This window comes from Narcine bancroftii, chromosome 3, assembly GCF_036971445.1.
Source record: "Narcine bancroftii isolate sNarBan1 chromosome 3, sNarBan1.hap1, whole genome shotgun sequence".
In the NCBI taxonomy this organism is placed as follows: domain Eukaryota; kingdom Metazoa; phylum Chordata; class Chondrichthyes; order Torpediniformes; family Narcinidae; genus Narcine; species Narcine bancroftii.
The window spans coordinates 122,353,382-122,425,470 of record NC_091471.1 but is presented as its reverse complement, the minus strand read 5'-3'; the positions used below and the strand labels follow the sequence as shown (position 1 = coordinate 122,425,470).

The window sequence follows — 72,089 nt, the reverse complement described above, 5'->3', positions numbered from 1 at the left end:
CATTTGACTGAAAAAGAATATATGAAATTGAAGAGAGATTGGGTTGGTCATGTATTTCCTTCTTTTAATTCTAAGGCGAGAGGTGTAGCGATCTTAATTCACAAGAAATTACTGTTTGAATTAGAATCCTTTGAAAGTAATGGATGCAAGAGGAGAAAATGAGCTGTCTGGTGTTTCTCTTGGAATGGGAGGATCAGAAGGGAACTCTGTGGTGGCCTAAAGGAAAGAGGTTATTATCTGGAGAACCCTGATGGGACAAGTTTCATCATTAAGACATTGAGGTGACTAATGGTGGTACCTCTGTGTGGAAATCCTGGAACAACACATCTCTCTCTACAAAACCTACATGAACCTTCCTGAGCGGTAACCGTTTACCTTCCGAGCACCAAAGCCAGGTGATCTTTTTACATGTTAAATTCTGTGCACAGTATAAGAATGGCCTGCAACCAGAAACTTGGAAGAATGAGAAGTGAGATTGGACTGTGAACCAAAGGACTTTCTTAAATTTACACACACATTACATACACATGCGCTTAGAATGAGAAGGGGGTTACGTTGGGTAGTTAATAGTGAAAAGTTAAACTTTGATTCTGTTTTCATGTTTAAAGATAATTAAAAACAACTTTTGTTTAAGTACCATTTGTCATGCTGAATATCTATTGCTGCTGGGTTTTGGGGTCCTTTTGGGGGTCGTAACAGTTCCCACAGAATCCAGAGTTGTTCCTGCTGGGGGGCATGCTGGGCATGACTTAAGATGAAACTGTCCTAATTTCAAATATAATTCATAATATTCACAATGGCAGTGGCCAAGAAGTGCATAGCAGTTACCTGGAACTCTGACTTCCATCTAGACATTGTGTATTGGAACATGGAAATGCAGAACTGTGTTGCCCTGAAGAAAATTACCTATAATTGTAGAAAAAAAAATGTTCCTTAAAATTCTGCAACCATATTGAAATTATATTGGAGCATAGATATAGAGTGGGCCTACGTGCTTCTACCCCCTACTCCATCTAGCTACCTTTCCATTGGAGGGGACTGGGGAGGTTTTTTCATCATAATTGAGAATAACCAAGGGAAAGTGACAACCCAGGCATCGGCTGCTGAGATGTGGCGAATCCTCAAACCTTTTTTATTGGTTAATTTTTTTTCAATTTCTCCTTTGTTCCTGTTAGTCTGTGTGGTGTGTGAATGTGGATCTCCAATAATGTCTTTATCTGTGCCTGCCCCTAAACAGATAAGTATGTATAGAAAAAGAAGCTACTTGAAAGGAATAAGGGTCAGGGACAATTCCATTGCTGATTCCCTTACCTATGTTGTAGATATCCTGTAGGCGAAGTGTGGAGTGTGGAATGTGGAGGGTCGGAGGGATGGGGGCGGAGGGAAGTGATGAAAGTATTCAACAGCATACACCAAGTTAATGTTTCAGATTAATACTTTTCACCAAAACTGGGAAAAATTAGAAATTAAACAAGGTAAGAGCTGCAGTAAAAGGTTGGAGGGGCGGAGAAGACAAAATACAAGTTCTGTGGCAGTGTGGAGACCAAGAGATATAGAATGACATGTTCTCCAACCAGAAGCCTTGGATGAATCAGAGGACTTGCAACCTGCTGAGGGCAAGATCAAGGGTGTTTAAGGCCAGGGATCCAGATCTCTAGAAGTCATCCAGGTATGACCTGCGGAAGGCTATCTCTGCAACAAAATGGCAATCCCTGAGGAAGCTGGTGACAGAGACAGATACTTGTCAGCTATGGTGGGGACTGCAGGCCATTACATACCACAAAGCAAGGGCAATCACCACAGATGGCTGTGATGCATCAGTACCTGATGAGCTGAACACCCTCTATGCCTCCATGGAAACCAACAGTGCCTCCGAGAATCATTACAAAGGCTGAGGACCTTCTGACATCTATCTCTGAGGCCAACATCAGAACATCAATCAAGAGAGTGAACCCTCACAAGACATCAGGCCCTGATGCCATTCCTGGCAAGCTACTGAAAATCCATGCCAACCAAATAGCAGGCATATTCATGGACATTTTTAATCTCTCACTGGTGCAGTCCGAGGGTCCCTACTTGCTTTAACTCAGTGCCCAAGAATAGCAGAGTGAGCCACCTCATCAACAATCACCGAGTTGCACTAACATCTACTATGATTAAATGCTTTGAGAAGTTGGTCACGGCCAGAATTAACATGTACCTCAGCAAAGGACTGGACCCACTGCAATACACCCATCGACACAATTGCTCCACAGCAGACATAATATCACTGGCTCTCCACTCAGCTCTGGATCATGTCGAAAACAACAATTCATATATATGGTTACTCTTCTTTGACTGCAGCTCAGACTTCAATGCTATTATTTGCTCAGTGCTAGTCAACAAGCTCCAAACCCTAGGCCTCTGTACCCCCTCTGCAACTGGATCCTTTATTTCCTCATCAGTACAAATTGGAAACGTCTCCTCCTCACTGACAATCAACACAGGCACATCTCAAGGATGCATGCTTAGCCCACTCCTCTACTCACTGTACACCCATGAATGAGTATGGCCAGGCTCAATTCCAATGCTATCATCAAATTTGCTGATGACACCATGGAAGCATAGAGCAGGGAGATAGATCAGCTCATTGAGTGGTGACACATCAACCACCTTGAACTCAACGTTAGCAAAACCAAGGAGATGATTGTAGACTTCAGGAGGAAGTCACAAGAACACAAGGGCTCAGGAGTGAACTGTGAATATTTATCTCTCTGTCCTTTGATATCTATGATTTTTTTTCTCTCTTGGCCTATTGCAGTAATTTAATTTTTACTTTTGTAGTTGGTGCATTTTACAAACCTGTTTGGCCACAGCAAGTAAGAATTTTCAAGTTCAAGTCTATTATCATCATATACAACCACATGAAATTCTGGACCTCAGAATGCACAACATATAAATCACGTATATACAAAAAGATATGATTTAAAATAATTATAAATAAATATTTGGGATAATTTACTCAGTTACAGGGTGCCATCCATCAATCTCACAACCTGTGGGACAAAGCTATTTTCCAGCCTGCCGGCACTGATACTCTTGTATCTCCTTCATTTTTTAATTTTTTTAAATTTTTCACACTATGAACCATACTAACCAAAATACACACAAACATTTCCCTCTTGAATATACAGTGTCATTTTCTCCCCTTTTCCCCCTCCCTTCCCTCCCTCCTTCACCCCCCCACTCCCTACCCACTCAACATTCAACCTATATGATACATTAAACTCATTAAACAATGTCATCACACAATGAAAATAAACAAGAAAATTGTGTCATCTACTTTTACACATTGGGTCAGTTCATTTCATCTTCTTCTCCTTCTGTCATTTTAGGCAGTGGAGATCCATGGTAGGACTTCACTGTTGGGTTCCATGTATGGTTCCCTAACTTGTTTGAATACTTATTTCTGAAATTATATGTTATTTTTTTCCAATGGATTTTTCCAATACATTTATTCATTTCTATGTACCATTGTTGTATTCTCAGGCTATCTTCTAATTTCCAGGTTGACATAATACATTTTTTTTGCTACAGCTAAGGCTATCATAATAAATCTTTTTTGTGCTTCATCCAAATCGAGTCCAAGTTCTTTACTTCTTATATTACTTAGAAGAAAGATCTCTGGATTTTTTGGTATGTTGCTTTTTGTGATTTTATTTAATACCTGGTTTAGATCTTCCCAAAATTTTCCACTTTCTCACATGCCCAAATTGCATGTACTGTTGTTCCCGTTTCCTTCTTACAACAAAAACATCTGTCTGATACTTTTGGGTCCCATTTATTTAACTTTTGGGGCATGGTGTATAGCCTGTGTAACCAATTATATTGCATCATGTGTAACCTCATGTTTATTATATTTCTCATAGTTCCAGAACATAGCTTTTCCCATGTTTCATTCTTTATCTTTATGTTTAGGTCTTGTTCCCATTTTTGTTTGGGTTTACAGCTTGATTCCTCGTTCTCTTTCTCTTGCAGTTTGATGTACATGGTTCTTATGCAAAGGGGGGAAACCGAGGATAGCGCTAGATAAATTAACAGAATAATACAAACAAGGGGGCTTACAACTACCAAACTTTAAGAGTTATTATAGAGCAGCACAATTAAGATACCTATCAAATTTTTATCAAACAAGGGAAAAACCAGATTGGACCAGATTAGAGTTAGATAAAATAGGGGAGAAGGTACATGAACATATACTATATAAGTGGGATGAAAAGATGGTGCAACATAGGAATTCACCAATACTGCACCATCTGCTCAACATTTGGAAGAAGATTCACATAGAAAGGAATAAAACAAATTATCAAATACCAAAATTAATATTGACACAAAATTAACTAATCCCTTTCACAATAGATAACCTTTCCTTAGAGAATGGGAGAGAAAAGGGATTAAAAGAATAGAAAATTGTTTTTTGGGAAATAAATTATTATCTTTTGAACAAATGAAGGACAAATATGGTATAACTCACCACCAACTGAAAACCTACTTGAAGGACAAATTGGGAAGCAGACTGAGGTTACCAGAAAGAAGCAATTTTGAATATGTGATTACAGACACAATGATAATTAAAAGATTTATAACAAACTTGTATCTCCTTCTTGATGGTAGTTTGCTGCATATGTATATTTTACTTATGTATATGACAATAAACTCACAGGACATTGCCACCCACATCTTACATCACAAACTTAGATCCCACTAAATGTATCTCACCAATTATTTTGGGTTCACTTGTACAGAACCATGTTGCAAAATAGGTCAAGACAAGTTTATTTATCATTCATACCATGCTCACATGGTAAAGATGAGATAATATTTGTCCAGGACCATGGAGCATATATACAGAAATATAAGTTAGAATAGAAGTTCAACACGTAAAATATTAAGACATATACATTAACAGTCCTCAATACCCTATCCCAAATATTATGGGAGTTCGGGAGTCTGATGGCTTGGGAAAAAAAAATTTTGCACAATCTGGATGTAAGAGCCCAAGTGCTGCAGTATCTAGTAGCAGATGGCAGAAGGGAGAACAGTTTGCGTGAGGGGTGTGTGGAGTACATCATAATGTTTATTGCCTTTCGTCTGCATCGAGTGTTGTAGATGTCCTTCATGGTAGGAACAGAGCCCCCAATGATCTTTCCTGCTCACTTTACTATCCTCTGCAGGCCTTGAGGTCTGAGGAGGTACAGCTTCCAAACCAGGCGGTGATTCAGTTGCACAGGATGCTCTCGATACACCCTCTGTAGAATGTAGTGAGAATGGAGGATGGGAAATGAACTTCGCAGGAAGTAGAGGCACTGCTGGGCTTTCTTAGGTATGGAGCTTGTGTTAAGGGACCATGTGAGGTTCTCTGCCAAGTGATACTCTTGATACTCTATTTTAACAGACCAATAGATAAAGGAGAACCCCTCATGGCATATGATTTTCAACAATAACTTCCAACCATTTGACAGAGCAACAGCCTTCGGATGTTCCATGCCAATAGCTCAGGGAAGTTGTCAATACTGTCAGTAAAAGGCTCAGTTAAGGAAGGGTGCTAATATTAATGGTGCTAACCATTAGTTCTAAATTGGACTGAAATGACTCCAAGCTCTGTGACGTCCTCCAATGTAAATTGGAGCAGAACTTTCAAATTACCCTTCATAATCTCAATCCATTAATAAAATGAAATAAAAAATAGAATCCTCAACAGATCAGGCAGCACTTGTTCAGAAGAAACAAGAGCTAATATTTCAGTTGCTTTTGATGGAAAGTTAAGAAGTTTAAACCTTTTGTTCTGTTTGTCTCCTCAATCATGCAGCCAGACTGTTGAGATTTCTCATTTTTATTTCAGTTATTTAGCACCTACAGTATTTTCAAAATTTAAATATTGGAATTTTGCCGCAGTGTTTAATTTTCTACACCCAGATTTCATTATTCAAATCTAATCTAAGGAACTGTTAAGGTTTTATTACCAAATCAATGGTTGGTGACCTACACAAAAAGAGTTCTTCTTGGCTTGGCTTCGCTGACGAAGATTTACGGAGGGGGTAAATGTCCACGTCAGCTGCAGGCTCGTTTGTGGCTGACAAGTCCGATGCGGGACAGGCAGACACGGTTGCAGCAGTTGCAGGGGAAAATTGGTTGGTTGTGGTTGGGTGTTGGGTTTTTCCTCCTTTGCCTTTTGTCAGTGAGGTGGGCTCTGCGGTCTTCTTCAAAGGAGGTTGCTGCCCGCTGAACTGTGAGGCGCCGAGATGCACGGTTTGAGGCGATATCAGCCCACTGGCGGTGGTCAATGTGGCAGGCACCAAGAGATTTCTTTAGGCAGTCCTTGTACCTTTTCTTTGGTGCACCTTTGTTCCGGTGGCCAGTGGAGAGCTCGCCATATAACACGATCTTGGGAAGGCGATGGTCCTCCATTCTGGAGACATGACCCACCCAGCGCAGCTGGATCTCCAGCAGCGTGGACTCGATGCTGTCGACCTCTGCCATCTCGAGTACTTCGACGTTAGGGATGAAAGCGCTCCAATGAATGTTGAGGATGGAGCGGAGACAACGCTGGTGGAAGCGTTCTAGGAGCCGTAGGTTATGCCGGTAGAGGACCCATGATTCGGAGCCGAACAGGAGTGTGGGTATGACAACGGCTCTGTATACGCTTATCTTTGTGAGGTTTTTCAGTTGGTTGTTTTTCCAGACTCTTTTGTGTAGTCTTCCAAAGGCGCTATTTGCCTTGGTGAGTCTGTTGTCTATCTCGTTGTTGATCCTTGCATCTGATGAAATGGTGCAGCCGAGATAGGTAAACTGGTTGACTGTTTTGAGTTTTGTGTGCCCGATGGAGATGTGGGGGGGATGGTAGTCATGTTGGGGAGCTGGCTGATGGAGGACCTCAGTAAGAAAAAGGGTAACATGGTTGGCTGCAGGTGCTAGCATTTGTTTAAGAAGGGTAATAGACTTACTTTATTGGGTGCTCTTTCAAAAGTCTAGACCACAATAGAATGCTAGGAACTGGGCTGAATGCTTAATTCTGGTTGACTTTCTGGAACCATGAGAGAAAATAAAAATAGAATCTTGGTTTTTGTCAGTCTCTGGCTTTACCTTACTCTTAATTTAGTCTATGTGTGGTCTGAGTCCAGCGTGTTCTTTGAATGAAGTGATAGGAGAAGGTATTCGGTTCAACAGTCAATTTATTACACAGCACAAGAATAAAACTTAACAGAGCTCTGGGTCAATCGTTAGTTCATAGGTCACCTGCACAGTGAGCTATTCCCCAAGACTGACCCCTATTGTCCAGTTGGCTCAGTTTATATAGATCAACCTTATCATACAGAACAAAAGTTGTCTTCCTTTGCTAGATCTTTTTGCATAAGGGTTATCACAAGTCATCTCCTGTTTTGCAGATATCTGGGGTGTAGCGCTCCCATCTTAATCCTCCAGGCCAAACTATCCTGTTGTTTTGATCAGAAATTAATTCATCCCCAGATATTTCTAATCACCATTCTGTCCCTGTCTGGCCAATTTCTGCTGTTCTCTTTAACACCTCCTCATGCCTTAATCTTCCTCCTAGACTGGTTTTCCATTCTCTTTGTTTCTTGCAGGCCATTCTTTGTTCTGGTCTGGCCTGTGTCTCCTGTGCTACTCCCCACCTCCTTCAGTTTGAGCATTCCTCCTAAATTGTTTTATGCATTTCCTCTCCCTGTATTTGGGAGCAGACAATTTTGCTCAGCCAACTTTGCTCCATGCTGTGATTGCCACTTAATCACATTCCTCTTTTTCCCTGAACCATGCAGTACATATAAACTTATTAATTAATCATTTCTTTCATAATGTTTTAACCCCTAGATTCCAACATTTTCCAAATTAGAATATAAATTGGTGTCTCATTAATTTCCTGGAAACAAAAAGGATCTATGGATTTCACCAATTCTAGATAATTTCAGTGGTCGTTGTTTAATGACAATTAGAAAAATATATGGGAAACCTTTTGAGATTTTCCCAGATATGGAGCATGCATTATTGGAGATCATTATCATTCAACAAATTTTACAGCCACTAGGGCAGAAACATGAGCAATAATCATACCTTCTCAGGCCTTAGAATAATTTGAAAATTTAAGCAAACTTTATTTGTTTGGTGTAGCCAACATAAAAGATGACAGACTGAGATTATGGAAAAATAGTAAAAATAAACTTGTATGGTACAAGTAACAAACACTACAGGCTATAACCAATATTAAAACAATCGATGATTACAAGCATGAAAAAATAAACTCACCAACACATTGGATTCAGAAATTGTCCTGAAATGGAAGCCTCTAAACACAGAATTAACTGGTGCTGTACTTGAGTTCTGATTTATATTTGTAAATGAAGAGTTGCTGCATGGTATTGACAATTTTATCAATCTAATTGCAACTTTGAGCCATTATAATTCACACTTTGTAAAATATTCGGCGCAAACTTTTGCCCATTAATAATTCACTAAACAGGTCGACAAAACAGCATGCATATGCACTACAAAATATTGTCAAAACCTCTCCGTCAATATATTCAGTCTTTGCCACAGTTTCATGCAACATGATCTGACATGTTGAATCAAGTTGACTTGGAAATTATACAACTAAAAAAAAAACAAATGCGCCAATGCATATAAACATTAAGTTAATGCTTGATCACAGATGATTCAATGTGCAATTATAAAGTGGACAACTCTGACATATTCATTGTGAATAGGATTGCCACTTTACTGTGATAGACATAGGAGGAATTAGAACATAGAACATTACATTGCAGTATAGATCACTGGTTAATCTTACTTCTTCTTTTGCTTGGCTTCGCGGACGAAGATTTATGGAGGGGGTAAAAAGTCCACGTCAGCTGCAGGCTCATTTGTGGCTGACAAGTCCGATGCGGGACAGGCAGACACGATTGCAGCGGTTGCAGGGGAAAATTGGTTGGTTGGGGTTGGGTGTTGGGTTTTTCCTCCTTTGCCTTTTGTCAGTGAGGTGGGCTCTGCGGTCTTCTTCAAAGGAGGTTGCTGCCCGCCAAACTGTGAGGCGCCAAGATGCACGGTTTGAGGCGTTATCAGCCCACTGGCGGTGGTCAATGTGGCAGGCACCAAGAGATTTCTTTAGGCAGTCCTTGTACCTTTTCTTTGGTGCACCTCTGTCACGGTGGCCAGTGGAGAGCTCGCCATATAACACGATCTTGGGAAGGCGATGGTCCTCCATTCTGGAGACGTGACCCATCCAGCGCAGCTGGATCTTCAGCAGCGTGGACTCGATGCTGTCGACCTCTGCCATCTCGAGTACTTCGACGTTGAGATGGAGCGGAGACATTGCAGTATAGATCACTGGTTAATCTTACGCTGTTTCTATAAATGAACCCAAAATCAAACAAAGTCAATAACAATAAAATAGTGTATTTCATAAAAGTAACGTAAATATATTATTTCAACCGTGATTGAACTTCATAGGGAATCAGGAAAAAAAAAATTCTTTGTATCAAAAACACTTTGAATTCTGTGCTTCTTTGAACTCACATTTTAAATGATTATATTAACGGCCATGGATACAAGAGACATGGGATTGAGGTTAAAGGTCAGGTATGACCTTATTGAAAGACAAGCAGACATGAGAGGCCAAGTGGCCTCCTTCAGTTCTACTTCTGATATTCGGAAATCCTGTCAAGTGTCTGCATTCATTCATAATTAACAATGTTGATGAAGGTACTATTTTTGGAAGTTGAAATTTATATTCACAAAGTATTACAGGCTTATTTCAATAAAACTGATATTTAAGAGAAAGTGTATTTTTAAATGAACATAATTTATATGTCTCACCAACATGTAATTAGTGTACATAATTGATTATGCTATTACTCACAGCATAATTTGTTTCACAAAACAAATGCAAAATATATTCAATTAGCACATTTCAATAATTTTGTTTCTTGCATGTTTATAAATGCATTTTAAATTGCATAAAATGTGATTGATGCTTTTGAGTTTATTAAATAATTAATTATGAGTTACTGTAAATGTACAATATACTTAGGCCAAAGATATAGTATTGGTAGTCGTTCAGTTCAAAGAAGATACATCGTTGTGCAGTACATCGGAGGACATGAAGGTGACTTTGCAATCCCAGTCTGGAAATGCAGAGTCTAACACAATGGGGGCATTGGAAGTTTGTTTTTGTAATAACTGTGGCATTGTTCACTGTTTTCCATCAATTGTTGGCAGTGCCTGTCTTCAAAACTGGTGTAGGTTTCATAGCACAGGGCTCACCAACGGGACCTGTCAGCAGCCACAGCTTTTAATTCTCTTGGCTGGATGTCACAGTAGCGTAGGGTTTCCATCACAACTTCTTTATAGCATTTGCATGGAGACTTTGAGATCTCCTTCCTGTATTCACTTCACTATAGAGCAGCTGATGACATGTCCTACTCACATTATCTGGGCTCTGATGATCAGGGACTCGATGCTGGGGGACTTCATGTGACCCCAGACCTCCAAGTTGGAGACATGGTCTTGCCAATGGATGCTAAGAATGGAATGGATGGCGCGCATGTGGAATTTCTCCAGTTGTTTGATGTGGCATCTGTACAGAGTCCAGGTCTCTCATCCATATAGGATGGAAGGGATGACCACAGGTCTGCAGACTTTCAGCTTTGTGGAGGTGCAGATGTTGTGTTGATTGAGCACACTGGTACACACCTCCCCAGAGCCTGGCTGGCCTTACTGATCCTAGAATCAATTTCTTTTTCCAAATATCCATCGCTTGAGATGATGCTCCCCAAGTATCTGAAGCTGTTTACATTTGTCAGCTGGGTGTCATCAACAGTGATTTTTGGTTCTATGGTGTTGGTATTTGGCATGGACTGATGGAGTACTTCAGCTTTGTTCAGGTTGATGGTCAGGCCAAAGAGCATAGCAGTGTCTGAGAATTTGTTCAGCGTTAACTGTATATCATAGTCTTGGTGTGCCAAGGGTGCACAGTCATCAGCAAAATTGTTTCTTGAATGATTGTGTAGAGGCACATTGTCCGTGACCTTCCAAGTCTTTGACAGGCTTGACCCATCAGATGACAGCAAGAGGGAGCATCTTGATTTAGAAGGACCATAAACTGACTTTATGGTGCTGAAAAACTGTCTGGTGGCATCCATATCTGCATAGTGTTCCACCTGCTCATCCTTTCTCTGCCACCACTTGTCCCTCATTCCTCGTAGTTCCGCCTGTACTTTTGACTGCAGATGTTTAAACTTGTCTTTCTTTGAGACAGATGATAGGTCATTTTGCCAGTCTGCATAGGCCTTGATCTTGGCCATAAGGGCTTCTGAAATTGTCTCGTGGTTTTCATCAAACCAACGTTGATGCACTCAGGTTTTCATTCAGAGTATGGTTGTTGCAGTCTAGGTGGCATCATCTCTGAACTGCTTCTATTTTTCAGAATAGTTCCCACAAGTGATGAATTGCTGGAGAATTTTTCATTATAAGTACAGTTTGAAAAGATTGGACTTAACCTGGATCTTGCGGTCTGCTGATGTTGAATGATACTCTGACAGTCTTTGATATTTTTACAATGGAAAGGGGCTACGTGTAGGTTGAGGACTGACTGAACCAGCCTACAGTCTGTCCAACACTCAGCACCTCGCATAGCCTGGGTGATGGTGATGTCTTATAGGTCATGCTCGTGTACTATGACATAGTCAAGATGGTGCTAGAGTTTGGAGCCAAGTTGTTTTGTACTTGTTTGCAAGTCTGGACACCATGTTAATGATGCACAGGTTGTGCTTGGCACATTTACTCAGAAGCAGCAGGACATTGCTGTTTGGTTTACCCAGGCACATTTACTCAGAAGCAGCAGGACATTGCTGTTTGGTTTACCCACTCCAATGATAACAGGAACATATAGAACAACTCCAATTATCCAAAGTCAGATTCTCCAAAATCCACAGTTATCCAAATTTTTAAAAAAAATTGGATAAATGAAGGCATCCAAAACAAATCTGAAATCCTCATTTCTCCAAAATGTTTTAGGAGCTGAACTGATCGGTGACGTTGGGACCCCAGAGGCAGTGGGGATATTGGGCACCTGGTGGTAGTGGGAAGTCAGGCTGCCGGTGACAGCATGGACCTTGGGCTGCCAGCGGCAGCAGGGATGTTGGGCTCCCGGTGGCAGTGCAGACCCCGGGCTCCTGGATAGGAGCAGGGATGTTGGGCTCCCTGCAGCACTGGGGCTTGCAGTGGGGCTTCAAGTGCGGAGATGTCGGAGATCAGCGATGGCCAGCATTTATTTGGTGAGAATCAAACATTATTTTATTGCTTAAAAAAAAGCCCTTCCTTATTGTTTGATGTTGTTTAAACACTGTTACAAGCAATATGCTGTTGCTACTGAGCTGTTTTTTTAAAAAAATGACCAGTTCTCCGAAAAGAGCCGTTTATTGGAAATAGGCCCAGTCCTGAGCATTTTGGATAATTGGAGTTATACAGTAATTCAGAATTTAATTTATCCATTATATATTTTTTCTCTTGCATTCAAAATATATGATAATGCCACTGAAAGGGTAGATAGGTAACCTAATATGAAACCAAAACAAAAATGTGCAAAAAAAGGCAATTTATGGCAATTTAAAAATATCTATTTCTCACTAATACTGATAGGAAACATCTGCAAATAAAGTCACCTTTGATTGACAATGTATTAAGCCAAATCAAGCTGCAGTAAATTAATAGATTTTTCTTGTTTTCACCTGATGAACTATTTTTCTAAGTTCAATGATTTATCGTAATCCAGCTGCCATCCTACCTTGTAATAGTCGGAGTCAATTGTTTACAAAGAATTCTGCCACCCATTGATCTTTTTGATGTTTTCCAAATCTCTATAGTGGAATACAAACGTAAAAGGATCAATAGGATGTTACATAACGGTGTGCAATCTTTTTCACAGTCAGATACTTTATGGGTACATCTTACATTGATCAGAATGGGATATAATCTTTTCACAGTGGGTGGTAGGTATCTGGAACATGCTGCCAAAGGAGAAAATAAAAGCAGATATAATAGCAATATAATTCAATGTTGCTTTATCTCCTTTTCTTTTCTCTCTAACATACAGGGCAGTGTTCATAATTTAACACCAGCAAAAATGCTTCCAGCAGGAATCCATACTTTCTAACTGCCTCCTTCTGGAACTTTTTGTACGCAGCCATTTTTGCATCATTAAAAGTAGTTGCACCTATGAAATTCAAAAGGTGACAGTGTTAAATCGACATTTATAGATCAAGATTGCACCTGATGCATTTCAAGTTTCAAATTTCCTTTATTTGTCATATAATTAAAAATAGAGTAATATTACACAGAATTTGCTTTAGTCTGCCATAAGGCAGATAGGTTCACCAATGGCAGAAATTGCCTGAAGAGCCTCTTACAGTCAGAGAGAGAGAGAGAGAGAAGCAAAAGAGAGTCCCCTCAGGGTCACAGTGTGTCCGTGGATTTGTCTTCAGGGAACTTTGTTATACAAGTCATTAGGGAAGCTCAGGGAAGAATTTCATAATACTAGAACTAACTTCAAACCACTTCATTGCCCAATGCACAATGATATATATATAAAAAAAACCTCAACACAGATCTTCAATGCTGTGATAAATGGAATTCTGAAATAAAACATAATTGATGGAAATATGTAACATATCAGAAGCATCTTTGGAGACAAAACAATACTAAATTTGTCACTACAGATGCTTCCAGATTTGCTGTGCATTTCTCGCAACTTCTGTTTTTATTTGGCATATATTGAACTTACAGCCACCTTCTTGAACATTTTTCCACTTAATAATTTTTCCGACTCCTAATCATCACTCTCCTAAACAAACTCAAGCAGGCACTCATTTAAGGACTCTTATTTTTCACATTATGTATTATTGAATATTTATTTTTTGTATTGCACAGTTTTTAGATGTTTTTCTTTGTTTACATTTTCATCTTTTGTATACATATCTTGACTTGAGTACATTTTTTGTACTACGAATAAGTAGAAATTCTGCCTCACCCACAAGAAAAAGAATCCTATATATGACGTCGTGTATGTACTCTGACAATATATCTGAACTTTGAATTTTGAACTTAAAGTTAAAGTTCACCTCACAACCTGTCTTCTTTTGAATTTTGCATTTTTTCTCTTAATTCATTCATTAAACTCCTTTGAGATAAATATAAAACATTTTCCTTCATCGTTCCTGCCTTTTCATTTCCTTTGCATCATGAATCAGTTTATTTGTGGAAAATTCTTCCAGGTAATTAGAAATCCAGACTCTGAATTCTATGAAGATCAGAGTTGTCAATCTCTAATCTCAGAAGATGCAGTCAATTGTCTGCAAGAATCTTTGCTCTCTATTTCAGTAGACTGGCTGTGTCTATGTGAGTAAGTACACTAAAGATGCTCAATGGATTGAGTGGAATTTATTCCATTGCCTATAATTAAATACAACTGAAATCAATATCTCAGCAATAATGCAAAATCAATATCCTATTATCACTGGATGAATTCTTCTGTGACTAACTTTGGTGTAAGTATCAAATGCTAATCCATTCTTAAGGCTGTGAAGAAGATCTTTGTGGTTTTCAAAACATTTTGACTGCTCTGTACAAATAAGACCACACTTGGAGCATGTTGTGCAGTTGTGTTTGCCTAACTAAAGGAGGAGTGTCATTAACCTGGAACGGATGCAAAAGAGATTAATCAGGATGCTACCAGGACTTGCAATAAAGGGGTATTGAGGAAGAGGTAAAGCTGGTTTGGCTAGGTTTTTAATTTCCTGAAATGAAAGAGGCTATGGGGTGACCCAATAGAGGAGTGTGGATAAGATGAAAAGTAACAGCCAAGGTAGATGATTCTGCAACCGGAGAGATTAGGTTTAACATGAGAAAGGGAGAGACAACATTTTCACTCAAGAATGTAGTTTATATCTGGAATGAGCTGCCAGGGAAAGTTAGAGAAGCAGGTTCAAAACATTTCGAAAGAGAGTAAGGGGTGCCACGGATGTGGACCAAATACAAGCAAAGAGGACTAGCCCAGAAAGTGAACTTCATCATCATGGATGTGTTGGGCTGATGGGACTGTTCTGAGCTGAATGGATCTATGAATATGTTATAGTTTAAAGAGGAAATGGAACTTGTTATAGCAGTTTAATTTGTTCAATTTATGACTTTTTGGAATTGTAAACACAGTCTCCTTATTGAAGACTAGTTGCTGAATTCTCTCCCTTGAATTCACAGACATCTCAACCATTCCCAGTTTCCATAGCAAAGAGGAGAGAGTGGAAGGCTGATAATTCTGGTCCTTTACAACCTCAAGTGAGAGGTGAGATCTGACCAGTGACTGGCGCAACACAGGTGCCACGATTTAGAGTAATCCTGCCATGCATTTCCAGGAAACATAAGGTAAATGTTGTTGACATTTTAAAATGTTTGAAGACATTTAAAATTAAAATAAATGGCTGAAGAGAATGACTTACCTTTCTCATTAATGTGCAGATCTAGAACATACTGTATACAAGGTAAGATATAGCATGGGATTTAGCATGGGATCTAGCATGGGATTTAATGGTTATTCCTTCACAGAATTATAGGGAATCCTAATGAGATTCACTTCTGCCATTGGACTTCATTGTGAATGCTAGCAATTGGTCAACATGATAAATGCAGCAGCTGTCACTCTGCAAGTCTCAGATTTCCATGTTTGACTCTTTATGAAAGGCTAAGATTTTCTGACTTTGAAATGGCTGAAAGGTAACCACTGGCTTCACTCAGCAATATTCTTACTTCATTTCTCATCAACCATCATCTATTCAAAAGGTTGTCTTGGTGTAACCCATGCTGTTCTCTTCATTTTGGCTGTTGAGGTTTGATCTATCTTTCTCTTCAACCTCCATATCAACTTTTTGGTCATTCTTGTTGCTTTCAAAAACTCTCCAAATCTTCAGACTTAGTGCTTTGTTTGGCCATCTAATATGTAACGGAGGCGAATCAGCAGGTTGAAGGATGTAAAAATGATTAGATCCACGAGGTGAGTGTCTAATAGAACATAGAAATCTACTGCACAGTACAGGCCCTTCGGCCCACAGTATGGTGCTGACCTAATAATCTTCCTTAACAACTGCCTAAAACTGCATAACTCTCCAGTTTTCTCAGTTTCATGTACCTATCCAATAGTTTCTTGAAAGATCCTACCTGGCTCCACCACCATTGCCATTCATCCACCCCTCTCTGTGTGAAAAACACACCTGTACTTACTGTCACATTTGTGGCCCGAAATGTGAAGTTAATAAAATATTAAACACAACTTTTATCAGGTAAACTTCTCAGTGGCTTTATTCTCTGGTTTCCTTTGTTCTCCTGCTTGTGTTCTTATCTCTCTCTCACATACCACGTGACTTCCAGTATATCTCATACATATTCATTATCATGACATCCCTCCTTTAATCAGAAATAAACTTTACCTTCACTTACCAATATCCCTCGGAAACATACAAACATCGTAACTAATGGTAATACTATAACTCAACTATATAAAGTTTACTTCCTACAGCATTCATACATGCACTTTATGATATAAGATTAAAATACTGTCCCAAAGTTCTTATTAAAACTATGGCACAAAGTCTTCGTATCGTTTGGGCACTTTCCGGTTTCGTTTCGGCCTGCCTGCGATATTGTCGTCGCTTCTCGGTTGTTCACTCTCGTCGTCGGAAATACTGCTCGCCACGGCTTCGGGTGTTTCTGGCGCTCTAGTCATTTCATCAGGAGTGCTGGTAACTGCCTCTGGAACATCATCAGGTTTCTCAGTTTCAGCATCTCGTATTGGCCTTTCAACCTCTTCGCTCGATGTATCTCTGGACTGGTACCTTTTTACACCTGAGACATTTCTCTTATACAGGACTCCAGTCGGAGACTTGACTGTCACCATACTGCCACTTCTGGATACGACAGTATAGGGTTGATTGTAATAAGGTGTGTCTAGCTTACCACCAGTTTCATGCCTCACTAGAACATTATCTCCTGGCATGATGTCTGAGTACTTGGCTCCACGTTTCGAATCTGTGTACAGCTTTGCTGCACCTTTCTTTTCAGCATCGTGGTCCCTCATCTCCTGGTCGTCTCGGATTTCCTTTATTTCTTGCATTTTTGTGCGGATTTTTCTCCCAAAAAATGCTTCTGCGGGACTTTCTCCAGTGGTTGCATGAGTCATTGCTCGATAGACAGCCACATAAGATAGCAATGCTTCTCACCAATTTTGTCCTTCAGCGTGTGCAATCCTCAATCGTTTTTCAATGGACTGATTTTGTCTCTCTACTTCTCCGTTGGCTTGCGGCCATTTCGGAGTTACTTTATGATGGTGGATACCTGTGGTCCTCATGTATTCCGCAAATGTCTCTGAAGTGAATTGTGGACCATTGTCAGAGTATAATGTAACAGGTAATCCATATCTTGCGAATATCTCTGCTAATGCTTGTATTGTTTTTTCAGTGGTTGTGGACTTCAACACCACGTACTCATAGTATCTGCTGTAGTAATCTATCACTACCATAATTGATTCACCCGTCGGTAAAGGTCCAAGAAAATCAACAGCTACGTCGATCCATGGTCCTGTCGGAAGTTGCGTACTCCGGATCGGTTCTGGTGGATTACTCCTACTTGTGATTTGACATCCGTGACAAGTTTTAACAAATTTCTCTGCGTCTTTATCACAACTTGGCCACCATACCTTGGTCCTCCATCATGCATCTGGACCAACACGGCTCCTAAACCAACCTGGCTGGCATCCGCTATGACTTTGGTTGATGCCGCCGGATCGTAATATCCAAGAGTTTTTGCATCTGTCAGGCTTTGCTTTAGCGCTGTGAACGCTTTCTTCTGCTCAGATCCAAAATGAAATGGTACACCTTTCCTGGTTAGTTTCCTTAGTGGTTCTGCCACTGTAGCGAAATTAGGAATGAACTTTGCACAAAAATTGACCAATCCCAGGAAACTCCTCACCTCTGTTGCGTTCTGAGGTGCACGTGCCTCTGCAATAGCTTTCACCTTGGCCTCTGCAGGGTTTAGTCCTTTCCGTGTAAGTCTGTGTCCCATGAAGTCCATTTCTGACACACTGAACTGGCACTTGTTTCGATTTACGGTAAGGCCTGCCTCCTGTAGTCTAGATAGTACACGCCTCAACCGTTTGTCATGCTCTTCCTTCGTTGGTGCATGGACTATGATGTCGTCAGAAATGTTGGCAACTCCAGGAATGCCTTGAATCACTCGATGGATTTCATACTGGTAGATCTCCGAAGCTGCATTAATTCCAAATGATAGTCTCTTGTAACGATACAATCCACAGTGAGTCACAAATGTAGTTACATCTCGGGAACCTGGATCCAGCTCTAATTGATAATAGCCCCATTTCAGATCAATTTTTGAGAATACCTTGCTGGTAGTTAGTTCTTGAAGTATTTCCTCCACCGTTGGTATAGGGTGTCGTTCTCTAATTATAGCTTCATTGGTCATTCTCATGTTAACACATAGTCTTATGTCACCCTTTGGTTTGGGCACAATCACTACTGGGCTGACCCATTGTGTCGAATGTTCCACCGGTTCAATAATGTCTTGTTCGATCAATTCTTTAATTTTAGCTTTGACTTTCCCACGAAGTCCAAACGGAGTTCGGCGCATTGGTTGTGCCTTGGGTTTGACCGTTTCGTCTACCGCTAGCTTCAATCGTCGACCTTTCAGCTTTCCTACTCCTTGGAAGACTGCGGGGAATTCTTGCTTCATATCCTCGTATGACTGAATTGAATTGACACAAGCTCCAATATGAAGTATTGCCAGGTCTTGCGCTGTGCTTCTACTCAACAATGGCTCTCCCCTCTCTTCTATGACCATAAACTCTGCTTCGGTGTACTTATCTCCAGCTTCAACAGTTGCAGTAAAACATCCAATGGTCTGCAATGGCTTGGTTGCTGTGTATGGATACAGTTTCTTGGAACACTTCTTTGAGGTACAGATGATCTGTTTCCTTTTCAACTTCTCCCATAAATGTCGATCAATCACATTACTGTCACTGCCTGAGTCTACAATGACCTGCACTGTCACTCCATCAATGATCACTGGGACCTTCTCATGATGTACATCATTCAACGTAAATTAAAACAACTCTGTTCCTCCTGGGTATCATCATCGTCACCGTCTATCTGGCGAATGGTATCTTTCTTTCCAGGATACTTTCCTTTCCCCCAGGCTTTGCCTTTGGAAGTTGTACTCTTCCTCTTCTGGTCTGCATTGGACTTGCTTTTGCACTTCTTTGCAAAGTGGTCCTTGCCTCCACACTTTCTGCAAACTTTGCCTTTGGCCGGGCAATATGGGTCTTTTCCAAAGTGACCTCGGTTTCCACATCGATAACACTCCACGTTCTGTGTCAACGTATATCTTGGCTAATTATGGCGATGTGAGAGCCTCTTAATTTGCTGGCTTGAGTTGTCTTTCAGGGTCATGGTATGAAATTGCCCTTCAACAGCCTCTAATGCAGCAGCAATGGTTAAAGCATCGGTGAGTTCCAACTCACTCCCTCTTTCCAGTAGACGTCTTCTGAGTTTATCTGATCTGCAGTGCTGTACGACTTGATCCAATAATTGGTTGTCCAAATGAGCTGGCATGTAATTGCATCCAACAGCTAGCTGGCGTAGTCTCGTCACGTACTGAGCAATTGTCTGGCCATCTTCTTGTCTCGTTCTCTGAAACAAATGGCGTTGAAATGTAGCATTCGGTGTCACTACATAATGTGCATTTAATGCATCTACCGCTTTCTGGTACTCATCCTTTCTTTTAGTATTCAAAAGTGTCTTAAATGTTTCCCGAACTGCAGGTCCAGCCATGAAAAGAAGTAACGCCCTTCTCTGCGCTTTTTGTTCGACTGTACCGGTATCTAAAAATAGGCCACGACTGTCGGCATAGGATTCAAATTCTTCCAGCCATGCCTTCCACTTCACACTTACAGTGCTTGCATCACCCGTTGGGTCAAAATGAGCAATTCCACTATGTGTTAGAAAGTCACTGTTTGCACCAGCCATGAGGAAATATTCCAGCCCCAAAAGTACTGAGACAAGAGAAAATTCTTATCACCTGGAAGTTGTCTGTAATCCTCTGTAATCTTGTTTAGTCTTTAATTTTCTTCAAGCTTATCCCATCCTCGTTGCCAATGTCACATTTGTGGCCCGAAATGTGAAGTTAATAAAACATTAAACACAACTTTTATCAGGTAAACTTCTCAGTGGCTTTATTCTCCGGTTTCCTTTGTTCTCCTGCTTGTGTTCTTATCTCTCTCTCATTCCACGTGACTTCCGGTATATCTCATACATATTCATTATCATGATACTTACTAGCAAGCACCTTACAATATGCACCCTAATATTAGCCATTTAAAACCTGAGAAAAATCCTATGGACGTCCACACAATCAATCCTTCTCATAATTGTATACACCTTGATCAGGTCAGCCATCACCCTCTGTCACACCAAGGAGAAAAGACCATGTTCACTCACTCTATTGTCATAGGGCACACTCTCCAATACAGGCAACATCCTTGTAAATATCCTCTGCACCCTCCCTATAGCAACCACATCTCCCTGTAGAACACAATATTCCATCACCACAGCTCCTTTATGCCTTTGAATCACTTTACCCCCTTCCTCATACTTCATTAAACAAGAATTTGCAGCTGCCTGTCTGTTTTTGCTTATACCAGGTCCAAGACTTTGGTTGACCTTTACTTCCTCTAGATGCTGCATTACCTGCTGCATTTCTCCAACCCATTTGTGTATTGCACATGATCCCCTTCTGCCCTTAGAATTCCATTACATTTTGCTGATTCACTGTTACTTTGTTGTTTCTCATCATCTGTTGATCTCAAACACTGAGCATACCTCAAGGGTGCTACAAATGAATATCTCAGACCCATTTTAGCATATCTTCTCTACTTTTAATTTGCTCCTGTGGCGGCTCACCACTAGCCAGGCAAACCGGTCCGGCTTGTAAGCCACGAGGCGAGGCAGCCGGCCAAAATGGCGCTGTCGGGGGTATTCCCTTCCTCCCAGCACGGGGCTTCTGATCCCCGTGCTGGGGGACCACGTGACGCCCAGGTGACATCAGTACCCTCCAGTGTGGTTCTCAGCCAGGTCCGGGCCAGGAGTTTAAGTACAGCCCAGCAGCCTGCAATAAACTAGTCTGCTCACTGAGCTCAACCCATCTGGTTGTGTGTGTTATTGCAGGAGCAGTGTAGCTGCTGCTACAATTGGTAACCCCGACTGGTTCAAACGTCTTTTAACACATCATGAGCGAGCCTGGGATCAGCGCTATAGCCGTGAAACTGCCTGAATTCTGGGTTCAGGAGCCAGAGACCTGGTTCGGCCACGCGGAGGATCAGTTTCACCTCCGCCAGATTTTGTCCGACACAACCAAATTCTACCATGTGGTCACTGCCCTGAACCAGGCCACTCCCAGACGCTTGCTGCACCTTGTTCAGCAGTCACCCGCCAAAGAAAAAATATGAGACCATCAAGCGAGTGCTTACCGGATCCCTCAGACTATCCAGACACCAGCGTGCTGCTCAGATGCTGGGGGACAGGTCCCCGATGGAGCTGATGGATGAGATGCTTGCGCTCATGGGTGAGCACACCAACTGGCCATTCTTCGAGTGCATTTTTCTTGACCATATGCCCAGGGACATCTGGCCACTGCTGGTCCAGGAGAACTTCACCGACCCGAGGAAGGTCACCCAGAAGGCCTAAGAGCTATGCCTCTCATGATTCGCGGAGGGCTCAGTGGTCCAGCAGATCACGAGGCACGGGCACAACCATGCTAAGCCCGCCCCTAGCACTGCAATGGACATTGGCCCCTGCAGGGGCCCCCAAGAGCATAATCAAAGCCACAGCATCCGCTCCAGGCCTCTGCTTCTACCACCAGTGCTGGGGAGCCAAGGCTCAGAAGTGTCATCAGCCCTGCTCGTTCCAGGGAAATGAGCATGCTGGCAGCTGTTAATGGCTGCGGTGGAGGGCCAAGGACACAGCCTCCTCTATCTGCGGGACTCAGTCAGCGGCAGGTGATGGTGATTCCTCATCAACATTGGGGCCCAGAGCAGTGTCATCCTGGCCACGGCCATCGAGTCAAGGAACCAAACTTTCGTGCAGCCAAGGCAACAGAGATCTGGACATATGGAGATAAGACAGTCCACTTCCAGATCGGCCAACAAAATTTTGTGTGGAGAGTCCCTCCCGACTGCCATCCTGGGTGCAGACTTCCTCCTCGCACACAGGCTTCTGGTGGACATTCAAGGTAGGCGCCTGGTGAATGCCTGTACCTTCCAGGCCGTTCGCCTCGATGCTTCCCGCTCGGAGCAACTGCAGATGGCCACAAACTGCATGCCCAGAGATGAGTTCCAGCGAATCCTGGATGAGTTCCCGATGCTCCTCAAGCCACAGTTCTCCGCTGCCTCCACCACATCCGCACCCAGGGCCCACCAGTTCAAGCCAAGGCACGCCGGCTCCCGCCTGATAAGCTCCAGGTGGCGAAGGAGGAGTTTTCGTACCTGTTGGAACTGGGGATCATTTGGTGGTCCGATGGTCCATGGACCTCGCCGCTCCACCTGGTCCCGAAAGCCTCCAGTGGTTGGCGTCTCTGTGGAGACTATCGACAGCTCAACGAGGCAACAGTTCCTGACTGTTACCCCATCCCTCACATCCAAGACTTTACGGCCAACCTGCACGGTGCAAGGGTTTTCTCCAAGGTTGACCTGGTACACGGATATCACAAGATCCTGGTGCACCCTGAGGACATACCCAAGACGGCCATTGTCACCCCCTTTGGCCTGGTCAAATTCCTGCGCATGCTGTTCAGGCTCAAGAACACCACTCAGACCTTCCAGCACCTCATGGACTCTGTGGGCAGGGACTTGGATTTTGTCTTTATTTATTTGGACGACATCCTCATCGCCAGCAAGGACCAGGCACAAGACAAGGCCCACCAATGCTCCTTTTTCTCCTGGCTGGCTGATTTCGGCCTTACCATCAACCCGGCCAAGTGCCAATTCAGGAGAGAGTCCATGCAGTTCCTGGGCCATACCATCACGGCTGATGAAGCCACGCTCGCCACTATCAGGGAGTTCCCACGCCCGGACAGCTTCAAGGGCCTGCAGGAGTTTGCGGGTATGGTCAACTTTTACAACCGCTTCATCCCAAGAGCAGCGCGCATCATGCAGCTGCTATTTGCCTTCATCACAGCCAAGCACAAAACACTTGCTTGGAACCCAGAAGCCTGCACCGCATTTGAGGCCACCAAGGATGTCCTCGCGAAGGCCACCATGTTCGCCCACCCGCACACCTACCTGCATATGGCACTCTCTGTCGATGCATCAGTGCCATCCTGGAGCAGCAGATGAATGGACATTGGAAGCTTCTTGCATTCTTCAGCTGCCTGCTCCGCCTGCCGGGATGCAAGTGTAGTGCTTTCGACCATGAGTTACTGGGCATTTACCTGGTGGCATGGCATTTTCGCTATTTTTTTGGAGGGGAGGACTTTTACCATCTTCACCGACCACAAACCCCTCACCCAGGTGCTCGCGATGGCAAAGGATCCCTGGTCGGCCCGCCAGCAGCGTCAGTTCTCCTTCGTGTCGGAGTTTACCACTGACATTTGGCACAAGGCAGGGAAGGAAAATATGGTTACTGATGCACTCTTGTGACCAGCCATCTGCGCGCTGATGCCCAGCCTCGACTCTGACCAGCTCTCCTGGGACCAAAAGTCTGATGAGGAGACGAGGGCCTTCAAGACCGCCATCACGGGCCTGCGGTTCCGAGAGTTCACAACTCCAAGCGGCGAAAGTACCATCCTGTGCGATATCTCCATGGGCACTCCACGACCAGTGATTCCCCAGCAGTGGTGCAGACAGGTCTTCCGTCACATCCATGACCTTTCACATCTGTCCATCCTGTCCACGGTCCGGATGGTGGCAGAACGGATCGTATGGCATGGGCTGCGGAAGCAGATTGCTGGCTGGGCCAGAACATGCACCCATTGCCAGACATCCAAGGTGCATAGGCACACCAGGGCACCTGTACAGGAGTTCGAGCACATCTGGGAACGGTTCAGCCACGTTCACATGGACATCGTCGGGCCCTTACCCATTTCCCGGGGCAACTGTTACCTGTTTAAGATGGTGGACCGCACCACTCACTGGCCTTAGGCAATCCTGATGCCAGACGCCTCCACTGACTCCTGCTCCCGAGCACTGTGGCATGGTTGGGTTGCCTGTTTTGGCGCCCCGGGTCACCTCACCAGTGATCGAGGTGCCCAGTTCACATCTGCATTCTGGGCACAGCTCGACAACAGGTTGGGGATCCAGCTACACTGCACTACGGCCTACCACCCGCAGGCCAATGGACTGGTCGAACGTCTGCACCGCCACCTTAAGTTGGCAGTCATGGCCCCCCTCACCGGTCCCGACTGGGCGGACGAACTGCCTTGGGTGCTCCTGGGCATCTGCTCCACTCCCAAGGAAGATCTGCAGGTGTCATCTGCTGAGCCGGCCTACGGTGCGCCACTGGCACTACCTAGTGAGTTCATCAATGCACCTCACAATCCCCAGTGGTCGCCACACGAACTACTTTCTCACCTCAGGTCACACTTGGACTTCTTCAAGCCCCTACTGTCACCCTGGCATGGCACCTGCATATCTCATGTTCCCGGCGAACTGCTTTCCGCGGAGTACATTTTCGTTCGGCGGGGCCTGACTGCAGCACCTCTGCAGCGACTGTACGAGGGGGTTGTACAGCATTCCGGCTCCACATTCATGCTGGACATTGGCGGCAGGCGGGGAACTGTTTACCTTGGACAGGCTGAAGCCAGCGCACCTCGATCCCACTGAGCCCATGGTCATAGCTGAGCCCAAAAAGTGAGGCCGTCCGGCGAAAAAGGTCATTGGTGCTGGTTCTGGCGGGGGGGGGGGGGGGTGGGATAACTGTGTGGTGGATCACCACTAGACAAGTGAACCGGCCCCGCATGTAAACCACGCGGCGGGGCAGCCAGCCAAAATGGCGCTGTCGGGGGTGTACAGCCCAGCAGCCTGCAATAAAATAGTCTGCTCACTGAGCTCAACCCGTCTGGTTGTGTGTGTTCCTTCAGGAGCAGAGTAGCTGCTGCAACACTCCCAATAAATGTGGCTTTATTCTTTATTTTAATGTTTTAACTCTTTTAAAAACTGTCACCTTTTTGTTTATCTCTGAACTTAGATCATCTGGCCCTCTATATCATCTTCTGTATATCCATATTGTTCCAGGAATTTATTTTCACTTTATTCTCATCAAAATGTCCCACCTCTTACTTTTCTACATAATATGTATTAGCTGATTACAAAGCCAATATGAAAAGTTAATAATATATTTTGCTTTGCCTTCTTTCTTCTACTAATACTATTAATTTGCTCCTACCAGTAAGTTTTGAGACTGTTCTGTTCCCCGAGTCAAGAATAGTGAATTGCAGTAGCATCAATCCCTGTAAAACACTTTCTTACCTTAGTTACTGTCTTTAACTCTCATCATCTACTATTCAAAAGCCAACTTGTGAGCTATTGCAGCACTTTGCCACTGACTTAAGAGGTACCTATCAAGATAATTTGCCTGCAGTGTGGTGTGGAGTCGAAAGCTTTTTGTAACTTCAAGTATATTGCACTTACTCCGTGTCCTTTAGCGAATCGTTCAATTACTTTTTCAAATATTTCACTAAGATTGGACAAGCTTGACCTCCCCCTTTATCAATCATGCTTTTGAGGAAGGTTTCTACTCCCTTTCCTCCCAGCCATATCAAGCTAACTGGACTGTAATTCTCTTAACATTCTATTTCTTGTGTCACTGCACAAATCTCCATTTTAATTATTTTAAATAAACCGTTATGCAATTGTGCCATGGTAATCTCTTCCCTACTTTCTTATCACTGACATGGATTCGGGTGCAGTGGATTTACCCTCTAAATTTCATTAGTTTATCAATTACCTCTCCCACTTCCTAGTTTAAATGCCTTTAGATCCATTTTGATTTTTCCCTCTAATATCATATTCATTCTATTAGTCTCCCTGGTAAATCCTAAGCCAAAATAATAATTGAACACATCTGCTACTTCACTACCATTACCTTTGAGGATATTATGTGTGGCCCTATCTCTATCTGGACCTTGAAATTGCCTGCCATGTACCTTGCCATTTCATTCCATATTTCTTGATAATTTAATTTTACAGTGCTTCTTTTGCTTCCAAAATGCTTTTTAAAATTTCTTTCTTAATCTCGTTGTTTTTCGGGTTATCCTCTCTATTGTTTTTCACATATGCTCTGCACATTTTTCTCATTGGTTTTAACTTTGCTGGTACATTTTATTCTAACCATTGTGTGTTGTCATAGGTTGTTTTATTCTGGTTTCTTTTGAGCCATTGACTGTCTGGAAGTCTTGAAGTCTGTACAGTTCTCCACAAGTTGATGTGTTCCAGGTTAATATTCCATAAAGACTAAAATATCGTGTTCTTATTTCAACCTGGAGGAGGTCTGCTCAACTCTTGAGTCCATGTCACTTTACAGCGAAGCAATCCCATTCCCCCTCTCCTTATTTTGTCTGTGAGTCTGCAATATGTTCTGTCTGGCTAATGCCCATTAAATGTCTTGATCCTTTTTTGCCACTTATTGACGCTAAGAAAGCATTTCAGGAGCCAATTAAACTACCAACACAACTTCAGATGAAATCCAGAGAAAGTGTACGAATTCCACACCGGCTGGACCTCGGGTCAGTATTGAACTTCAGTCCCTTGTGTTGTGAGAGAGCAGCCTGAAACACTCTGCTTATTTATTTTCAAGATTGAATTGAAGATTACCCCAATTTATTTTAAAACTGATTCTTGTTTTCTGCTTCAGGCAGGGAAGAAAAAAAATGTTTATTATTTAGATTTATTGGTCTTCAGATTTTAAAGAAAGTAAGTAAAGTGAAAACGTGCTTTGCTATATTAACGTTCTCATGCGGGGTTTGCAAATGGAAAATGTTTTGAAAAAATTAATCATTATTTCACAATCATACTTTCACAAGTAAGTGTTTCAAGTTCCTGTTTTAATTTTAGAAAAGCAGCACGATAACAGCCCTTTCTGGTCCCAGAGCCCATGCTGCCAAAATACACCAATTAACCAACAAACCCTGGATGTTTTTGGAAGCTGGGAGGAATCCAGAGCACTAAGGGGAATTACAAGGGGAGAATGTACAAATTCCTTAAAGATAACATTGGATTTGAACCTGGGTCACTGGGATTTTAACAGCATTGCTAATTGTGCTGCCCTAAACAAATATCCATTCATTGAAATCAGAAAGGTGCCTCACCAATAAAGCTAAGAGAAAGTGTGGTTTGAACAGTGTTGGGTCAACTTAAACTGATCACATTGCACCTGCCATTCCTCTCCCTCAGAACTACCAGCCTGTGCCAAGCTAGTCTGGGTGCAGAGTGTTTCCTTGTTGTGTCTCCTGGGTGGAAGCTGTCATTTTGGTGTCTCACTGGGCAAGCCCCGCTCTCAACACAGCCAGCAAAGCCCACCCCCATGCTTCATAGACTGAAAAGGCTGATAGAGACTTTCCACAATTTTTAAATATTTTTTGTCACTCAGATATTTACAAACTATTATTCTTCAAGTAAATAAGTCAAATATAAAGTTGTTAATATCTTTTGAAGAGAAATATAAAGCAAAGTTAACAAACATACCTAAAATAAATAATGAAAACATTAAAGAAAACAGAAGTATATAAAATCAGAAATTGCCTTCCTTCTCATTTGCCACCTCGTCTGGTGCCCTTCGATGCTCCTTGAATCCAATGGGTGCTGTATTGCTCCATTGGAAAAGTTGTTATAGCCCCAATAAGAACAGAATTGTTGAAATAAAAGGTCTTTATTCAGCCCAAGTAAACAGGCACGGATGACCTTGTCAAGCATCTCTCCAAATCCAGAATAAATGGAGGCTCTATACATTTAAGATACAAATAGGACATGGTTTACTTTGGTATTTTTGGTGTGAACAATTATTTTATAAAATTGTATACGTACAAGCTCATCTGTGGCAAGACTATCTCTGAATATTCATTCACTGACAGTATAATTCACCTCAATAGTCAAAAAGCTCCTCAGTAGCAGTGACTCTTTGAATAAGCAGACATCCAAGTATTGATTGACATAACAAATATGACTTTGATCATATTTAATGTTCTAAGTGGCAAAATAGCCAGTCCTTGATCTCAGGAAAACTGCAGGCACTGCAGAGTGAAAAAAAAACTGGCGAAACATGAAAAATGCTGGAAGAAATCTGGAATAGCAAGAAATTAGCATTCACCTGAATGAAAAAGTTGTGGGGTGGGGGGGGGGGGGGGGAAGAGATGGGTGGGGAGGAAGAGGGGAGCACAGGAGTATGAAAATCCATCAAAAAGAGACCAACAGTATGATCTCGTGGCTTGTCCAACATTGAGTTGAGATCTTAACCTTAACCTCACAAGCTTAAATGTTAAAAATCCACACAAATGTTGGCGAAACTCAGCAGAAATATTACTGTTAAACAAAACCTTGGACTTAATATTTGGAATTGCTTCCGTTTTTATTTTCTCCAAATTGATTGCCCAAACTGGCAGGGACCAATGGATCTAACATGAGGCATTTCTATCATGTACCTCTGCTCCAAGTTCTAACATAAAACTTTATTTGATAGTGTGGTGTGCACTACCAGTAATTACTAATGTTGAGGTGTTATTTAAGCTTGCACATGAACAATGTAATTTTGGAAAAAAAATCTAATTTTCTTCAATTTAGCATCACCAAAACACATAAGATAGACTTTTCTGGCAATTGCTTAAAGGATTTTATTTTGTGCAAAAAAAAAGATTTTATCTGCACAATAACTGTGACACCATTTCAAATTCTTAAGAAAATTTTCAATTTTGGGAAATTCCCTAGAGCATGGGTTCTCAACCTTTTTCTTTCCACTCACATACCACTTTAAGTAATCCCTATGCCATCTGTTCTCTGTCATTAGCACTATGGGAAGGGAAGGTTGAGAACTACTGCTCTAGACTGAATTTTTACTGAAATAATTTGCTTGAGAAAAATTGTAATTGGCCCATTTCCTTTGAAGTTATGAAACCGTGCACATAATGAGTCAATTAGGTACGATTAAAAACAGTGTTTTTGAACTTTTTCTTTTCACCCACATACCACCTTAAACAACCCCTTACTAATCACAGAGCACCTATAGCATAGGGAATACTTAAGGTGGTATGTGAGAGGAAATAAAACAGTTGAGAACCACAGCCTTAAAGTGTCTGAAAAATTTAAAAAGAGTTATGCAAATTCAAATGTGCGTGTTTGTAATTGTGTTGCTGTATGCTGCTTTCGCACACTAGAAATGGAAGATGATGTTTAAAAAATGTCATCAAACTCTTTCAAGGGGCAACTAAAGAGCAGGAGAATAACTGAATTTTATGGACATGGACTTCCAGAAGACCTTGAAACATTATGTAATGATAGTGATCATGTTTGCATGGCCACTAGCAAGGCCTTAATTATAGTTACTGTTTGATTAGACTGACAGAGAGCAGGAGACACAATATGCAAGATCTGTAATTGAGGCTTGCAGTGGCATGGCCTGCCTCATGGTGCTGTTTACAACAACTTTAAAGTAAAGAAACATTTCCTTCATTCATGTGTTATCTAAGAACTTACTCATATTGAAACAAGATAGTAAAAAATTAAGTTAAACAAGGAACTTTGCAGATGCTGGGTTGAGTTCAATTCACAAAAGTGCTGGGAATACTCAGCAGCGTCTAAAGGAACTAATACATTAACAAAGGTGTCTGATGAAAGGCCTTGGCCTGAATTGTTCATTGACATTTTTCCAGTTTCAGAATGTGACTAAATAAATAATGTCAATGATTTAATGCTTCACTTGCTCGAAAGCTCTGTTCAAAACAAAGGTCACAGGCATTTCAAGTGCTGAACTTCATTGCACGTCGTCAAGTGAGGTGAGAGCCCTCCACTTCTTTCCTGAAAAAAGGCCTAACCACTTTCCCTCCTCCCACACATTCATTCCCCAGCCTGAAGTTGTTCTCTCAGCGAACAGCTTCTCCTTCAACTCCAATCACATTCAGACCTGGAGAAAGAGTGGAGGAGTTCCTGTTCTCAAAACTCCTGGAGGGAGAGAATCGAGAGAGTAGAATGTATGGACTTTAGTTCAAACAGATCAACTGAGTTCCTCAAGCAATTTGTTTCTTGCTTGGGTTTCAGCATCTGCAGACGCGTGTGACCCAGATGATAAGAAGCATGTGTACTGACTGTTAGGGAGAAATTTTCTAGAAATGAGGTGTAAAGGGGACATAAGTATATTAATGGGAAACAATGAAAGTGCAGTTTAACTCTACCTTATGTTCAGTATGGCAATGGAAGAGGCTGCAGACTGATTGGTTTGAATGGGAATGCATTTGACAAAGAAAGTTGCATGCAAAAAGCTTACACTGGTATCTCATTGGCGGACATGTCGCCATGACTCAGGAGATCACAAAATGGCTTGCGCTCTCACCAAGGCGATACCAGAGCAACGTCTGCGACATCTCCAAACAAGGTGACAACCAATTCGCCTGGAAGTCGCGGCAATGTCTCCACGACGTCTCCGGAACATCTCCGCGATGTCACCACAATGTCTCCTTGGTCTCCAGCGGGTCTCAGAGATATTGCGGTGATACCGCGGAGATGTCTCCCCAGTCACGGACAAAATTAGTCTCCACGACGTTGCCGCAACTGATGGAGACATCGCGGAGACATCTCTGCGACCTGCTGGAGATTGGAAAAAGTCTCCAAAAAAATTGAGCAGGTTTGAATTTTCCACAATTCCCCGGAGACCTGACTGGTCTCCAGGAGACATCACGGAGACATCTCCGCAACCAGCGGAGACTCGAGTCGCCACCAGGTCGCCACCTAGTCTCCAGGGCAATGAGATAGGCCCTTTAGCAACACCACAATTTAGCCCACAAGTTAAGCCTGCCTCACTGCTAATTTAGATGAGGCTTTTGCCTTGACTGCTTTTGAGGAGCGCTCATTTAAAAGGTGTCATACCTAATAATTCAACTTCTTTTCATCAGGATACTGGAGAACCAGATTAGTGAGAGCAGTAATAATCTGATGTTTGATTCTAGAATGGAGGACTATTCTTCCACCAGACAATTTGCTCTTTAACAATACTGTAGCGGTGCTATGGTGGCATTACAACTCCCAGATGGCATCAAACTGGCTATGTAACGTCAGTAGATGATAACGTGTGTCGGGTGCGTGATTTGGGCTTTTAAAAGGTTGCGTGCCTTCTGAACAGTAAATCCATTTGATTCACTGAAGAAACGCCTTGTGTTGTTATTTCATCGTGTCCATGGTGATTCCAGTGGCCACAACACCATGATTTTAAATATATTAAAATATTTAAAAAGACAGGGATGCTAATATTGGTATTAATGCTTTTGATTAAGATGGGAAAAACTGAAGAAACTTTTTTTTTGATTGTAAACTTGACCCATGCTGCACAGAGAGATGTATGTTATGATCCAATGACGCAATTACATTTATTACTTTAGCTTTGAATGAAGATGGTCATCAGGAGAGACACTGAGACATCTGTGCAACTCAAAAGTCCAGTGAGATTTAATTTGTACATCGATAGAAAATGGGGAAAATTAGAGATAGGGAGATAATAATCTGCTTTTTTTATTTTAACTATCTGTTAAAAATGTAACTTTAATAATAGAAAGAAGGTTTTGGATTTCTATGGCATTTATATCCTCAGGACTTTGCAAAGTACATGTAGCAGTCAATGAAGTACTTTACAAGTATGTAGGAAACAATAATATTTATGAACACTACAAGGTAATCAATTCCCAGCAGATTCACTATCATTTGATGAAACAGATGTCATGTGCAGATAGAGCTAATTGAGAAGCTCAGAAATGATCCAAGGATCACCACTTGGGGGCATTCTTGCTGCATAAAAGTGTATTTCAGTGTCTCTTGCACAAAAGGTTTTGGATCCAAGCAGATTTTATCTCTGAGCTTCAAATTGTTATTGAAAAAATAGTACTAGTCTTACTACAGTTACTGTAAATGTAGTTATCCATAAGCTATGGTAACATCTGGAGAAACTGAAAATGGCAAGGGAATTACTTTTGATTCTTACTGGTAATTTTATTTCTGACAAGGTAAACAGATTTAGGAATTAAGACAAATTATTCTTTGTTAGGATCTTGGTTTGGCCCCAACATTGAAAGCCAGATGATGGAGCTATGTAACAGATTGCTGGAGAGAGAATAGGTTGTAATATTACATCCATTTAATCATTAAAGATTGTTGCAATTATTTGTCACAATTATTAATTTGTATGGATTTATATTGCGATGACTGCACTGATTTTTTTTCTTTAATTGACCATTCTCAAGTATGGAATGACTGTCAGTAAATTAACTAATGATTCCAAGAAGGAATGGATAAGACTGACAATCAAAGTGCTAAAACAAGGATCGAGAAGTATTTCTGGACAGCAAAGTAATTTAATAGAACCATTGAACAGAAAATAGGGCATTCAGTCTCTTTGGTCTGTCTGGCCATCATTTTGCTAGTCCCACTGACCGGTTCCCATTCCATAACCCTCCAGACCTCTCCCATCCATGTAGCTATCCAATTTATTTTTAAAACACAAGATCAAGTCCACATTCACAACATCTGATGTCAGCTCATTCCATACTCCCTCCACTCTGTGAGTGAAGAACTTCCCCCTAATGTTCCTCCTAGACCTTTCTCCTTTCAACTTAAAACAATGACCTCTCACATTTATCTCCCCCAATCTAAGTGGAAAAAAAACCTACTCGCATCCAATCTGTCTATACCTCTCATAATCTTGTCTTCTTTGGCTTGGCTTCGCGGACGAAGATTTATGGAGGGGGTAAAAAGTCCACGTCAGCTGCAGGCTCATTTGTGGCTGACCAGTCCGATGCGGGACAGGCAGACACGATTGCAGCGGTTGCAAGGGAAAATTGGTTGGTTGGGGTTGGGTGTTGGGTTTTTCCTCCTTTGCCTTTTGTCAGAGAGGTGGGCTCTGCGGTCTTCTTCAAAGGAGGCTGCTGCCCGCCAAACTGTGAGGCGCCAAGATGCACGGTTTGAGGCGTTATCAGCCCACTGGCGGTGGTCAATGTGGCAGGCACCAAGAGATTTCTTTAGGCAGTCCTTGTACCTTTTCTTTGGTGCACCTCTGTCACGGTGGCCAGTGGAGAGCTCGCCATATAATACGATCTTGGGAAGGCGATGGTCCTCCATTCTGGAGACGTGACCCATCCAGCGCAGCTGGATCTTCAGCAGCGTGGACTCGATGCTGTCGACCTCTGCCATCTCGAGTACCTCGACGTTAGGGGTGTGAGCGCTCCAATGGATGTTGAGGATGGAGCGGAGACAACGCTGGTGGAAGCGTTCTAGGAGCCGTAGGTGGTGCCGGTAGAGGACCCATGATTCGGAGCCGAACAGGAGTGTGGGTATGACAACGGCTCTGTATACGCTTATCTTTGTGAGGTTTTTCAGTTGGTTGTTTTTCCAGACTCTTTTGTGTAGTCTTCCAAAGGCGCTATTTGCCTTGGCGAGTCTGTTGTCTATCTCATTGTCGATCCTTGCATCTGATGAAATGGTGCAGCCGAGATAGGTAAACTGGTTGACCGTTTTGAGTTTTGTGTGCCCGATGGAGATGTGGGGGGGCTGGTAGTCATGGTGGGGAGCTGGCTGATGGAGGACCTCAGTTTTCTTCAGGCTGACTTCCAGGCCAAACATTTTGGCAGTTTCCGCAAAGCAGGACGTCAAGCGCTGAAGAGCTGGCTCTGAATGGGCAACTAAAGCGGCATCATCTGCAAAGAGTAGTTCACGGACAAGTTTCTCTTGTGTCTTGGTGTGAGCTTGCAGGCGCCTCAGATTGAAGAGACTGCCATCCGTGCGGTACCGGATGTAAACAGCGTCTTCATTGTTGGGGTCTTTCATGGCTTGGTTCAGCATCATGCTGAAGAAGATTGAAAAGAGGGTTGGTGCGAGAACACAGCCTTGCTTCACGCCATTGTTAATGGAGAAGGGTTCAGAGAGCTCATTGCTGTATCTGACCCGACCTTGTTGGTTTTCGTGCAGTTGGATAATCATGTTGAGGAACTTTGGGGGACATCCGATGCGCTCTAGTATTTGCCAAAGCCCTTTCCTGCTCATGGTGTCGAAGGCTTTGGTGAGGTCAACAAAGGTGATCTTCGTGATGCCACCATCATCACCCTGTACAAAAACAAAGGCGAGAAATCAGACTGCTCAAACTACAGGGGAATCACGTTGCTCTCCATTGCAGGCAAAATCTTCGCTAGGATTCTACTAAATAGAATAATACCTAGTGTCGCTGAGAATATTCTCCCAGAATCACAGTGCGGCTTTCGCGCAAACAGAGGAACCACTGACATGGTCTTTGCCCTCAGACAGCTCATAATCTTGTAAGCCTCTATTAAATCTCCTCTCATTCTTCTTCGTTCCAAGGAATGAAGTCCTAACCTGTTTAATCTTTCCCTGTAACTCAACTCCTGAAGATCTGGCAATGTCTTAGAAAATCTTCTTTGCACTCTTTCAGTCTTATTGACATCCTTCCTGTAGTTAGGCACCTAGAACTGCACACAATATTGTAAATTTGGCCTTACCAATGTCTTAAACAACTTCAACATAGCATAACATAACTTCACCGAAACTCCTATACTCAATACTTTGATTTGTAAAGGCTAAGATGCCAAAAGGTTTCTTTACAATCCTGTCCACCTACAATGTCACCTTCAAGGAACAATGAATCTGTATTCCAGCATCTCTCTGCTTCTCCACACTCCTCAGAGCCCTATTATTTACTGTGCATATCCTACCTTGATTTGCCTTTCCAAACTGCATCACCTCACACTTGTCTGCATTAAACTCCATCTGCCTGGCCCATTCTTCCAGTTGGTCCAGATCCTTTCTGCATGCTTTGAAAATCTTCCTTGCTGTCTATATCACCCCCTATCTTTGTGTCATCAGTGCATTGGCTGATCCAATTTACCACGTTGTTATCCAGGTCATTGATATATACAACAAACATCAATGGTCCCAACACAGATCCCTGAGGCACACCAGTAGTCACAGGCCTCCAGTCTGAGAAGCAACCATCCACTACCACTCTGTATTTTTCCCCCACCCAGCCAATTATGAATCCAGTTTACAACCTCTCCATGGATACCTAGTGTCATAACCTTCTGAACTAACCTCCCATGTGGGACCTTGTCAAAGGCTTTACTAAAGTCTATGTAGACCACATCCTCAAATTTGAATAATTAAATCATTCAATATTTCAAAGAATCATCATGGTTTTAAGAAAAGCACAGAATTCTTAACAAATTTGAACCCTGACTGATGTTGTCTCATTCATAAAAATTGAAATTTGTCTTGGTGTGTTGGAAAATTCAATGCCTTGAAAGTATGAGTGTGAGGATTACATAAATGACCTTGGGACATTTTTTAAATGTCTTTGCATGCTAATGAAGTTAACAATTCATTTAATATCAATGAGTCAAAGCTTCAATTAAAATAAGAAAAAAAACCTGTTTTATTTTAATAATTAAATCTACTTATACTTTTATAAGCAGAGGGCTACTTATGAAATATAAGGATCAGGAGAAATCAAAGTCTGATCTGACCATGATGCTATTTTTCTGGGCATTATATAATAAGAGGAACACAATAACGCTATCATTGAAATGCCTCTCCTCAACAGTTATGAGTCTTTTAATTGTTTTTGTCTCTATTACATTTAATTTAAGTTTACAACCTAATGATAAAACTTACCAGAAAATAAATGAAGGATGCTAGGAATTTTCACCAAATAACCTGAAATGTGAAAGAATATATAGGTCAGCTCCAACAAGACTAGGAGAACGTGGGATTCCATTTAAAGTATCCTGACTTCAGGCACGAGATGACTTTGAGAAGATAGTTTCTAGGCTGTACAACTTTATGATTCAATAACAATTGAAATGTTATTCAAGTGGACTCATCAGATATGCTTTAATGACTTTTACGATTGCATCTTATTTTTTAATTATTTTTGTCAACCATCAGCCTACATAGAGACAATAATCCTTATAAATTATGTGAAATACATAGTAATTTATTGCCAGTTTATAGAAACTCTAGGATCTTATGGGGATTATAAAGCCCACGATTGGATAGTTTAAAACTTAGCCAAAGAACTCACTGTTCCATTTTGAATGGAACAGAAGCTATGCTACAAACAACATTGTTTACATGTCATTTTTACATTTTAAATGTTAAAATTTAGAGGGACAGCACAGTAACAGCCCCTTCCAGCCTACAAGCTGGTGCTGTCCAAATGCACTAATTAACCTGCAAATTCTGTATGATTTTTTTGAAGGGTAGGAGGAAACAGGAACATCTGAAGAAAACTGATGTGGTTATGAAAAGGATGCATAAACTCCTTTGTTACAAGCCTAAAGGACCCAAAAACCCAGCAGCAATAGACATTCACCCAGACAAGTGGTTTTTAAAACTAAAGTTATTTTTAATCAACTTTAAACATGAAAAAAGAATCAAACTTTAACTTAACTATATACATACTTAACTATACTAACCCTAATTAACACCCTTCTAATTCTAAGCGCATGTGTATGCAATGTGTGTGTAAATTCAAGAAAAAGTTATTTGGTTCACAGTTCAATCTCACTTCTCCTTCTTCCAAGTTCTCTGGATGCAGACAATTCTTAAACTGTGCACAGAATTTAACATGTATAAAGTTCACCAAGCTTTGGTGCTCAAAAGGTCAATATTTTCCACTCAGGAAGGTTCTTGTAGGATTTTCAGAGAGAAATATTTGTTGTTCCAGGATTTCCACCATTAGTCACCTCAAGGTCTCGCTGATTAAACTTGCCCCATCAGGGTTTTCCAGTTGGTAACATCATCCTCTAGGCCACTACAAAGCACCACTCTGTTCCTCTTATTCCAAGAGAAACATCAGTCAAATAGCACTGCTTTGGAACTTTTCATTAGTTCTTCCTGGATTGCACTGTTCAGTGTCCCACAAACACTGAACAAGAGAGCTTGTGACCTCTCTCTTTCTCTCTCTCTCTCTCTCTCTCTCTCTCTCTCTCTCCAACTGAAACTCCAGCGAAAAGCATGTAACCCATGTGACTTGCAAAACCCCCACCTTCCCCAGCAAACAACAGGAGTTCTTCCTTCTGCTCAAGTTGTTATCTTAAGTATAAACAAGACCCAGGGGTGACATTCCTGTAAGCACCCTGCAGAAAGTTACTTGTAACTATCCTGGCACCAGTTCATAACAATGGCCATTCATTTTTATTGTGTCAGTTCAATTAACACCTACTTGTGAAACATGCATAACATCCTCCAGAGATCTTCAATATTTCTTCAGTCTTTCAAATAAGATCTGTTTTAAAATGTGTGCATGTATGTAACCTAATCTAAATCTTACCAAATTCCCCAAAATATTATAATCATTACACCTTACAGACAGCATCCGATTTGAACCTGGATTGCTGGCGGTGTCATAGCGTTGCACTAACCAAAGTGCTCATCACACTGCCGTAATAATATTTAGATTATCCAGTCAATTAAAGTTTCTGAATTTAAATTGAGACTGATATCAGAGAAATAATAATGGCTGAATGATGATAGGCCTGCCTTAGCCTCAGATGGTAGCTCCTGATGCTCTGATCCTGAACTTCCCTGAGCCTTTTCGGAACACTGGACTAGGCAATCAAGAGAGAGTGGAGAATAGTTGCCATTATGAATATGGCACCTATGATAACATCAGAGGGTTTAAGCTGGGAGGGAAACCTCATAGGATTGCTAATGGATGTAGCAGCTTTCTTCATGGCATAAATACATGGGATTGCCAGGAAAACAGTAGAATTTATGATTGCAAAGGAATGAAACTCTGTGAGATATGGAGCAAAATGGAAACAGCCTTGCCAGGGAGGCTATGGGACCCACTATTCCTCAAAGTCTCATGAATGACACCTGTAACCGGCTAGGTCACAATATAAGTCCACAAAAAAAAATGCAACTACCAGTAAATATGTTAGACACGGGTACTCAGCTGTAAGGATATACGTTATATTCGGTTTCTGTACTCATGTTGGAATTAGATAATGTAGAATTAGGAATATTGAATGGTGCCCAATGTACATCTGAAGAGGTGATTAGAAAAGTACATTTAAAGTCACCTTGTTGATTGCAGAACTTTTATCATGAGTTAATTCAGTCTGGTATTGTTAAATTATGCGTCTGAAATACTTAGTCATTTTCTATTGTGAAAGAGTAAAATGACATTGGGTCTATGTGATAGTATGGGATCCTATAGCATATAGCAATAGTGATTGGCTGAGAGCTGTAGCCATACCTACTGGCAGGTCAAAAAGGACTGCTCCTATCCAGACCCAGGTCATTCTGGACTGGTTGACTTCGATATATTACCCTCCAGCCTTTTTGTGAATAAAAGCCTTGGTTTGAGTCAACAAGTATTAGAGACATTCGACATGCTACAATTTTATTAACAAAATGTTTTAACGGATGGAGCGAATGCTGCGACCAGAATACCTCAGCACCGACCCACAGTCAGCTACTGCTCAGAGTGATTTCAGGCACTAGGTGAGGTGTTTTGAGGCATATCTGCAGCGCTCAGACCCCATCGTGGAGGAAGACGCCGATAAACTGCTAGTTCTAATGTCCATGGTGTCCATGAAGGTCTATAAAAACATCCAGGACGTGACCTCCTACATGGTTGCCATGAACGTGCTGTAAGGACTCTACGAGCAGCCTGAGAATAAAATATATGCCAGGCACATGCTGGCGACCAAGCAGCTGGGTGAGTCTTACAGAGCCTACCTCCAGGCACTAGGTTACTAGGTAGAGCATGTGCGTCTCTTTCAAAACTGCGTCCGGGATCACTGGCTTCCCCATACAGGATGCTTATGTGGCTGGAATTCGATCCAACGAAGTGAGGAAATGTCTATTGGAGCATGGGGGAGATAGTCTAGTGGAGACTGTAAAAATCGCTGAAATGATGGAGGCTGCAGCCCTAAGCATGGACATCTACACACAGGGCTGGGCCCCCCACTACGATGTGAGTAAAACCCCTGCTCTTAATCCGGCCTCCCCATGCCCCTTTGATGGCCTCGCCGCCACCGCCATACTACGCATCGCGACCCTCAAGTGCTACTTCTGCAGGATGGAGAAACACAGTCGATCCCTGTGCTCTGCGAGGAAGGTCCGATGCCAAAAGTGCCAAAAGAATGGCCACTTCGCTAAAGTCTGCCAGTCCAAAATGGCCACTGCAAAGCACAGTGCCTCATGCGAGGCTCATCCATTTTCCCCAAATTCAAATTACTCATCCTCGGAACTCTCATCCAATGAGGGTGAGGAACTGATCGCTTGACATCACTATGCAAGCGGAGGGAACTGCCCTCACAACACTCCACACTTGTCACTCTGACATTGCTCTCCAATGGCATGCAGCCACCATCGGCCCTTACGCCGCTGCTGTGATGTTGCTCCCCGACTTGGTCCCTCCGCCCAATGGAACTTTCACGCCAGCAGGCTCCGATGGACCGCCTGCAACACGACTGCCACCACCTCCGCAGCTTGCCACTCTCTCCAACGGGATGCCGCCGCCTCCGCAGCTCGCAGCTGACTCCAACCGGGTCTCTGTGTCGGCAGATCCCGATGGCCCGCCCACTCCAATGATGTCACCATGCAAGTGTAGCGCGCATCAGGCCGAGGCACCACAACGTCTGCCCATTTTTCAATGACGCAAGGCTCCACCAGACGGTCCCCCCAACGATGAGTGACATTATCACGCCAACCTCCATGGTCACCAAAACAGGCAGCAGCTCTGCTCCCTGCATTATTTGCTGCATCAGTGACATTGAACCAGAGCCAACCACACCCCGTAGCTAAGGCCATGGAAGCCATCAAGGTTAACACCCAATATGCTAACTGTCTTTTGGATTCAGGTTCGACGGAGAGCTTCATTCACCCAGAACTGGTCCAACAACGTGCACTTGTAGTCCACTCAATGGACCAGAAGATTTCACTGGCCACAAAAGCCCACTCAACGGGCATCAAGGGGTATTGTGTGGTGACCTTGAAAGTTTAGGGCATCAAATTTACAGGGTTTAAGATACTGGACCTATCTCAACTATGTGCTCCTGTATTGTTGGGGTTGGATTTTCAATGTCATTTTAAATTGGTGTCACTGCATTATGGGGGTCACCACTCTCCGCTTCCTATCTGCCACCACTCCACCCCGGAGGCCTCCTGCCAGTGACAGCCCACACCAGTCCCCACGCCCCGATGCTCCACTTGTAACCTCTCCAATCTCCGAGTCACTCCTCCAGCACTCGCCAACCTCGCCCCGGTTGGAAACCGATTGCCACTAAATGCTGGCAGTACAGATACAAGGACAGGAAATTCATTACAAGTGAGGTGCACAGACTTCTGGACGAGGGCATTATTAAGCCCAGAACAAGTCCCTGGAGGGCGCAGGTGGTAGTTGTGAAGAAGTGGGCGAAGATGGTGGTTGACTACAGCCAAACGGTCAACCGCTTAACGCTCTTGGATGCTTACCCTCTTCCGCGAATCATGGATGTGGTGAATCAGATCACCACATGTTTTCCACCATCGTCCTTCGATCAGCTACGATCAGCTCCCGATCCACCCAGAGAACTGTCCTTTCACGGCCTTTGAAATGAACTGGCATTTGTTCCATTTCCTCAGGGTTCCCTTCGGTGTCACAAATGGTGTCATGGTCTTCCACCGAGAGATGGACCTGATGGTAGGCCAGAATGGACTAACAGCTACATTCCCGTATCTGGATAATGTTACCATCTGTGGCCATGACTGCAAGACCATGACCCCAACCTTGAGAAATTCTTCCAAACCGCGAAACGGCTGAATCTAACGTATAATTTTGAAAAGTGTGTCTTCCGGACCACTTGCCTTGTAATTCTAGGTTGCTTGGAGGAATACGGGGTTGTAAAGCTAGATCCTGACCACATGCACCCTCTTATGGACCTTCCACCTCCCCAAACTCAGAAGGCACTCAAACGTTGCCTGGGGTTTTTTCCTATTATGCTCAATGGGTGCCACAGTACGCTGACAAGGCACAGCCACTCATTAAGTCCACCTCCTTCCCCTTGTCAGCAGAAGCCAGAGTGGCCTTCGACCACATTAAGTCAGATATCGTCGCGGCCACTCTGCGTGCCATAGACGAATCTATACCCTTCCAGGTAGAGAGCGATGCGTCTGTCTTTGAACTGGCAGCCACCTTAAACCAGGCCGGTAGGCCTAGAAAGCTGTCGAGAAGGAGGTCCAGGCCATTGTAGAGGCTGTACATCATTGAAGACACTACCTTGCTGGCAGGCACTTTACACTGCTGACTGACCAAAGCGTGGTCTCATTTATGTTTAGCAACAACCAGCAGGGTAAGATCAAAAATGACAAAATTGCCAGGTGGAGAATCGAACTCTCTATTTTTAACTATGACATTCTGTACCGACCTGGCAAACTCAATGACCTGCTCAACACCCTTTCCCATGGGACATGCACCAGCAAACAACTGGGCAGGCTGCAGAGACTCCATGAGGAGCTCTGTCAGCCAGGGGTCACCAGGTTTGCATACTTTGTAAAGGCCCGCAATCTGCCCTATACAGTCGAGGAGATCCACTCCATGACTCAAGCCTACCTAGTATGCGCTGAGTTCAAGCCCAATTTCTTCCTGCCCAAAAAGTCCCACGTCATTAAAGCCACTTGGCCCTTCAAACATTTCAGTGTGGACTTCAAGGGGCCTCTACTGTTGACGAACTGTAGCACCTACATTCTCACGGTGGTCGACATGTACATCCGTTTCCCCTTTGACATCCCTTGCCTGGAAATGACCACCTCCACAGTCATAAATGCACTGCACAGCCTCTTCACCATTTTTGGGTATTCCAGTTACATCCACAGTGACCAGGGGTCCTCGTTTATGAGTGCAGAGCTGAGGCAGTACCTTCTGGAGCACGGTATTGCTTCGAGCTCGATCACTAGCTACAACCCGCATGGTAATGGGCAGGTCGAAAGGCAGAATGCCACCGTCTGGAAAGCGATCATGCTTTCCCTCCAGTCTAAATCCCTCCCCACTACTCACTGGCAGGACGTCCTCCCAAATGCTCTACACTCCATAAGGTCTCTATTATGCATGCCCACCAACGCTACCCCGCATGAACGCAGGCTCTCGTTCCCACGGACGTTGGAATAATGAACGACCACACGGGCTTGGCTGACAGTCCATGGACCCGTTCTGCTGAGACGTCATGTCCGGTACTCGAAAAATGACCCCCAATTCAACTGGGTAACGCTGATAAATGTGAGCCGGCACTACACTTTTATCGAGTACCTGGACGGGCGGGAGGACGCGGTCTTGGTAAGGGTCCTGGCCCAAGCCAGATCTAACATTGTCATGTTCAACCTCCAACCTCCCTCCAATCCTCCCCTAGGTTACTTGACGGGGCAGCGGGACCAGCAGCAGCTTGCGGATGATGACGGCAGTAGAAATGACCTGCATACAGACAACGACAACTGTGGACTAGGCGAAACTGCACCCACACTCAGGGACTCCAACAATGATTCCCTGCCAGCTACCCTGATCCTGGTGCCATGGCGATCACTTCGGACAATCAGGCCACCCAACCGCTACAGCCTATAACCCCTGCGTGTTATACCCCCCTTTCTTTTTGACATACCCCAGGGTCAGTTCTTAAAGAAGGGATAAATGTGATAGTATGGGATCCTATCACTACTGTATATATTTGTATATATTTGCATATAATGATAGTGATTGGCTGAGCTGTAGCCACACCTACTGGCAGGTCATAAAGGACTGCTTCTAATAGTCCCAGGTCAGTCTGGACTGGTTGACCTCGATGTACTATGCTCCACTCTGTTGTTAATAAAACCCTTGGTTTGAGTCAACAAGTCTTTGAGTCATTCGACACGCTACAGACTATATTCTATCTTACTGGGGAAATTGAAGTGTTGGGTTATTTGTTGTCAGCTAACCATTCTGTTTATGAACTATGAGAATGCAGTATCAATCAGAAGAAATGGTTGGACTGAACAACTCAGATGGAGGAGCTGTATTTTTGAAATGATTGTAGAATGGAGCATTGAGGAGATCCAGAAACCTCACTCTTCACACTGCACCAACCCAAGCAGATGGTTAGGAGTGGGAGGTGCCAATGACATCACAAACAGCACACACTGGCACTCCTGCATCACCAACTGAGACTCCAACAAAACAGTGATGGAAATGGTCATCATATAACTGTCTGAGGCAGTGAGAGAAGGTGCAATTCAGGATTTGAATTCATTGAACACAGGCATCTCCCTTCCACAAAGGAAGATGTGAATGCAGTGATGGACAGACACCATTTCGAGAGAAATTTTATAGGATTCATCTGATTAGAAACTTGATGTTTGCCCTGAGTGTAGAAATGACAACTTTCTTGCAAGATGTGTGCAGGGGGAACTAAAGGGAGGTCTTGCAATTTAGACATAAGTACTGAAGTGAAGCCACATGGCAGCGAACAGGATATGATATTGGAAATAAAAGTCAAATCAAAATTGCGTATGCTGGAAATCTGAAATAAAAACATGCAGAAAATGTTGGAAACACCGCAGGGCAGGCACTATCTGTGGAAATAGAAACAGAGTTAATATTTCAGATCTAAGACCCTTCAACAAAAGAGTATTCATCATCACCATGAAACATAAAGCAATTACAGGAATGTTTCTTTTGAGCCATGGATTGGTGTGTCTACCAGAATGTGTTGGGCATTTTTTATTTTGCTGCAAATTCACAAGTGAAATTGGTATTGTATCATTATCTGAAGAAGCACCTGTGGAAGTCTCCATGAAGTTGCGAGAGAGAAAGCGAGACCTGCATTGTAAGGCAACCAGGTGGTTCAGTAAAATAGACCCAGTTGCCATGACTGAAAACAGACATAGCAGAGCTGAAAAAAACTAGGGACTGCTCAGAAAGGGATTGTCAGAGAAGATGGACTTTGAAACTTTGAAATGGTAAACAGGAAAGAGGAAAAGCCTTGTCTACAAGATGTGAGGGTAAGATTCAGTATGCATGATGGTGTGAAAGCAGTTACAAAAATAGAGTCTAAAAAAAAGCAACCAAAATAGAGGTTGTGACTGGGTTTATGGTAACAATTTAACTATAGCTATTGCTAACTGTAGCACAAGCTGTGGAGGTACACCACCAGCCTACTCCAGGGGCCAACCTCTGTACCTGCAGAAGTGCACCACCGGCCTACTGCAGGGGAAAACCTCTGTACCTGCAGGAGTGTAAGGGGACAGGACAACACCTGGCCGGCTGTCAATCAGTTGGCCTGAAAGGATCAAGCCCCACCCCGTCAGGTGTCAATCACCCTCCGGGATAGAAGCATGTGCCGGCCTCCTGAAGCACACTCAGAGTTACTGCAACTACAGCCAGCCTGGCTCTGTGGAAGTCTTTGTGGATTAAAGCCTGTTGTACAGTCTTTACCTTAGTGTGTCTGATTCTGGCTAACATCGCACCACAATTTAATCCACAAAATTTTCCCACAGCTGCCATGGAAAAGCTCCTGAGCACGGGGAGCCTCGAAGTCAAACCTCGCCACCCAGAAGCCCAGACACACTTCAAGATCTGGCAGCACGCGGTGGAGGCAGTCATCGAGGCATATGAAGGTGGCATCCTGGACTCAGATCAGAAGAGGTTGGTCCTACTCCAGTCAAAGATGTGTCCCCATGCCTTCCAGGCAACCAAAGGCAACTCCACATACAAGAGCACTATGGACTCTCTTGAGAACTTGTACAAGCCACCCATGAATGCTATCTGTGCAAGGTACCTCCTCAAAACCTGAGCCCAGCAACCCAAGAAGACTGCGAGAGTTGGCCCGACCATGTCTGACTGAACCCAGGGTAGGCACAGAGGAGGTCGAGAGGCTGATCCGGGACGCCTTCATGCGAGGGCTACACTTGAGGGCCATCCGGCAGAAGCTGCTGGAAGACAAAATCTACGCCCTAACCAAGACAGTGGAGGTGGTCCAAACCCTGGAGACGGCAGCCCTGCACATTGAAGTCTTCGATTCCAGGTTCCCCCAGGCTCCCTCATGGCCCTCTCACACTGCAGCTGCAGCCCCAGAATGAGCTAGGGAGGAAAATGTCGCTGCGGCAGATGACCAGTGCCCCTCTAAGTACTGTGGGAACTGGTGTGGGTTAGACCGACGATCATGCCAAAACTGTCCGGCTAGGAACTAGTATTGTTCCCAAGGTGACAAGGAAGGCCACTTCACTAAAGAGTGCCTCTCAAAACCAGCCTGCAGCTCAGCAGCCCTCTATGACCCCCCCCCCATCCCCTGCGGACCCCTCCACATGCACATGCCGGGCAGTGCCATTGTCCCTGCTACGACTTCCGCCTTCCCCAACTTCAACAGTGCAACTTCCAGCCCCGCCAGCAACTTTCGCAGCGTGTGCCCTGGGCACCTGGACCAGCCCCTGCCCTCATCAGTGCCGCTTGCTGAGAACTACAGCGACGTCACTTCTGGCTCACGGCATTACGTCAGCCGGAAGTGAAGTCACTGCTGCTGGCTGCGATGATGTCACTTCCCAATGCAAAGAACAGAGCGGGGGAAGGAGGCCAGCCATGCAGCGGGCCCCTACATGCTGCCGCCATCTTGGGTCAGGCAGCTGCTGACATGGAAAGTCTCCGACGACATTGAGAATGATGTGGTCAACACAGGCAGTGACCAGGCCGCCATACCAATGCTCACCACACCTCCGGGTGCCAACAGCTGCCGCACAACACACCCCATGACTAACATTGACGTGGTCAACACGGGCGATGACCAGACTGCTCTACCAGCACTCCCCACACCCCTGGATGCCATCGGCTACCACACGCCGCACCCCATGACTGATGTCAATGTGGTCAACACGGGCGATGACCAGGCCACCCTACCAATGCTCCCCATGCCTCTGGACACCATAAATTGCTGCGTACAACTGGAGAGTGATGACTCTGACCCCGAGACAATCCTGGCCGCCACCACACTGACGAGGGAAATCCCTCACGACCTTGGGCGCTCTATGATGGACGTGCAAGTCAACAGGCAGGTAACAAAATGCCTGTTCGACAGTGGCAGCACCGAGAGCTTCATTCACCCGAGCGTGGTCCAATCCCTGAGATTAAAAGTCCACCCTACCACCTGTTCAATTGCCCTCACCACCAAGGATAAGACTGTTGGTACCCCCGGGCACTGCTTAGCTGATATAACTGTAGGAAGGGAGACTTACACAGGGTTCAGGCTCCTGGTCATGCCCAAACTCTGTGCCCCAGTGTTCATGGGCCTAGATTTCCAGTGCCATCTGCAGAGTGTGACCCTTGTCTTTGGGTGGCCCCAACCTCCACTCACGTTACACGGCACGCCAACCTACCAGTCCCGGCCATCCTGCGGCCTCTCCATACAGCGCATCACCCCACCAGTGCTCTTCCCACATGTTGCGCTAGGCTGCAAACCGATCACCGCCAGAAGTAGGTGGTATTGCGCTGCAGACAGGGACTTCATCAAGGCGGAGGTGCGGCAACTCCTGACAGAAGGTGTCATAGAGCCCAGTAACAGCCCTTGGAGAGCCCAAGTCATGGTGGTCAAAGGGGGAAGTAAGCCAAGGATGGTTGTGGATTACAGCCAGACCATTAACCAGTACACCCAGCTGGACACATACTGAGGATCACTGACATGGTCAACGAGATAGCCTGCTACCAGGTTTTCTCCATGATTGTCCTGAAGTCGGCACATCACCAAATCCCCATCCACTTGAAGGACAAGCCGTACACCGCCTTTGAGGTGGACGGGCACCTGTACCAGTTCTGCTGAGTTCCCTTTGGGGTCATGAACGGGGTCTCCGTTTTCAAGCAGGAGATGGATCACATTGTAGACCGGCACAAGCTGAAGGCAACATTCCTGTATCTGGATAACATCATTATCTGCTGCCGTGACCAGCAGGACCACGATGCTAACCTGGAGAAATTCTTCCAGATGGCCATGGAGCTGAACCTCACTTACAACATGGAGAAGTATGTGTTTAGCACCACCTGCCTTGTCATCCTGAGGTACATCGTGGCCCATGAAATCGTCGGTCCAGATCCAGAAAGGATGCGCCCATTAATGGAGTTACCTCTTCTCCCATGCTAAAGGTCCTTCGCAGGTGCCTTGAGCTTTTCTCTTATTACTCACAGTGAGCCCCTCGCTTCTCAAACAAGGTCCACCCACTAGCCCAATCTACAACTTTTCCCCTCCCACCCGAGGCGCAGGCAGCCTTCATCCGCATCAAGTAAGACATCGCGGACGCCATGATGCAGGCCGAGGATGAGGACTCCTCCTTCCAGGTGGAGAACAATGCCTCCGAGGTAGCCCTCGCTGCTATCCTCAACCAAGAGGGTTGCCCCATTGCTTTCTTCTCCAGGAACCTCCACAGCTCCGAGGTAGGGCATTCTGCCATTGAAAAGGAGGCCCAGGTGATTGTGGAAGCGATCCTCCACTGGCGCTACGACCTGGCCGACAGGGGATTCATCCTCCTCATGGACCAGTGGGCCGTGCCGTTCATGTTTAACATTACCCACAAGAGCAAGATCAAGAACAACAAGATCCTGCGCTTGAGAGTCGAGCTGGCAACCTACAGCTACAACATTCAGTACCGCCCCCGGAAGTTTAACGAGTGCCTTTGCCATCTGGGTGTCACCAGGTTTTTCCACTTCATTAAGTCCCGGAACCTGCCATACACCATCAGGGACATCAGGGACATGACTGTGCCCTGTCGGGTCTGCGCGGAATGTAAACCTCGTTTCTTCCGCCTGGCCCAGGTCCATGTAGTAAAGGCTACTCGGCCTTTCAAGCGTCTCGGCATGGACTTCAAAGGATCCCTGCCTTCCACGAACCTCTTTACCTGCAGGAGTGTAAAGGACAGGACAACACCTGGTCGGCTGTCAATCAGTTGGTCTGAAGAGATCAAGCCCCACCCGGTCGGGTGTCAAGCACCCTCTGGGATATAAGCCTGCGCCGGCCTCCTGAATCTCACTCAGAGTTACTGCAGCTACAGCCAGCCTGGCTCTGTGGAAGTCTTTGTGGATTAAAGCCTGTTGTACAGTTTTTACCTTGTGTGTGTCTGATTCTGGCTAACAGCGCACCACACAGGCAACACCCACCCCACTATCGAGAACATCTACAGGGAATGCTGCCATTGGAGAACAGCAGCAATCATCAGGGATCCACAATAGCCAGCACTCCCTCTGCTCTTGCTGCTACCATCAGGAAAGAGGTATAGCTGCCACAAGACTCACATCACTAGGATCAGGAACAGCTACTATCCCTCCACCATCGGACTCCTCAACAACAAACTCAATGAAGAGACTCATTTAAGGATTCTTCCCGCATGTTAATGATTTTTTAAAATTCTCTCTGTATTTCACAGTTTGTTTACATTCCTTTATTTGTTTACACGTGTACGTTGTATGCAGTTTATTTTTTGCCTTGTCAATAAATGGTAGTTCTGCCTCACCCAGTAGAAAAAGAATCTCAGGGTTGTATGTGATGTCATGTATGCACTCTGACAATAAATCTGAAATCTGATAATGGTAATTAGCTTCTGCTTTATGTTTTATGTAGACAGTTTATTGTATTTCAGTGATAGCAAGATGAAACACATCAAGAAATTATTATGCAATGTGTTATCTTCTATGAAGACAATTAAATTGAAACAATAATTGTGGATCAGAATATGTGACAAAATGGATATGAAATCCATGTGGAGAAATGATGCACTGGAGAAATCAATGCCTGGAAAGAGTAGGTAATTTCAAGTGCACCCTGCAATCAAGAGTTCAGTGAATGAAGACACCAAGAAATCAAATGATTTTACATTTTGTTGAATTAACACTTATAAATTACTGATCGTATAATTTTATTCAGGTTATGCTGCATATAAGGGAATATCCTCCTTTTTGAATTGTGCATGCTGTGTGGTATTACTTCTGATAGAGTGATGTGCAATACATAATTTTATTTTTGTGACCTTGAGAATTTCATCATTCAATAAAGGATGATTTGTTGATGGCTTTATCTCTTTCAAGTTGCTTTGCAAGCAGAAAGACAAAAGAGCCTACAGACACTACATATAGCAATGTGCAGGAATTTAGTCAGGAACACTGACCCATTCCTTGCTCTGTGCATTCATTTCTCTCGGGAACTGAGAGCTAAAGAGTAGCATGTGTTGTCAAATGTTAAAATAAAAATGCATAATTGTAAATCTATCTGCACTAAACTTTCCAAGTTGTTCATTCAAACCATGCATTAATTAAATTACTTGAAAGTTTAGTTATTTTGTTGATTTCATGCTGAGTAAAATCTAATTCAATTTAAACTGATGCAATAGCAATCTTACATAATAGAATTTCTTGTCTTCAATGTACGCTCTCCTGCTTAAAATAATATTAAATCTGGAAAGTCTGTGATTTGGAATAGGAACTGGTAAGCATTTCAGATTCTCAAGTTTCCTTTTTAGTCATGTAAATACACAAAATCTGTTTACTTTTGTTGCCAGTAAAAGCACTTCATCTTTATGTCAGGAAAAGAAGCTATATCTTTTGCAAGCTTCTCAGATATTGTTATACACTGTCTATCAATCTACTGATTTACGGTACTTTGCCATTTAATTTGTTTTGATTACTGCTATTGCCATTTTAGGACAATGCAGAGATCAGAGCGTGTACACCCAACTCAACCTTTAAGTGACTATTTTCAGACCTGAACCCACATTTCCTTCTAGTCCCATTACCACACAAAGCTCAGAAGCAAACATCTCTTGTGGGAGCCAATCATCTGAGTAGAAGAATTAGGGTATGGGGTAGAGAGGAAATTACTGAGAGGATCAGCCAAAGGGCTGGCAGATCAGATGGGCATTTTGGAAGGAGGAAGAATCTTTGTCCTTCAGTCAGAAGACAAGTGACCTGAGCAAATAATTTGAGGCAATTCTGCTCTATTGCAAATGTCATTTATTGGATGAGACATTAAACTGTGGACATAAAGAAGCTCATGGCGTATTTTGAAGAGCTGGAAATTCTAATCCATTGCCAGTTGTGCTTCAGATGTTGGTCCTCTTGCCTTGTGATAGAGAATTGTGAATTCAAGTCCCCCTCCAGCAACTTCAGCACAAGTATACTGCAATATTGGAGGAATACTTTTCTGAGTGAGATAGTAAAAGGAGCTCTGTACACTTACTCAGGTAAATGTGAAAAATCCCACAATGCAACCTCACAGTATTATGATCGTTGGATATTATGATATAATTCCCATTTACCTACTTGTTAATCACTATAATCAAACGTCACTGTCAACCACAAAAAAATCTGATTATCGGCAGTTTGTTATTTGTGGGATAAAAATGGAAAGGCTGGAGATGCTGAGCTAGTTGACAAATTCTACGGATGAAGAACCAGAATCAGCATTATCAGGTCAAAGACTCTTCATTAATAAAGCAGATCCTGAAAATCTGAAATTAAAAAAAAGATGAATAAACTCAGCAGGTCAGGCAGCATAAGTGTGAAGGGAAATGTTAATGGAATTTAGCTCAGACAAATGCAAAGTGTAGCATTTAAATTAAACCAAGTAAGATGTACATGGTTAAAATTGATGCCCTGGGGAGTGTTGTACAACATAGAGGCTGTGAGGTATAAATACGTAGTTCCTCGAAAATGGTAACACAGGAAGACAAAGTGGTAAAAAAGGCGTGAGATACACTTATGATCGCTGGACATGGCAAGGTGTTGATGAGACCACATCTGAGTATTGTGTGCAGATGTGATTGCTATACGATAAGAAAGATATGATTAAGCTAGCGAAGGTGCAAAAAAGATTGACAAGGATGTTGTCAGGCTTGAAGTGCTGGAGTTATGAGGAGAGAATGGATGTGCTGGACCTGCTTTCCCTGAGGGAAGGAGACCGAGGAATGGCCTTATATAGATTTATAAAATACAAAGAGCATAGGTATGTAGATTTTTCCATACGGGGAAAAGTGGGGAATATGGATTGAATTGCCAGAAGTGGTAGATGCAGGTACAATTACATTTAAAATATATTTAGATAGGTTTATAGATAGTAAATATTCACAGCCATTTGGACAAAGCACAGGCAAATGGGACAACCTCAGGCAAGCATGCCAATTGGCATGCTTGAGTTGGGCAGAAAGGCCTTTTTTCTGTGGTGTGAAACCATGACTTTTTGGCTCTGTGTAAACTCCATGTTAACTTTCCACCGATGCTTAAGTATTTTCTCCATTTTAAAAAATTTTTTGTTTCAATTTTTAAAATGACTCTTTAAAAGTAATTTTCATTGGTTAGAAACATCAGTGGGATGTCCTGTCTAAAAGAACAAGCTAAGAAAATGCAAGTTATCATTTTCTTTCAGTAAGCTATTCCATGACTTTTCCCTCAAGCATCACTGTTAAACCAGATTCCTTGGTTGGAATCAAACAGCAGTATGATAGCTCAGTGCCCTCAGTTACAACAAATTACACTGCAACTGTGACAGCACTTCAAATATTAATTATTGCCTATAAAACACTAAGGGATTTATTGAGGTCATGAAGAACTATATATAAGTATAAGTCTCTCCTTTGCTCTTCTCTTCTTTCTGCCCCTCAGCATACAATTAAAGCCACCCTTGACTGTCTTGTTTTTGCTTATGTTGCAGCAGTCATTATCAGAATTGTCAGGAAGACCCCAGGATGTGAACAGATGGGGGCTTCCACTTTTCAGAACTGCACCAATCTTACAACTCACAATTTTTTGACATGTTAAAAACAACATCCTGCCTGCAGCAAGCTAGATCCTGAGCTGCCCTCGTGACAGTCCTCAGGAAAATAATTGTAGCTATGTCAAAAACTGGAAGTGGGAAATATTGGCAGCACAAATTCTGTGTCACTCCTTTTCTCTCTTGCCTTGTGTAATGGTTCCCTCGATTCTGATTTCTCAGCAAGCCCACCGAAAAGTTTGAGTGCAAATCTTCAACTTCAGACAACTTGCTCTTTCTTTCTATCTGTATTAACTCCTGCCATTTAATCTCCCATTTTTTTGAACTTTTGTATTTATATTCTGGTCTTGTGGGAGCATTCCCAGTAAGCCAGATAGTTCAATATTACCCAGATTTTTCAATGTTGTCAAATATTAAGGAGGCTGCATGCACTACAATCACAGCGTCTGCAGACTCCTGTTTATCTCCAAGCTTTTTAACTCTCCTTTGAATGGTTGAGCATATGATTTTAATTTTAATTTAGAGATACACCATAGTAACAGACACGGAGTGAAAGAACAAATTCCTTCCAGGCTGTATTAAATTCTAACCCAGAGCAGGAGTGCTGAAAAGGCTAACTGTTAACTTAAGTGTGTCATCCTGGGCTGTGCCATAATGTTACCCTCTCCCAGATATTCATTTTGTTCCATCCATTACCCTTCCCAACCTTCTCAATGACCTTAACTCTTTCTCAGTTCCAAGGAAGGGTATTTATGAAATAATTTTTGACTGGCAGAGTTAATCTAAATATTTCTGTTCTTGTTTCAGATCCCCCCATCTGAAAAGTTATTTCCTTTCTAAAAACAAGGCAAATATGTTAATGAGCCATTTATATAACCATAGCAATTACAGCACAGAAACAGGTCAGTTTGGCCCTTCTAGTCCATGCTGAACACATTCTCCCCCCTAGTCCCATTGACCAGCACCCGGCTATAACCCTCTACACCTCTTTCGTCCATAGATCTATCCAACCTTTTCTTAAATATTAAAATTAAACCTGCATCTACCACTTCGGCCGGAAGCTCATTTGTTGTCTTAATATGAACATGCATTGACTACTATTAGTCTGCAATTGCAATAGTCAGACACCCATATTCTAAAGCTCTTGATCTCTCCATAAGATTAATATAGTCCTCACCAGAACCAGCATGACCATTCTGATTCAGAGAACACTCACAAGACACCACAGTCAAACACCATTACGTGCAATTAGGCATGGACCAGTGAGATGTATCTTCTTTTGCAAAAACACCACAAATAATTTTCTACTGATACTTAGCCTTTCACCCAAATGATTTGGCGATGATCCCAATTTTAGGCAGGATTTACAAAGGAAACACAAAACTCATACCTTAGATCCAATTCCTTAAAAAAAAATCCCCGATACAGAAATTACTTTTCCCACACTCTTTTCATGAAGAGTGGACCAGGTTCGAGGGAGCACCTGCTCTCTGTTTTTTTTTGGAAATGCTGACTTGATGGATATGTTTTCAAATCTTTCACTGCCAATAGTTCTCCATAATCGGATATAAGCCATTTTTGGTCATAGAACATAGAATTGAGGGCAGGACACCACAGGGAAAGCTCCTTTGACCCATGATGTCTATACTGAACACAATACCAAATTAAACTAAACCTCTTCTACCTGCATATGATCCATATCCCTCCAAATCATGTATTTTTCTAAAAACCTCTTAAATGTTACCATTGTACCTGTTTCCATCACTCCCTCCTGTAGCCCATTTCAGTCACTTATCATTCACGGTGCAAAAAATATTCTGTATACTTTTCCCCTCTCACCACAAATGCCCGTATTCCTCATTTGCATCCAAGGAAAAAAGAATCTGGCAGTCTACTCTATCTATGTTAGTCTAATCTACAATTAGGTTATAGACAACACTTACCAAGTTCTAATATTTTCCAATTACGAAGCATATGATCTTCGCAAAAACACAATATTTCAGATTACCATCTTATTAATTTAAATCAAACTTTGTAGCTGCAGCTGTAAGAAGTTTTAATTTGTTGATATAACAAATAAACATTTTGCATAACTTTGTATTGAGATTTCCATAATGATGAGTAAACAAAGCATACTGTATAATGATAACGATATTTAACTTTAAACAGATATAAAAGAAATATACAAAATAAGATCAAATAAGATGAATTCAAAGAAAAGTATCTTGAGCTTACATCTCTCTCATGATTCTTCGAAGAATGAGAAAGCAAGCTCCCGTTCCACTCAGATATTATGACATATGATGTCATAGTAACTATGGTAACATGACAAACAACAATTTTCCTTAAAGGGATAGTCATAAAATTAACAGAAATTTAAAACAAAACACTGGATTTTAGACTTTATACAAGTCTCCCTTCAGCCTCCAACCCTCCAGAAAAAAAACCAAATTTGTTCAACAACTCATTATACCCTCTAAGCCAGGCAATATCTTGGTCAGTGCCTTCTGTGACTTTTCCAAAGCTTCCACTTACTTCCCCTAATGGGGTGACCAGAATTTCACACAATACTTGAAGTGCAGCTGAACTAAAACTTTACATAGCTGCCACATGACTTATACTCAGTGCTCTGCTGAATGAAAGGAAGTATGACACTTGCCCTCCTTGCACAATACAATAATGGAAAGGGAACAAAGTAATTTAGAGGACTGAGTAATAATCTGGAGAGAAGAATTCAAATTGCATCATGGAAGCTGGAGACTTTACCATCAATAACTTCATCTCTAAATAAAAGTAATTAAATCTAGTAGTGACCAGAAAGCTCTTTGATTGTTCTTAGCAAGACATCTTCCTCCCTCTCAACATTAATAGAGAAGAATTTGTCATTTCTCCCTACCCTAGCTTTTCTCTAACTCCAGACACTGAGCAAATTAATTCTGAACTGGCTTTTGAAATTTCCCAGCATGATTGAATTTGACACAACCACAATAAAAATATGAATTGAGGTAAAATTCAACAGATCCCTTTGATCTGGAATTGGCAAAGGCATATTCAGCCAGTTGACTTTCCTAACAAAATATCTGTGGTACTGAGACTAAGAAGGAAACTTGTCCTGTTGAACCACCAAGTAATACCCTAAGAGATGAGATTCATACGATCATACCTATTGGTTAATGTGGGCTTTTCCATCACAGTTCTAGCCTATGTTCTACCCACTTGTAGAATAAATGGTAAAAAACAGAATATATTCTGGGTTGGAAGCTTCAATGTCCATTTCTGAGATTAATTGAGTATTATCATGACTGCGTGAGTACTGAAAGGCAGAGTCACCAGTGATGCACCATCAATCACTCCGGATACTATTGTAGAGAAACTAATAGGCTTTAATTCACTTGAGAATAGAGCATATCCCTATTATTCAGTTATCCTGTACTGAGTTGCAGGGGGCTGTGGAACAGTCACCTTTATACAGGAGCCTGTGGGGAGGGGCCACAGGTACAATCGGCCAATAGGTATGCTTGACCAGTTATTACAGTGGTTCACCACAACCAGATTCAGCTAGAAGTCACAATTAGAAGCCCAACTCAAAGGACAAACCAACCTTTTATTCATTAATTCCTCTGATCCAGTTTGATCTGAACCTGAAATCATTAATGAGAGAGATGACTATTCTTTCTCTATCTCTATCTTATTGTTCTAAAGGATATTATTTTAAATGGATCCAACAGTTCAGGACACCCAGGAGATACCACAAAACTGATTTGCACATGATGTTATAACTTACTTTACTAGAACGGCCCTCAAATACCATCACCGTTCAGCAAGTGGATTAATACTTTTTTTTATGCTGGCTGTATTGAGAAATGCTGTACATGCTGAAACCACAATACATGGGTTCATGTATATTCAATATCAGAGCTAACAAAAAATGGAAGAAATTTCACAACCAATAATTCAACTTTCCACTTTTCTCACGTTAAAAGTCGAATGGACACAACAATTAGATTGGTGCAAAAAGAACTTCAATGTCTGAATATCAGTTTGTAAGTTAAGAAGGCTGACATTAGAAATCACAAGTGGATATCCTATATCACTCTGTGTTTAAAGTTCCCACCATCACAATGGCCAGTCTTCAGTCAAATAAGTGTATCATGAAATATACGTATGCAGAAAAGGGTATGGAATTCATTAACTTCGGACTGTACTGCTGAAGATCTGTGGTTCAGAGCTAGCTCTATTTCTGGTCAAAATTTTCTCATGAATTTCAAACACTGGTATCTACATGAAGGCCTATTATTCACTGCAAATAAAAAGCACATAAAATTCAAATTGTTGAACAACAGGTAAGGTCAGGTAAGCACAGTGAATGAGTAGGTAGTGGGATGGCAGCTAGGGCAGTGGAATGCTCTGATTTCAAGATGTGGGAAATCTGGGAGAACATCATTGTTCCTGATGACTACACCTGCATGAGGTGCATCCAGCTGCAGCTCTTTACAAACTGAGTTAGCAAACTGGAGTTGGTGCTGGATGAAATCCAGATCCTTCGGAAGACTCAAGCTGTGGGGAAACAATCACATTCAAAAGGCAGGAGGCAAATCATTAGGTGGCTGTTAGGAGAGGGAAGGTAAATAGACAGAGTAGGGCCAATAAGAATTCTGTTGGGGGGGATGATAAATCAGTCTCTGGTCCAGGGTCTGGCCATTTGGATAAGAAAGGAAGAGAGAGAAGAGGAGAGCAACAGTGATAAGGGATTTGATAGTTAGATGAATAGATTTGAGGTTCTGTGAACAAGATCGAGACCTCTCAGGTGCCAGGGTCAGGGATATCTCCAATCAAGCCCACACCATTCTCAGGTAGGGGGGCGGGTATGTGGAGAACAGCCAGATGTTGTGATCCACATTGGTATGAATAACATAGATAGGAGTAGGGATGAGGTTCTGATGAGGAAGTTAGAAAGAATCCTGAAAAGCAGGACCTCATGGGTGGGTATCCTAGGATTTCTGTCTGTGCCACGCACCAGTGAGGGTAAGAATAGGAATTATGGCTGTTGAATGTGTGGCTGATGAGTTAATTCCAGGGGTCGAGGTTCAGATTTGTGAATTATTGGGATTTCTTCTAGGTAAGGTATGACCTGTACAAAAAGGACAGACTGCACCTGACTGGAAAGGGTCCAATATTCTGGCAGACAGGTTAACTAGAACTTTTGGGAAGAGTTTAAACCAGTTTGAGATGGGAACCAGAATGTGAATGTAGAGAATAGGGCAAAAGATGTAATGTGTTGTGTGAGTGTGAGGAAGAACAGGCAGGGGAGGAAACATAAAGGTAGTCAGTTGGATGGTTTGAAATGTATCTATTTCAATGGTAGGAATATTAGGGATAAAGGAGATGAACTTTGAGCATGGATTAGTATGTGGAATTATGATGTGCTGGTCATTACAGAGATACAAGGACAGGATAGGTTGATACAGGTATCAGGGTTTAGATGTTTTTTAAATGGGTAGGATGGGGATAAAAGAGGGGGGCTAATATTACTGGTCAGGGATAGTATCACAGTTGCAGAAATGGAGGAAACTATGAGGGAGTCTCTACTGAGTTGGTATGGGTGGAAGTCAGAAATAGAAAGACACCAATCCCTGTATTGGGAGTAGTCTATAAGTTGCAAAATAGTCCTCGTGACCCTGAGGAACTGATTAGTTGGCAGATTTTATAATGGAGCAGAAGTAACATGCTTGTTTTTATGGGAGACTTCAACTTCCCAAATATTGACTGTCACCTCCTGACTACAAGAGGCAGAATTCTTCAGGAGTATCCAAGAAGGATTTGTGGTCCAGCTGACTAGAGAAGAGGCCATATTGGATATAGTACTAGATAGTGAATCTGACTAGGTGACAGACCTCCCAGTGAGGGACTATTTTGGTAATAGTGACCACAACTCTCTGAGGTTTAGCATGGCTATGGACATGGATAAAATCCATCAAAATGGTAAAGTGTTTAATTGGGGAAGGGGTAATTATGATAGGATGAGACAGGAACGAGGAACAATAAATTGTGAACAGATGTTCTCTGAAAAAAGCAACGTGTAAAATGTTTCTGTACCACCTGAAAGGGGTTCTGGAGAAGTTTGTCCCACTGAGAATGGAAAAAAATGGAAGGAAAAGGGAATCGTGGTTGACAAAACGTGGGGCAGCTAGTTAAGAGGAAGTAGGAAGCAGACATTATACTTAGGAAGTTAAAAGACAGAAAAGGCCGATGGGAATTATATGATAGCCAGGATCTTCAGAAAGGTTTTAGAAGAGCTCAAAAGGGGCATGAGAAGGCTTTGTCAAGTCGGATTAAGGAAAACCCTAAGGCATTTTCTGCATATGGGAAGAACAGAAGGCTGAGGAGAGAGAATTTTAAATTAAATTTAGACGTACAGCATGGTTGGAGGACATTTCGGCCAAAGAGTGCATGGAGTCCAGTTGACCAACAAACTCTTGTATGTTTTGAATGGTGGGAGGAAACCAGACTCCCAGAGGAAACAAACACAGATATGGTGATTACATGCAAACTCCTTAAAGACAGCACAGGGTTCGAACTCCGGTCCTGATTGTTGGCACTGTAACAGCATTGTGCTAACCACTGGACTAACTATGCCACCCAGAGGTAGGTAGGTCCACATAATGATAAAGGAGGCAGACAAGGTTGGGGACGTCCTAAATGAATACATTGGTTCAGAATACACCAGAGAAAAAGACCTTTGTCTAGGTGGGGGGATCCGTCCCCGGAACCAGATGAGATATACCCCAGGTTGGTATGGGAAAGGAGGGAAGAGATTGCTGGGGCGATGGCAATGATCTTTCCATCCTCCTTGGCCACAGGGGAGGTGCCGGAGGATTGGAGAATGGCAAATGTGTTCCCTTTTTTTAAATTAGAAGTTAACATGGAGAATCCTGGCAATTATAGACCAGCGAGTCTTACTATAGTAGTGGGGAAACTATTGGAGAGGATTCTTAAGGGCAGGATTTATGAATATTTAGAGAGTCCAGTCGATTCAGGGGCAATCTTGCTTGACAAATCTGTTGGAATTCTTTGAGTAAGTAATGAGCAGGAGAGACAAAGGAGAGCCAGCAGATGTTGCTTTTATGAATTTTTAGAAGGCCTTTGACAAGATGCAACATATATAGCTACTGAACAAGATAGGAGTGCATGGTTTAATGGGAGAGATGTTTGTGTGGGTAAAAGATTTGCTGATTGGCAAAACACAAAGAGTGTAAATAAAGTTGACCCTCCTGGATTGCTGCTAGCGACTAGTGGTGTTCCACAGGGATCGGTGGTAGGTCTGCAACTTTTCATTATGCATCAAAATGATTTAGATGATGAAATTGATGGCTTTGTGAGCAGGTTTGCAGAAGATGCAAAGATAATTAGAGGGGTGGATAATGTTTAGAAAGCTCAGAGTCTGCAGAGGGACTTGGACAGGTTGGGAAAATGGTAGATGGATGACAGTGTAGGGAAATGTATGATTGTATACTTTGGTAGAAGGAATAAAAGTGTCGATTATTTTCCAAATGGGGAGAAAATTCAGAAAGCAGAGGCCCAAAGTTGCTTGGGAGTCCTGGTGCAGGTTTCCTTGAAGGTTAAATTGCAGGTTGAGTTGGTAGTAAGTAAGACACATGCAAAGTTAGCGTTCATTTCAAGAGGTCCAGAATTTTAAAAAATGCCAAGATGTAAAACTGAGGCTTTGTAAGGTTTTGATGAGACCGTGTGTGGAGTATTGCGAGCAGTTTGGTCCCCATATATAAGAAAGGATGTGCTGGCAGGGACCAGAGGAGATTCATGAGAATGATCCTGAGGATGGGAGGGTTAATACATGAGGACTGTTTGATGTCTCTGGGTCTGAACTCTCTGGTGAGTTCAGAAGAATGAGGAGGGATCTCACTGAAACACACCAAATATTGAATGGGCTGCATAGAATGGCTATGGAGAAAATGTTTCCATCCTTGAGAAAGTCCAGGATCAAATTGCACAGCTTCAGAATAAAAGGACATCTCTTTAGAACAGAGGTGAGGAGAAATATCTTCAGCCAGAGGGTGGTGAATCTATGGAATTCACTGCCACAGATGACTGTGGAAGTTAAGTCATTGCGTATATTTAAAGCAGAGGATGACTAGTAAATGCATTAAAGGTTACAGGAAGACAGCTGGGAAAATGAGGTTGAGAGGAAAAATACATCAACCATGATTTGAATGGTGAAGCAGACACGATAGGCCAAATCATAAAAACAGAAAAGCAGGAGCTGTGCAAAGTTACACCTACTAACTTACGCAATATGCAGCCACAAACTGGGTTGTGTGAATTATTTCTTAGTTATGATAGCAATAAAAGAAATATCGAGATAAGAGAAGGTATTAAAAATTCATGTAAAGTACAGAAAGGTAAGCCATTTGTTTTCAGATGAGCTTGTAATAAAGTTTGATCCAAGGATAAACCCGGAATTCGTGTCAGCTCTTCTGCTGCAATGAATTAGGAATGGAGCATTGCCAAGCTCAACACTAACTCTTAGGCCCTTCTGACCTGGAAGGACCAGAGAGGTACTTGAATATTTTCCTTCTGGTTCCACTGACTTGACTGCCAAATGCCATTTCTCCATTTCATATCAGATTTGTGTTAATCTTTAGTTTAATGTTAAAATATATTTCATATAATAACTAATTTTACTAAAGCATGTCTTAGTAAAGTTAGTTATGAAAGACAGGGTCACACACAGGTCACATCACATCTACAGAGACTCAATGACAGACAGTGCATTTCAGAGTAGCCAAGTCTGGAAGAACAAGATCATAGTGCAACTGAAGTAGGTCCTAATTGATTCTTGGACAATGGATGTGCATGCACAGCATTTTTCTGGCAGCTAGTCAATTAAGCAGGTTCTTCCTTGAGTGACATGTGCTTAGACTTTCCAGAGTCATAACTACTTAAACCTCTTGGACAGAGATGATGTTTTTATGGAAGCGAAGTGATAATTTGAAGGAAGAAAAATGATCATCTACCATGACTGTATTTTGGAGAAATGAAACTGAAACAAGTGGTGATGTTATGTCACATGATTTCAGAGAAATGAAGGCAGAGAGAGACATTTTGAATCCAGACTGAAGAAATTGATCATCCTGTGTAAGTCACAGGGGTAAAACAGTAGTCTCTGGAGAAAGACGTAGGAGATAATAAAAAATAATTGGTTTTAAAGTAAGCAAGACCATTTTGCTCTTGATTAAGAAAGAAATCATCATAAAGATCACAGTTCTGTAACCCTAACAAGATAGGGGAAACGATTATTTTGAATGTACCATTTTCCAGTGAAATTTCCATTGCTATTCCTTTGTTAGTTAATAACAAAATTTGTGAGTTTGCAACAAGTTTAATAGACATATCATCTTAGAGCTCCTCACCATTTCCAATCTTAGAATAACTTCACCAAAAGTATTAGATCAAAATGTTAGCTGGCTCATTGTTACATTTTCAAGGACATTTATAATCATGCCACATCACATGAGAGAGAAAACACCACTGGGTGTAAAATCCAGCCCTATCGAGGCAGATAAACCTCCCTCAATTGAGAACCACTTCTGAACTTCACTGAACAAGAGAGTTTATGATCCATTAACCTTAATAACTAATTGATGCACATTCTTCCATCTCACTTACTTCTGTGGAGAGAAAAACATTAGGTATATCATGTAGAATAAGCAATTTATTTACAAAATTACATGTTCCATGCTCCAATTGTACGACTACTAAAATTAACAAAATAATGTACATGATTCCAGGGTTTCTGAGATTTCTGCATCACTTATTAAACAGTAGTTAATTTGAGTATCCTAACTGAATGATTTCCAATTCACTTATGTTGAAGGGCCACGTTTGCTTCAATTTATATGCCTGTTCAGCTCCTTATAAAGGAACTGTCTGAGTTGAAATTTGTAACAACAGAAGTTGACAATTTAGCATTTTATTCCTTTCATCAGTAAATGTTTTAGGGCTGGATTTCCTACCAAAAAGGTTCTGGATTTCAGCAGCCAAAGATTCATACATTATAATATTTTGGGAGGGCACCTATGAATGATGCCCTGCTGTGATAATTCAGACACCATGACTTTCAAACTTGCACCCAGTTGTGTACGAAGGCTTATCACATGTCTGGTAAGCTGTGAAGCATTCATGCAGAAGCAGGCCTTCTCATTAGTTATAGTGGCTTACCTGAGAAGGTCCCACATCACAGTGCCTGAAGCTGCAAACTGATTTCAGTAGGTCTATTTTATCTTACCCTTTATATTGGGTCACTCAAAACCCACTGAATTTCAATATATATGCCCTCTCCCTCTCCCCCTTCCCTCTGCCACTCTCAAGATTGTAACGACAATCCTCTTCTCCTAACCAGTGTTGAGAGTGACCTTCGCTTATGGGCGTTGTTTGATCTTCAAAGTCCAATTGTCCTCTAGACTGAGACTGCAATTTCACCTCTGATTTCTCTCTCATAACAGCAGCTCCCCCAACACTCCCCGCCCCCCCTCATTAGCAGAGCATTTTCTGGGCACAGTCCCTCAATTTTTTTAATATATGTTGCCCAGTTGAATCTACTTTTCCAGATGCTGAATATATTCTGGTCAGAATTCCTAAAATATAACTAAAATAAAACTATTAAAGGCACTTGCTATATTATGTTCTTGTATATTTAGCTGGTGAAACAATCTCATAAACTTAAAAATTTGTCTTAGAATATATAAATTGCCATTAAAGGCTTATTTTGTTCAATTTATTCATTGTGTCCTAAAAAGTATCTTTGTGAGTAAACACAAATCAAAATAATATTGCTGTCAGAAATCTCTGAGAATCCTTTGATCCAGCATATTGTGACATTTGCACATTAAAAAGAGGATTTAGTCCTTGTTATTAGTTTGTCTTAAGGATTTATGATTTATCCATTTAAATATCATTTCTGCTTACATTTCTTTTGTAGATAAAACTGCAATTACATTTGAAGATCTGAATGGACTGTATGACTTTAATAACAAAATAATAATTGTCATAAAAAACAGCAATTGAATTCTTTGCTACTTTCAAGTGATCTAAAGAATAGAGAAAGCAACAGGTTTAATTGGACTCATCTTTCCTGAAGCACTGTGGATCCAAATGAAATTAATAATAAAATTATAACCATGTAAATCCTATGCCACTTGAGCTATATTGATCTGTTTGTCTCCTTTACAGCCACTGATATTCTTCTAACTTCTTTTTTCTTCTGGGGTTTTTGCTATCATGCCCTCCTGTGACTTTTACCACCTGCTACTTTGCACCTGTTACAACTTATAAACCATATGCCGCAGTCCCAGACAGTGGAGATAAGAATTATAATCTTATGCATGATTCATTCAGTCCCATCTGCTTGAGAGTCACAATTTTAAAACATTTATCCCATTTAAAGCCAGACCTGAGTGCTGTATTTTTTATTGCTAACTTGCCTGGGGCAACAGGATATAAAACTACTGATTCTAAAATAAGTTAATTCAGTGAATAATTTTATCTCTAGAGAAAATAAATAATATCACAGAGGATGCATGTGTAGCAAAGTACATAAGAACAGCAATAAGTAAAATTACCTTATATTCTGTTGGGATTTTCAATGTAATTCCAACCAATAAAATGGAATATATTTTTCCAGTGAATTATTAACTGATAAAGCTATTAGCCAAATGATCTATTGCAAAAAATAAGAAATAATACTAATATATTTCTTAGGGCAGGCAGGGGACTTTGTGGAGGTAAACCCTCTCTGTAACTGGAAACAAAATGAGAAAACATTTATTTTGCGTTTTTCGTGACCTTGGGGCAACCAAAATGCTCTCAAAGTGCAGTCTCTGCTGGTAATGGATGAAACAGCTTATTCACATGTAGCAAAGTGGTGGAAATATCAATGTCATAATTAGCCAGATTTGAGTGAGATGCAGAGTTGAAAGATGACTGTTTGCCAGGACACCAGTGGGAAAAAAAATCTTTGTCTGCATCCATCTGAGGAAACATATTTAATGTCATTCTCAGACACCCTCATGGTAGTGCAAGTCCCCATCAGACTGGTTTACAACATTAGCGTTGAATTTGTGCTTGTGTGTAAATAGAACGTGGATACATTACACTCGATTTCAGAAACAAGGGTGGAACCTCCGAGATGTGGCTGACTTAACAGAGACTTCGTGTCAATCACACTGAGGAACTCTTTACCCAACAATCCAGCTTTGCCACATCCTTAGTAAAACATGTTTTAAATAGAAGTATACATGACCTACCTCCTACGTTCCGGGTTCTTGAAGAGATTGGAAATTAATGGGAGGTTTTAATTGTGGCTTCATGTTGTCTGGATATGATATGCTTGTAGATATATCATAATGAAGAGAAAAAATTATTACTTTCATCAGAGTGGACTTGGTTCACAGGGAATATTATGAAATTGTTGTTGCTTTTCAGGCGCCTTGCCTTCAGCGTGGGCCATCTCCATCCATCACGGTCTCTGACCCTCCGAATTGTAATTGTTGCCTCCCCTGTTTCTAACTGTGATGTTAATCAATCTATCATTTTCCTTCCCTGTCTGCCTTGGCTTCATTTTTCTTCCATCTTTCCAGTTGTAACTAGATGTTCTAATGTATCTCTTCTCATGATGTGTCCAAAGAATTTTGATTGCTGTTTTCTGATTATTCTAAATAATATATGTTTAGTTTTTGTTCTTTGTAGAACTTTGTTTATTGTCCTGTCTGTATTTGACATGCATAGCGTTCTTCTGAGAAACCACATCTCTCCTGCCTTGATTCTTCTTAATTAACAAAAACAGTTTGAAACAAAAGCAGAAATTGCTGGAAACTGCGATGACAGGGAACATTTTTGAAGAACAAATAAGAGCCAGGAATATAACTTTAAATTAAATTTAATTGCTTAGAAAGTGAAGGGAAAAGTTTTTGTACATTTTGTGACTTAACCAATAAAAGACACAATTATCAGGGGAAAATACATTGATTTATAGTTAATTCCATTAAATTTCTGATTCTCCTTCTGAAATTCTGCTGAGTTCAAGACACAAACATGCTGGAGAAACTCAGCAGGTCACGCAGCATCTATGGGAAGTAATGAGTAACCAGTGTTTCCGACCTGGTCCTTCCATGTGTCTGACAGCAAAAACATGGAAGAGTCCAGAGATGTGGAATAGCGGCCTACCCAGAATGCCTCCCTCATGGCCAATAGACTGATCAGGCCATATTTAATTCTCTCACTGCTCTTGCTTTTCCTTCCAGTAACTGCTGAGTTATAAACCCATCTCAAAATAACAGGGCAGGACATTTTCATCCACTTTATATGGATATATACATGCATCATTGGAAGACCACAGTCACTGCAGATTGGTAACAACATCTCCTCCTCACTGACAATCAGCACAGGCATACCTCCATGATGTGTACTCAGCTCACATTTCTGCCATCTCTACACTCACAACTGTATGGCTAGATACAATTCAAATGCCATATAAAAATTTGCCGATTATACCAGGATTGTTAGCAGAATCACAAATGGCAATGAGGAAGATAATAGAAGTGAGATAGATCAGCTAGCTAGTTCACAACAACAACTTTGCACTCAATGTCAGTAAAACTGAAGAACTTATTGTGGACTTCAGGATGGGGAAGCCCGAAGAACACAAACGAGTCCTCATCGAGGGGTCACAGTGGAGAAGGTAAGAAGCTTCAAATTCATGGGTTTCAACATCTCTGAAGACATATCCTATGATCTTCATGTCTATACAATCATGAAGCAGTTATATTTCCTTAGGAGTTTGAGGAGATTTTCTATGTCAAGAAAGATTCTTGCACATTTCTACAGGTGTACCATGGAGAGCATTCTAACTGGTTTCATTATTGTCTACTATGGAGATGCCAATGGACAGGACAAGAACAGGCTACAAACTCTGCCAGTGCCATCATGGACATTCCATTAAGTTTCTCAATAAAGCAGTTATCAAGGACCCTCACCTCCCAAGCTATGCCCTTTTCTCACTGCTACCATCAAATTAGAGTACAAAAGCCTGAAGGCACTCACTCAATGTTGCAAAAACAGCTTCTTCCCCTCTGCCATCAGATTTCTGAATGGACAATCAAACTATGGACACTACCTCACTTTTTATCTTTTTTTGCACTAGTTGTTTTTTTTTCGATCTTGTATTAACAAAAATTGTAAATTTTCACCATGTTTTGCAGATTACTGTTGCTGCAAAACAACACATTTAGTGACACGTGCATGCCAAATAACCCGATTCTGCTTCTGATTCTTATCGTTTTCCCCTCAATATTTTATAATTTTATGTTACCTCTTTGTTTTTATCCCACTTGTAAAAGAAAATGCAAAGCAGAAGTTTGAAAGGGTCTTGAAGAGTTTTTGGTGAGACTTAAGAAACTATGGGTGCTACAATTTGGAGTCTCAATAAAAGGTCCTGACCTTCGACATAGATACTGCCTGACCTTTCAGCTTCTCTTTGTTTGTTGTCCTCTATGTTGTATTTCTTTAAGGACATGAGAAGATGAATGATATTAGAAAAGATTAATGCTCATTTTTTTAAGGAAGAGTGAGAGAGTATCATGGAATACACAATTAGTAATAAAAAGCTGTATTTAGTGTTATGGGTCATACTATTATGGTAATGGATGAATATATCCTTAAAAGAGATAGATTGTGGGGGTCTTGCGTAGGTCACTTTACAAAAAGAGTAACACTTCACAAAAGACATCTCATTTAAAATGAAAGAGCTTTGCTGAAGCTAAACATTGAGGCTCCAAGTTATTTTGCAGAGAAAATGGAACTGCTTTGGAAAGAACTACAAAAGGAGGTGCAAACTGGAACAGACTCCAGGCTCAAGTACTGATAAAATCATTCAAAAACTGGGTTTGGGGCATTGGGAGAGGTATTTGGTTATTACAAGCAGAGAGAGAACAAAAACCAAACAGGATTCTTCTCTGAGAGAGAGGGAAAGAGAAAGAGAAGTCAGTTCTACAGTAGCAATTGAGGCTGCAAAATTCAAGCTGGCAGGCTTGTTGAAAAACCCATTTTGAAGATGGGTTATGAGTTCTGAGTTCTGCTGTTCAAAACCCTTGTAGTCCTTACAAGAGTAAATGGCTGGATAGAGTGTTTCTCAGGAAATAAGAGAAACAAGAGGAACTCTTGAAAGAAGAGGTTATCATTTGGAAAACCCATGATGGAGAAAGTTTCTTTGGCAAGACACTGAAGTGACTGGAGGAAATCAGTTTGTTTGAGTCCAACGAGCAACAAATATCTCTTTGAAAACAACAAGAACCTTCCTGAACAGTAACCATTTAACTTTAAGCACCAGAGCCTGGTGAAGATTCACAAATGTTGAATTCTATGCACAGTATGAGAACTGCCTGATACCAGTGAACTTGGAGGAGTGAGAAATGATATTGGACTATGAAACAAATAACTTTCCTGAACATATGCACATTACATACATTTGCACTTAGATTAAAAGGGCTTAAATTAGGTTAAGTTGAGTTAATAGTCTAAAGTTAAAGTTTGATCTCATTATTATGTTTAAAGAAAATTAAAAACAACTTTTTTTTAAGTAACCATTGTCTTGGTGAATTTCTATTGATGCTGGATTTTGGAGTCCTCTGGACTTGTAACAAAGTGGGGATTCATCTGTTTTGGATTGAAATATTTGGAGTTTGAGGATCTTAAACTTATTGGGTTTTTGTGATTTATTAGTTAATTGGTTTTTCCAAGCTAATTTAAAGCTGTGTGTTGAAAAACAGCAGGAATGGTTGATGAGGCATTTTTGTTACAACCATCACCTGCAGAACTGCAGAGAAAAAGAAAAGAGGAACTTATGGTAATTGCTAAGACATTAAAGCTGGCTGAAGTTAAGCATAGGATGAAGAAAATACAAATAGAGAGGACTATAGTGAAATATTATATAGGTGAGGGAAAATTTGTTGAGAAAGAAAGACAATTTTACAGAAGATAGATCTTTTGAATTGCAATTAGAATTGTAGAAATTGAGGGTGGAAGAAGAAAGAGAGAAATAGGAGTTTGAATTGGAGAAACAACAATATGAGTTGGAGGTAGCTGAACAATGGAGGGAGGATGATGAAAGACAAAATAAAAATGACATGCAATGAACTGAAAGAGAAAGACAGTTTGAATTAGAGAAGATAAAAATTGAGATGGAAGGAAGTAAGAGAATTGAGGCTGTAACTCCTTGGGAGAGGTTTTTGGCTAGTAGAGAGGTAAATCTAGTTTCTTCTTTTGATGAGAGAGATATAGATATATGTTTTAATCTTTTTGAAAAGGTTACTGAGAACTCAAGATAGCCAAAAGAAAAATGGCCTCTTATGTTCCAAAGTGTATTGAAGGGAAAAGCACACATTGCATACTCTAGTTTGACTACAGAGCAAGTGAAAATTATGATACTGTTAAACAAGCAGTATTGAAAGCATATGAGTTGGTTCCAGAAGCATTTAGACAAAAATTTAGGAGTGTGGTGAAAACATGGAACCAAACTTATATGGATTTTGCTCTTTGAAAATTTGTATGTTTTGACCATTGGTGCACCTCAAAAAGAATAAATAATGGTTTTGACAGATTAAGAGAATTAATATTAATTGAGAAAATTAAAAAGTGTGTTTCCAATGAGATTAAGTTATGCCTGGAAGAGAAAGATGTGGGAACATGGTAACAAATGGCTAGGTTAGCAGATATATATGCCCTGATTTAAAAAAAACACAATTGTGAGTATAATAAGCCTTTTCAGAGGGTTAATGTATAGCAGATTATTAAGCCTGAAATTAAGTCTGGGGAGAACGTTAAGAGAAAAGATGAAAGTAAGGTGGGAAAGGACAGAACTTCTGGATTTGTATGTCATTTTTGTAAGAAATGTGATCATCTTATTGCAAATTGTTTAGTGTTGAAAAGGAGATGCTTAAAGGAGATATTATCAGAAATATGTATTCAGACATTTGAATTTAATGAGAACAGATGTTCCAAACCTGTAAGGATGCTATGGATGAAATGAATCTTTTGTGTCAGAGGGCTTGGTTTCAGTAAAGGATGGAAATTCCCAGGTTCCAGTTAAAAATTGTTCCCACTAACTACTGTTGGAGAATGTTTTAACTCTTGACCAAAAGATGGACACAGGAGAGACGACTTTGATTAGAGGTACTGGTAGAGATGAGGAGTCAATATCTCTGCACAAAAAAACTGCTGAATTCAGAATTAGTTAAAGGACCAGTTGTAGTAGGAGTTATTTCAAAGTTAACCATTTAAGGAGTCTAATTTTTATTAGGGAATTATTTGACAGAGGATAAAGTTGGGTCAGTTTTGAGATTAAGAAATAAGCCTAGTAAGGATGAGGTTGAAGAAGATTGTGAGATATATCCTGCATATGCTGTATCAAAGTATTTATCTAAGAAAATGATGAAAACAGAGATAGAGACTTGATAGAGACTTGCCCAGTGCTTCTGAAATAGTCCAGAAGAAGCAAGTTAAATTTGACAGTCAGGATTTGTCTTTGTCAAGGAATGAGTTAATTGAGCAGCAAAAGACAGATTTTGATCTTGCTGTCTTGAGGGAGAAAGCTGTGAATAATGAGGAGATTAAGGAAATGCCCTGTGGATATTATTGAGAAAATGGAGACCGCGTGATGTTCCTGTAAATGTGATTCATCAGATGGTCATTCCTAGAATTTACCAGAATTAAATTTTTTAATTTGGGCCATAATACACCTTTAGGTGGTCATCTTGGCGTAAAGAAAACCATGAATAAAATTTTGAAACAATTTTTCAGGCCTAGTTTGAGAAAGGATGTTGTAAATTGGTGCTGGATATGGCACCTTTGTCAGGTTGTGGGGAAACCTAACCAGGGTCCTCCAGTAGCTCCCTTACAACCTATTCCTGCTGTTGGGGAACCTTTCACTGGGGTTATTGTGGATTGTGCGGTCCCCTGTCTAAAACAAAAGCTGGGAATCAGTACTTGTTAACAATTATGTGTATGGTGTCCAGGTTTCAAGAAGCTATATGATTGAGGAATATTTAAAAAAAACAGTGGTAAAAACTTTGGAAATTTTTTTCCCAGTTTTTGGATTACCTAAAGAGATCCAGAGTGATCAAGAAGTAACTTCATGTCCGGGTTGTTTCAGCAGTTGATTTATGAAGTAGGAATTGATCAGATCACTTCATCTGCAAACCATCCTGAAACTCAGGGAGCTTTGGAAATATTTCATTATATTTTTAAGGATATGATGAGGATTTATTATCTGGAGAATGGGAAAGATTGGGATGAAGATGTTAACTTACTGTTATTAGCAGCAAGATTCATTAGGTTTCAGCTCTTTTGAAATTGTGTTTGGACATCAGGTTAAAGGACCTTTAATGTTGTTAATAGAACAATGGGTTAATGAGGATGTACAGTTGGATTGTTTCTAAATTTAAAGATTGGCTACAAAATGTGTGGATTTTGGCTCAACAGAATTAAGAGTAAAATGAAGTGATTATTTAACAGGAAAGCTCAGGTGAGGACTTTTAAGCCAGGAAATAAAGTGTTAATTTTGTTCCCAACACATGACAATCCTCTTAGAATGAAATTTTTTGGACCATAAGAAGTGAAATGAAAACTGAATGATGTCAACTAGGTGATAAACACTCCAAATCATAGGAATAAAATTCAGGTTTGTCATATAAAATTTTGAAACCTTATTATGAGAATAAAGGTAGGGGAACACAATCTGTATCTGAGATGTCAGTTGTTGACAGGGTTGAGGTATTTATGGATCATAAGATTACAGAAACAAAATCTTGTGAGGGTAACCTTAAAGAAATCATGTATCCCGTGCTCCTGTCTAACTCAACAATTTTAGAAAATCTGAAGGAATAGTTTGGCCATCTTAAATCACAAGAACAAAAGCAGTTGAAGCAATTTCTTTTGAAATATGCAAATTTGTTTCCTGATGTGCAAAAAAGGATGACAGTGATTTATCATGATATGTTATGTGGGAGGGGCAAGTCCCATAAAACAATACCCATATAGAATAAACATTTAGAAGAGTATAATTTTGGATGAGGAGGTGGAATATATGTGGAAAAATGATATTATTAACCTTCAAACTCAGATTGGAGATCTCCTTGTGTTCTGGTACCAAAAACAGATGGAATTGTTATGTTCTGTACAGATTATAGGAAGGTTAATTCAGTAATTAAAATGGATGATTATCCTATTCCTAGAATTGAGATTGAAAGTTAATTTCTTATTAAAGTGGTGCCTCTAACTGCGAGAGGAAGGATTATTTCTGCATTTGTGACATCATCTGGTTTATATGAATTTGATGTGTTACCTTTTGGCATGGAAAGTGCCCCTGCAACAATCCAAAGGATGATAAATTCAGTAATCTGAGGTTTAACACATGCAGATGCATATATTGATGACTTGGTCACAAAAAGTGACACATGGGAAAAAAATCTGAGGGAATTGGACAAATTGTTTGCAAGATTATCCAAAGCAAACATAACTGGTAATTTAGCTAAAAGTGAATTTGGACATGCTACTGTGACATACTTGGGTCATGTAGTTGGTCATGGCAAAGTTGCACCCATTCAAGCTAAAGTGCAAGCAATTTCTGAATTTCTTATTCGCAATGGCAAGAAAGCAGTGAAAAGTTTTTTTTAGAATGGCAGGATATTATAGGAAATTTTGCTGAAGTTGCTCTTCCTTTTGAAGAAGGGGGAGAAATTTGTTTGGACTAAAGTTTTTCAGAGAGCTTTAGAAAATTTAAAGGAAATGCTATGCCATTACCCTATCTTAAATCTCATGATTTCAACAGACCATCTTCTTTAGCAGTGGATGCCAGTAAGGTGGCAGCAGGTACAGTTTTATTACAAAAATATAATGATATTGACCATCCAGTTGCCTAC

The 72,089-nt window shown here is 41.7% G+C and overlaps 1 long non-coding RNA gene across 1 annotated transcript; it reads right to left on the bottom strand.

Moving 5' to 3' along the window:
• Nucleotides 1-27,194: 27,194 nt before the first annotated feature.
• On the bottom strand, nt 27,195-43,032 carry LOC138756218 (uncharacterized). Its single transcript, XR_011352877.1, has 3 exons — nt 42,645-43,032; nt 36,020-36,061; nt 27,195-28,091 (listed from the first exon to the last, which is right to left on the bottom strand). It is a non-coding gene; the product is annotated as an uncharacterized lncRNA (long non-coding RNA).
• Between the last annotated feature and the right edge of the window lie 29,057 nt (nt 43,033-72,089).